The sequence below is a fragment of the Eschrichtius robustus genome, chromosome 17 (genome assembly GCF_028021215.1).
Source record: "Eschrichtius robustus isolate mEscRob2 chromosome 17, mEscRob2.pri, whole genome shotgun sequence".
NCBI lineage: Eukaryota > Metazoa > Chordata > Mammalia > Artiodactyla > Eschrichtiidae > Eschrichtius > Eschrichtius robustus.
The window spans coordinates 57,654,624-57,726,712 of NC_090840.1; the positions used below are offsets into that span (position 1 = coordinate 57,654,624).

The 72,089-nt window shown below is 34.6% G+C and overlaps 1 protein-coding gene across 3 annotated transcripts; it reads left to right on the forward strand.

Annotated features, from left to right (window-relative positions):
* The first annotated feature begins 5,283 nt into the window (after nt 1-5,283).
* Nucleotides 5,284-56,495, forward strand: EMC2 (ER membrane protein complex subunit 2). 3 transcript variants are annotated; one of them, XM_068525450.1, is made up of 13 exons: nt 5,327-5,364; nt 9,768-9,872; nt 15,392-15,505; nt 16,017-16,081; nt 18,090-18,175; nt 25,147-25,204; nt 34,718-34,803; nt 34,954-35,013; nt 40,396-40,477; nt 41,305-41,415; nt 43,439-43,543; nt 52,713-52,800; nt 56,324-56,495. In XM_068525450.1, exons 3-12 carry the CDS (start codon nt 15,394-15,396, stop codon nt 52,797-52,799), a joined length of 852 nt encoding a protein of 283 aa, XP_068381551.1. In that variant the 5' UTR covers nt 5,327-5,364; nt 9,768-9,872; nt 15,392-15,393; the 3' UTR covers nt 52,800; nt 56,324-56,495. The 3 variants fall into 3 exon arrangements, with proteins under 3 accessions (XP_068381550.1, XP_068381551.1, XP_068381552.1); XM_068525449.1 differs by lacking the exon at nt 9,768-9,872 and having other exon boundaries at nt 5,284-5,364; XM_068525451.1 differs by lacking the exons at nt 5,327-5,364; nt 9,768-9,872 and adding an exon at nt 7,337-7,440.
* Nucleotides 56,496-72,089: the final 15,594 nt, after the last annotated feature.

Sequence of the window (72,089 nt, forward strand, 5' to 3'; positions counted from 1 at the left end):
GGATATTTGAATTCACTATGATTAAGACAGAACAAAGCAGCCAGTAAATTCTAAATAAATGATTTGATGACTACATTGAATACTGCAAAAATCAATTAACATGGTATTATGCTTTGTCCTGTTAAATAATGTCCATTTTATAAAAGCCATAAGGCTTATTAAATTTAAGAAGTTGCTTTACTCTTTCATAATGTCTGAAGACATTAATTAAGTAAACCATGACCATAAAAAAGAAGCATTCTAAAGCGCTTTGTGGGCCAATATGGCTTGATAAATAATCAAAGCTTATCCCATCTCAAAGAAAATGTGGGATTATTCAAAGTTATTCATTTTTGACCCTAATTCATTCTGATGTATTGTTATTCTAACTATTCAAACATGATTTTGTAGGACAAAAAATGGAAATCATAAGATAGCTTCACATTTAAAAAAGCATATAATAGATCACATTCATGTGCCTTTTTCATTCTGCTGTTGAGATCATTAATGAAATAGTACTTCCCATGGCGTTGGACAGGGCATAATCTACTATTTGGCTGCTGGGATAGTTTCCTGATATTTGTCACCAATATTGGGCAGTTGTTCAATCAGATAAAGTGGATTAAATATTTTTAATGTGCACGAATGAAAACTCTTCTTTTTCAAAGGAATGAGAAGGTGAGAGGTAAAACTTTGTGAACATTTGTAAAGGTGGATTTACAGAAAGTATGCTTGATGTTTATGTTGCCAAGGTTATGGTTTTATCTATAGAAGGTATTTTTAAATTTACTTTATAATTACATTAAAAAATGTTAAAGAAGAATACAGAAGTTTTGCCACTGACATGCCAGTTTTTTCCTGAGTGTCTGAGGAAAGCAAATTTTACCGGACATCTGAAATGTTGTAAAATATGAACAGTCACTGTCCTCGCTTCAGAGAGTACTATTGTTGACAAACATTTTTCCTGTAAATATTTCATCTTTCACCTATGAACTAAACATCTCATCTCCACCCCATGAATTTCCCATCTTTTTTACCTACTAGTAGCAAGAACTTGAGCAAATAATTTCATTTCAGGGCCTCATATTAGGAAATGCATACAATGTTCATTAGTGTTTTTCAAAATATGGGTCATTACCCCATTTGTGGGTCACAACTAATATTTTTATAAAATAAAATGGAATTGACTCAATTTGAATACAAAATATAGAGAACAAGACACAGTAAAAGGCTTGTTTGCAAATTTTGTTTCAGTTTTAAATGTCTGTATGCACAGTGAGATATAAAGTGTATTCCTTAAAATAAGATGTAGGCAAAAACGTTTGACAAATACTGTTCTAAAGAATCATAAGTTCCTTCTAAGTCTAAAATGAAATTATTCTAGTTTCCAGCTCAAGAACTCTGATATTGACCTCTTTTAACCTTATGTCATATGGTTTATTGCCTGACAGACAACAATAGCCAGCTATTGAGTTGGCCAAAAAGTGCCTTCGGTTTTTTAAGTAAAAATAAAAAACACATTTTTCATTTTCACCAAGACTTTTTTTTTTTTTTAATAAATTTTATTTTTATTTATGTATTTATTTTTGGCTGTGTTGGGTCTTCGTTTCTGTGCGAGGGCTTTCTCTAGTTGCGGCGAGCGGGGGCCACTCTTCATCGCGGTGCGCGGGCCTTTCACTGCCGCGGCCTCTCTTGTTGCAGGGCACAGGCTCCAGACGCGCAGGCTCAGTAGTTGTGGCTCACGGGCCCAGTTGCTCCGCGACATGTGGGATCTTCCCAGACCAGGGCTCGAACCCGTGTCCCCTGCATTGGCAGGCAGACTCCCAACCACTGCGCCACCAGGGAAGCCCTTCACCAAGACTTTTATTGAACAAAGTATTCACCCTTTTGTTCCACTACCTTCTGCCATTTTCAGGCAACTTCATAATTTCATCTTCCCAATACTTTTTATCTTTTTGAACAAAGAACTGTTCCAGGTGCCTTTTATGGTCTTCCAGGGAATTGAAATTTTTTCCATTAAGAGAATTTTGTAAAGACCAAAATAAATGGAAATCTGAAGGTGCAATGTCTGGTGAATATGGCAGATGAATGAGAACTTCCCAGCCAAGCTAAGTTTTTGCCTGGTGATCAAAGAAACATGCAGTCTTGCGTTATCCTGATGGAAGGTTATGCATTTTCTGTTGACTAATTCCGAATGCTTTTTGTCTAGTGCTGATTTCAGTTGGTCTAACTGGGAGCAGTACTTTTTGGAATTAATCATTTGGTTTTCTGGAAGGAGCTCATAATAGAGGATTCCCTTCCAATCCCACCATATACACAACATCACCTTCATTGGATGAAGACCGGCCTTTGGTGTGGTTGGTGGTGGTTCATTTCACTTGCCTCACAATCTCTTCTGTTCCACGCTCTTGTACAGTATCCACTTTTCATTGCCTGTCACAATTTGTTTTAAAACGGAACGTTTTCATTACGTTTAAGTAGAGAATCACATGCGGAAATATGGTCAAGAAGCTTTTTTTCACTTAACTTAGGTGGAACCCAACCATCAAAGCGATGAACATAACCAGGTGGGTGCAAATGATTTTCAACGCTTGGTTTGGATATTTTGAGTATGTTGGCTATCTCCCCCGTGGTATAACACTGATTGTTCTCAATTAACGTCTCAATTTGATCACTATCAACTTCAACGGGTCTACTACCTGCCCGTGGAGCATCACCCAGTGAGAAATCTCCAGCACGAAACTTTGCAAACCACTTTTGACATGTTCAATCACTCACAGTACCTTCTCCGTACATTGCACAAATCTTTTTTTTGCGTTTCAGTTGCGTTTTTACCTTCTTGAAATAATATGCCGAAAATGTTGCTTTTTTCCTTCCATCTTCAATGTTAAAATGGCTACAAAAAAGTTCACCTATTTTGATGTCTTTTTTTAAATGCAAGCTGATGTGACAGCTGTCATGTGCAATCTAACAAAATTTTTTCAATGAAGTTAAAGACAACTAAGTGCTACTAGAGCCATCTTATGGAAAAAACCGAACGAACCTTTTGGCCAACCCAATATAAGGGCATTTAGTTAAAGTGAGTGAAAAATATTTACTCCCTCAATTAGTTGTACTCGTTATACCCATTGTAAGTCATTAAAAGACAACTTCTTGGGCTTTCACGCACTCTGGGTAAATGCCAGACCTAAGGCAGATAGGAGTTTGCCATGTTTGAGAAATAGAAATAGGTGAGAATGGTAGGTATCTAGTAAAAAGAGACAGAATGGTAGGAGATGAAGTAAATCATGGTAAAGTGTTTAGAGTATATTTTTACTGCCAGGGGAGCCATTTGAAAGCTGTAAGCAGAGGACTTCTGTGGCCTTTTTTTTTTAAGAACAGTAGGATCGCTGTATAGAAAAGATTTTTACACAGCAAGAATGAAACTAAGAAGGTTAAAAGACTATGACAGTCATTCAGGTGAGAGATGGTTGTGGCTTCTATTAACGTAGTAGCAGTGGAGATGAAAAAAAATAGATGGATTTGGGGAAAGTTTTGGAAGCATACAATACAGAATTTGCTAATAGACTGGATATAGGGGGCTTGGCAAAGAAGGGAATCAATGATACTTCCTAGAATTTTAGTTGCAACGGGGAAGAGCAAGTTGGGGGGCATGGTGATGGGGAAGAGCAAGTTGGGGGGCATGGTGGCAGGAATCCAGACTTCTGTTTGGGAGATGTTAACTTTGAGATACATTTTAGGCATCTAAATGAACACTTCAAGAAAGTAGAACTGGGTTTCAGGGGAGAAGTAAGGACTGCTGGATTTTATGCATTTGGGCATCATCAACATATAAACTATTTATAGCCACAGGATTGCTACTTCCATAAGCGTGTCATGCAGTGTCTCTTTTATTCTTGATAACAACTCAAGGGATATATTTTCTTTTTATATTGATATGATTAGCTTCTTTCTATATCTGATCAACTCCTATGCTCAGAGATACATAGGCTAACTGTCAAGCAGCTACTAAATGGTGGAGCCTGGATTCAGATCTGTCTGACAGAGTTCTTGTTTTTTCCATTACACCAGGTTGTTTTACTGAAGTATTAGAATATGTGAATTTCTGAGTGGAGGATTTTTAATTTTTTTGAATGAAGGTTTTTTTTTAAAAGGTCTGTCTAGTCTAGAGAGAATGAACTTCATTCAGAATCTAATCCAAGTTTATAAATTCAGTAGTCTTTTCTATCCTTATGCAACTTCCCTTGGGCAGGTGCCACTGATAGTTCCTTTTTTTTTTTCTTTTTAACTCTACTCCTTTGGCATGTGGGACATGACTCTCTGTTTTCCTTTTTTCTCATATGTTGATTTTCTCTTCTTCATTGACCCTTAACTATACGTGTTATGCAGGAATTTTTAGCCTTCTTTATTCACTTTATATATTCCCCCTTTACATTTTTATGTTCTCATTGCTTCAAATACTAAATATACCCTTATGACCCTCAAATTTTTTGCTTCCACTCCAGACATTTTTTCCCTAGCTCTATCCAACCAGGTCCAAAGGTTTCTGAAAGCAATTAGCCTGGAGTCTCCCCCGTGCGAATAAAGAGGAGCGAAGTGTACGGGCTATGATTAATTCATCTACTTATAATCATCTACATATCGGCTGCTTTTACGGAGTTTAAAAAATAGAGTGGCAAGCAGACAGTGATCCACGGGGAGCGTTAACTAAGGGTTTGGATTGGCACGAAGCCATTCATGTGAACATAAAGAAGTCCTCGGCCACAGGAACATAACTTGCAAAGCAGAATTCTGCTTAGTTCCTCAAAGAGATTTAACCAAAAATTTTTGAAGTGTATCAGTTCAGCCGAACATTAAAAAGGAAATCGAAGGCGAATCCCATCACGGAAGGAGGAAAGTTGGGGACAGATAACAGGTTCGCGCAGAACGTTGCATTGCAGCAGGTCATGAAGAGAACAAGGTACCGATTAGGGGGTGGGAAGAGAATGAATACACCTATGTAGAAAAAAGTGAAAAGCCGGGAGTGGCACACATTAAAGACCCAGAATTTGTTAAGAATCCACGGTAAAATAGACTTCTCACCCCAAACCGGCTCCAGCGGCTCCGGCTCCAGCGGCTCCGCCCCCGCGTCCTCACAGACCTTAAGCGCGGCGCACCGCCCAGCTCTTCCCGCCCCCTTTCCCGACTGCCCCTCGGCAGAGCCGCGTGCACGTGTGCGGCGGATCCCGCCCCCTCCGCGCTCTTGGCCAATGAGAAATGGTGTCGTAATTCGCCACCGCCTGGTCTCGGGTCGTGTGACCACGTCTCCCCGCCCTCTCGCCCGGTTGCCTCCAGGTTCTGAGAAGATGGCGAAGGTCTCAGAGCTTTACGATGTCACTTGGGAAGGTAACTGCTGCCGGGGCGGGCGCGGAAAGACCAAAAGCCGTGGGAAGCGGTTCGGGAGTACCTGCTGCCCTCGGAGAGCTGGGTTCTCCGGTCTCTCTGCGACATTGGACCGGCAGAGCTGAGGTGGTGGCTGAGGTGGCGGTTGAGGCTGACCCCTTCCTTGGCCCGGCCACCGACTGGGGTCTGCGGTGTTCCCCACCTCTTGCGCCAATAGGCTGACCGACCGTCCTACCTCCGCACCAGTCCAACGGCCCAGGGTAGCTTCCATTGTAAGGCGGCCGGGACCTGGGGCTAGGGTTGTCATACGTTTCCTGCGGCTGCTGGGCGGCGCGGAGGAGGCGGGATAGTTGCCTGCAGAAGCGTCTTTGCAGCCGAGAAATACACGGCCTCTACAGGCCTTTGAAGTGCTCTGTAAGGGTTACAGTTCTGTGTAGTAAAGGTGTGTGGAAAACCCGTGAACATATCTGATTCTTTTACATGCCAGTTTACATTTCATTCTCTCTTCAAAACTGGGTTTCTGATTTCTCCCCTTGTTAATTATTCCCTGTCCCACTCCCCCCTCAAAACACATTTACACACACAACTTCCTTCTTATTCCCTACCAGTAATTCCTTTTCTGAAGGGGAAGTACCTCTGGTTTAATCTGAGGTGCAGTTTGTCTTTAAATTTGGAAGCAGCCAAACTTTGGACGAATTCTGTAAGAGATTTTCCTTTCTTAAAAACTTTCGTGGGAGGCATGCATGCTTAAGAGAAGAGCCTTGAGTTTCTCTAAGGCATGAAATTTGTGTAATCGAAATTTATATTCCCAACATTTCACAGTAGACTTCAGTAGCTTATTTGTTCGGATATTTAAACAATGGCCTGATAACACGTGGACTGAAAATTATATTGATTGTTCAGTGGTGAGTAAATCTTTCCAGTATTACAAAGTTGAAAACAATAATGGGAAAAGGTAAACTTCTTTTATACTGGAAGTGAATTCAGTGATTTATTATTGTTTTTGTGGCTTCTAGCACACTGTGAACCGCAGTGTTTCTACCTGTACTGGGGAATCCATTATATTAAAAGTATTAAGTTCTTAGTGCTAGATCTTGGAGACAGCAAATTAAGTAACACAGTCCCTACCTTCAGGGAGTTCATAGTCAAATGGAGAAAGACAGACTTGTAAAACGGTTTTAAAAGGCTTGTGTCAGGGTATATTCCTTCAGTAGATACGTGGCTGTTATTTTTAATGCTTTTAAGAAATGTTTCAAATATTCCATGGTTTTTGGAAGGTGCTATTTGGAAGGTATGTTCAATATAAGTTTTTTAGATGATAGTGTTGTGTAGAATGGTAGGGAATGAGTAGGTGTGTAACTGCCAGCAGACAAGGTAATTTAAGTAACTTGGACCTTACCCTGTGGACATTCTAAAGATGAGTGACATAATTAGATTTAGATTAATCAATAATAACTATTTCACAAGATTGTTGAGGAACAAAAGGGAAAACATATGTTAAAGTGCTTTTAAGCTATTAAATACATATAAAAAGATGATCTGGCTCCTGCCTGTGTCTCCAGCTTTATCTTAAGCTACTCTTCCCCTTGCTCTATGAGCTGGCCATGCTGGCTTTTGTTGAATTCCCTAAATGTGCGATGCTCCTCTAGTCTTAAGACTGGATACAAGCTATTCCTTCTGATAGGAGTGTTCTTCCCTCCTGGTTCTACTCTTACACTCTGCTCTACCGACTATACTTTTATCATTTCTCGGAATTCCCCTCAAAGGCCACATACTTCAGAGAGCCTTCCTTGACCACCCTACCCCCGCCCATTCTCCGTCCCTCCACCAAAATTTAAAAGAAAAAAGACAACAAAAACAAGCAACAAAACTTACCCCTGGTCCTTTAACTATGCGTCCTCATATTATTGAAGTACTTACCCAATTGTGTTAAGTTTAAAAATTTTGTCTCTCCTAGAATGAAGAGGGACCAGGCCTATCTTGTTCTAGTGCATGACATATTGGAGGAACTCAGTAATCTGTTGACTAAATGAATTGTTAGTAGGATTAAAAAATTTAAAAATCCTCACAAAAAATCCTGTAAGTAATTTTCTTAATGTTGGAGTGATTTTTTTTAGTATCTTAGACTTAGGCAACTCACTTAGCAAATAGAATATAGTTTGCTCATTTTAATTAATGTAATTAATGAGTAGAATTAAAATTCTATTTTACGAGACTTTTAGGAAAAGAGTATTGTAGATTTTTCTTTCAGAGACTTTTGGTAACAAGAGGGTGATGGGAGGACCCTCGGGGTAGTTTTTTTGTTTAGATTTTTGTGGGGGCGGGAGTGTCAGTTGACCTGTGTCCTTTAAGAATTCCATTGAATAGCATCATGAATTAAAGTACTGGAAATGGTTAGTTCAAAGAGTAGTGTGATTCTTGTGATAGGAAAATTTATCACATATTTATAAAAGATGTATATACTAAGTTTAACACTCTCTTAGTCTCTATTGGGCTCTGTAAAAAAGTAGGTATATGGTTTATTTATCAGCCAGTTGAAAGTTATTGATGTTTATTATATAGAGGAGTTTGGAGGTGGGAAAGAGTTGAAGGAGGGTATAGTCAAGTTTGTTGAGAATAGGGTATTTGGGCAGAATATGGATAGGATGCCTCACACAGTGCCTGGCCTATAATAGGCATTAAATGAGTATTTGTTGAAAAAATATTTATTAAAAATGTTTGAGGGGATTTTAGTTGTATATGCTCACTGTCTCTACTTCTCTTTTTATTCAGTCCTTTAAACAACCACAATTTGGTTTCCATGCTCTATGAGTCCAGTAAGATTTCTAGGGAGATCTAATGCTGGATCTAATGTATCTGTTTTCTACATCTATACTACATTTGTCTTTGCAGGTCATTCCCTCTATGAAAAATTCTTTCGTTGGTTTCTTAATAGCATTAAGGCTCTCTTTTTACTTTTCAGAACTTTGCTGTGTTCTCTACATCCATTTGCTCCTTAATTTTTGATGTCCCCTGTGGTTCTTTCCTTAGCCCTCTTCTTAATCTGTTATTGGTGGTGATTAATCCTGAGTTCAACAGACTCCTAACTGATGCAGGCATAGGTGTTATGTGGTCTGTGACTTTCCTGAAATTATATGCAGAATTGAGTGTGTTTTTAAACATGTACATATTTCTGGGGGAAAGTTGGTTCAAAGGTCCCATCAGCTTTGAAGAGCTCTAAAAAGGTTGAATGTCTTCTGTGGGTAATCATCCACACCTAGCTTTAATTATTAGCCCATATGCTAAATGACATGTTAGTTAAACATATATTTGAGTACTTTGTGCCAGCCGCTGTTCCGGTTCTTGAGGATACAGTGCTGAAAAAGACAGGCAGGGTCCCAGGTCTCATGGCATGTACCCTGAGATTTCACTTCTGCACTAAAGGTTCATATTTATGGATATGTAAATATTTAGTGAAGGTCATTTTTGCAAGGTAAGAGCTGGAGAGGTAGGTTGGTGCCTTGAATACTAGCCTAAGGAGTTTGGACTTTATTTTGTAGATACTTGGGAGCCACTTTCCTATTTAAAAAAAAAAAAAAGAAAAAAAGATCAGTGACTCCTTTTGTTAAACTTAAAATTTTAAATGGACTTTTGATATAGGGCAGGGCTTTTTCTTTGATGGGGATCCCCTGATTGAAATTCCCTGTCATCTTTAATAAACCATTTTCAACTTTGCTTTCTGTAACATGGAACAAGAACATAAAGACCCTTGTATAGCAGCTTCAGTGCACAAGTCCTGTAGATTTTAATTATTTTCCTCTTATTTTTAATTGAGTCACCTTAATATAACAGCAGTTTTTGAAAGCTCTTTTACCTTTGTGGACTCTTTTTAAAGCATCCAGCTTTGTTTTATAGAAAAAGTCTATCTTTTGCACTCAAGTTTTCTTTGGCTTTTGTAATATTTAATTATAGTATATAATTACATTAAGTTTAACTGCCATGAACTGGTTTGCATGCAAGCACAACTGACTTTTTAAAATGTAACAAATAATGGAAACAATTAACCAAGAGCTAACTGATGAGGCCTGTTGGCCAAGGGCTTCTCAAATGCTAGGGGGGCATCATTAGTATTTTTTGCAGAAAGAAATTCTTTGAGTTGATTCTAACTGGAGGATAGTTAAGAGAGTTTTTAATGAACCTTATTAATGTCACCAATCATATTTTTTTCATTGAAGTATAGTTAATTTACAAACACCCCTCATATTTTAATTACTTGTTTACATTCTTTACACACACAAATCTTCTCAGTGCTTCCAATGACCAGCATAGTGGTGAGAGTCAAAAAATAGCTCTCAGTAAATTCTAATTAAAATTTTTGTAGCACTTTATATTTTATGAAGTGCTTTACATAAATTATCTGATATTAGGAGTTCTAAACTCAGATGCCAAGAAGATGAGGATAATGTGTGAAATTGCGTGAAAGATGATAGTGGTGCCTATGAAGAACTGGTGAGTGTATGCCTTATCTAAAGGTAAGCAGAATCAGATTAAAAACAGATTACCCCCCACCCCAACCCCCAGCATTGTACTGGCTAAGACAAATATTTGAGGGGTCTAGGTTTTGCTTTATGTAACGTTCATTGCAGATAGGCTTGTGATCTTCTATATTTTATAGCTGAGGTTAGAAATGTTACATAACACATCCAAGATCACTATGCTAAGTAGCAGCATTGGGATTTAAACCAGAGTCCTCTGACTGTAGATCCTATGTCTTTATGCCACTTAATGCTCTAATTCTGGAATTGGCATTATTTTCTGTAAAGGGCCAGGTAGTAAATATTTTCAGCTTTGTGTGACATATGGTCTATCTCAACTAGTCAGCTCTACCATTGTAGCACAGAAACAGTCAGACAGTACCGAAATGAATAAGGGCACCTGTGGGTTTTTTTTGTTTGTTGTGGGTTTTTTTTGGGGGGGGAGGGTGCCTGTGTGCTGATAAAACTTTATCTATAAAACAGGTGGCTGCAAAATTTGGCCCTGGGACTTTAGTTTATTGACCCCTGCTTTCAATCTCCTGCTTTAAATGAAATATGAAGAACAAAGCCAGAGATGGAAGGATTAGGAAAAGATAAATAGCATTTGGTTTTAGAGGATGTACTGTTGGCTTGCAGAGAAGTTTCAAAGCCTTTTGGTTCAGAAACAAAAGAGAATTAAAAGTGGGTATGAGAACAGGGAAGGAAACAGAGAGTAGAACATTAATAGCTTAAATTTTTTTGAGCACATTTTGTACCATACTCTGTTCTAAACACGTAAATTAACTCACAGTGCTTACCACAACAACTATATGATACAGGTATTATTATTTTTCATCTCCACTTTTTAGATGAGAACATTAAAGTGAAAAGTGTTAACTCTCCAATATCACACAGCTAGAAAGTGGCAGAACTGGCATTTGAACTCCAGCAGTTTGAGTTTTGCGTCTTCACTTTTAACCACTACACACTAGTGCCTTTAGATAGTAGAAGAGATAATCTGAAGAAAGAAGATAAAAATTTAAAGCTTATGGGAGTTTTGAAACACAAGAAAAACCTTTGGATAGTGAAAAGAGTTGTGAGGCAAAATTGAAGTGTATGTAACGCTTTAAATATATCTTTGAGGGAGTCATAACAGTGCATAGATAATACTTTTATACCTTGCTTTAAAAATATCTTGAAGTACATGTTATACTCAATTTGGTTTTCTTTTAAAATTTAGAGCTTGGGTAAATAGGGAAATATTTGTGTGAAAGGGCTCATTGTTTTTCCTAGTTAATCTTTAGAAAAAGTGCTTTTGTTACCAAGTCCAAGATCATTCTGCTCAACGCACAACAGGCTAATAAATTGAGAGATGAGTTGTTGGGGCAAGGAATAGTGACTTTATTCAGAAAGCCAGCCAACTGAGAAGATGGTGGACTAGTGTCCCAAAGAACCATCTTACCCCAGTTAGAATTCAGGCTTCTTTTATAACTAAAAGAGGGGAGGGGGTATGGTTGGTTGTTGCAAACTTCTTGGTGTCAGAATCCTTTGTTCTTGCATCTGTTCATGTAGGTCAGGTCATGATGTTCCTGAAAACCTCCAACAAGACAAACTTTATGCTCTGTTTGCAACTTTTTATCTCTATATAAGTGGAAAAGTGTTATACCTTTAAAGGTTGGAGTTTTGAGAACGGGCTGTCCTGTATATTTCAGGCCATTAGGCAACACTCTTAACTTGTAGCAAAAGCAATAGAATATAAAGGTTAAAGTAAAAGGAAAAGATCCGATATGGAATCAGATTTGTTCTTCCCATTATACTCTGCTCTCCTAATTTTCCCTCTTCTGATGAGTGATCCTTCAGGTTTTTTTTTTTTTTTAAGGGTCTCTGGGAGTAGTCTTTGACAGAGAAACATGTTCCTCACCCCTGCTTTGGGTTACATAAAGAATTAACCTGAGCTCCATTTTGCAATGGCCTGAAGGAACTGCTTTGCCTGCCTTCTCTCTCTCCCCCAATAGGTGGGTTGGGCACTTTCCCAGTCCCTTAGCACAGTGGTCCCCAACCTTTTTGGCACCAGGGACTGGTTTCATGGAAGAAAATTTTTCCACAGACTGGGGTGGGGGTGGATGGTTTGGGGATGATTCAAGCACATTACATTTGTTGTGCACTTTATTTCTATTGTTATTACATTGTAATATGTAGTGAAATAATTATAAAACTCATCGTAATGCTGACAGGAGGTGGAGCTCAGGCAGTAATGCGAACGATGGGGAGTGGCTGTAAATACAGATGAAGCTTTGTTTGCTTGCCCGCCGCTCAGCTCCGGCTATGCGGCCCGGTTCCTGACAGGCCATGGACCGCTATTGGTCCATGGCCTGGAGGTTGGAGACCCTTGCCTTACCAAATGAGATACTTTTATTCCTCTACCATGGTTTATGCTCTTTGTTGTAGAATTCATCTAACGAACTCCTTTTGATCCTTAGGGCTTAATTCACGTATCACAGATGTCTTCTTTAACCCTTTCTCCCTGCCAGGTGGAATTAATCTTTCCCTCACCTTGCTTTCTTAGTGCTCTGAACATAACCACTATCTTACCTTTTATCACATTATTTTGCTGTTGTTTACAGTTTTTCTGTTAACTTGTCAATTTCGTAGGCACACTGGATGATTCTTTTTCATTACGTTTCTAGCATGTTATAGAAAGTATGTATTAATATATTTTTGAATGACTAAATAGAAGTCATGGGGGACATGACAGTGGGTGAAAGGGGATGTTTTAAAAGTCAGAGATTTTCCAGTAATATACTTTGATTATGAATAAGTAGGAGGAGACTGATGGAAAATTGAGTACTGTTGGTAAATGAGAAATTTGACAAAAAAGGAGATGGGACCAGTTTTTGTCTTTTAGTCTCTAGTTTATGGGAAGGAATTCTACAGTTTCTTAAAAGGCATTCTAAAGCAAGTTAAGAAATAATCTAATAGATTAAAAGATAATTCTTAAATTCAAACAGCATATTTTATTAATTCACCTGGGCTAGCATTTCTTAATTTGGGTGTCAGGGTACAGGCAAGGCGTGTAGTTTTGTGGAACACATCTGTAAAACACTAAATAAATTTATATTTCTGAGACTCTTCTTCCTATTTTAAAATAGTCTGCCAGATTGACAGAGAATGTCAACTTCAGACAGTGTAACTATGGTATAGGGGATGTGGGTTGAATGAGTTCTGAGAACCCAAGTTGTGGACCTTGTGGATATATGTTATATGCATGTTATCTTGTGGATATATGTTATATTGTGATGTAATAAGGTATAATGTATATTTGGTCTTCATCCCCAGTTTCTGGCACAGAGCTCCTAAACCCTTGTAATTTCCTTAGTGATAGGGTTGATAGGAACATCTTCTGTTATAATATTAGGTCTTAGTCCTGGGTTCCACATACAACATCTTCTAAGATTTATAGTGATACATGTCTTTTTATATGCCACTGAATAACTGGTGGCTGGATAGCTTCAGGATGGGGGCTGGTTACTGGTAAGACCAAGACTTGAGTGAAGGGTTGGAACTTTCAACCCTACCCCTCAACCTGCTGGGAGGGGAGAGGATCTGGAGATTGACTTAATAACCAGTGTCTAAGGATCTAATCAATCATGCCTACAGACTGAAACCTTCATAAAAGCCCCTAAACTTCAGGGTTTGTAGAACTTCTAGGTTGGTGGATACATCAAGATACTGGGATGGTGACTTACTCAGAGAGGGTACTCCTATGTCCCTGAAAACCCCCTCCCACCCCCAACTCTTTGCTCTGTGTATCTCTTCCATTTGGTTGTTTCCTGAGTTGTATCCTTTATAAAAAACCAGTAATAGTAAGTGAAGCACTTTCCTGAGTTCTTTCAGCCACTCTAGCAAGTATCAAACTGGATGAGGGAGTTGTAGAAAAGAGCCCCTGATTTTGTAACGAGTTGCTCAGAAGTATGGGTATCCCTGACTTGTGTTGGTTTCTGAAGTAGGGGCAGTCTTGTGAGACTGAGCCCTTAACCTGTGGGGTATGAATAACCTACTTTTTTGTTTGCCTGCTCAATTCCTCTTCAACCTTTAAGATTCAGTTCAAGTTACTTCCTGTGCAGAGTGAGAGTCAAGGTGATTTCTAGGTTTCAGTAGGAGGAATTAACTATGTTAATTTGTAATGATTTTCTAAGACCGTTTTTGTAAATTCACTTAGGGTCTATTTTCATCTTATGATGATTTTTGTTTTCGTTTGTAGACTTCGAGCTGTAGGGACTCAGATAATGCATATAAAGGTAGTGAAAATCCCATATGCTTCTCTTAGATTTATTCTATAGAAGCATAGCATATTGTTTATTTAACTCATGTGTTCAACAACAACTTAATTCAGCTATTTAAATCTGTACAACATGTATGTCAATAGAAGGAAGACGGTAGTACTTCAGATGAATATGTAAGATTTTCAGTAGGTAAGAGTAAGAAAGCATGTATGTAATTGGTGAACTGGACAGTTAATTCTACCTTAGCCATATAAAAAAGGGATCTTTTTTTCTGGGTTAGGTATTCCCCCACCCCAGTTATTATTTCTGCTATTGTCAAAATGCTGTTCTTTGAAACTCCAGAGTTCCCTATTGTATTAATATGCCAAGTTGTTCTCTCAACTTTTGTTGTTTGCTAGTGCCTTTGACCTTATTTTACATTATTCATTTTTTTCTTTATATGTAATAAAAAGATTTCCTTTGTCCTAATTTTTTTTCCTGTTTATTTCCCTGTGTAATTGTGTATCTTTATATGTTATATGGACTGTTGTAGTAATGTTGTTATTAAGAGAGTTTTGTGGTGAATGTTTCTTCAGTGCTGATAGCCTAATATGATACCCTGATTATGAAAATTTTATATTCTTGAGTCAATGGGTAAACTTCAGGAGCACCTTGAATTTTTGATTTCAATGTATAATTTTATTTGTTTTTCTGAGAAGAGAATCCTTAGCTTTTACCAAATTCTGAACATTGTAACCTAAAAAAGCTATGATCCATAGTTGCTTAAAGGGATAGAGCATCTTTGTAGCAGACCCATGCCATACACTACTTTTAAAGATAGTTGTAATATCAGTTGTAATGCATTTTCAGTCTTCTAAAGCAGGGGTCCCCAACCCCCTGTCCTCGGCCTGTTAGGAACCAGGCCACACAGCAGGAGGTGAATGGTGGGTGAGTGAGCAAAGCTTCATCTGCTGCTCCCCGTCACTCACATTACCGCCTGAACCATTGCTCGCATTAGTGCCTGAAACATCCCCCTCCCCCGTCCGTGGAAAAGTTGTCTTCCACGAAACCGGTCCCTGATGCCAAAGAGGTTGGGGAGCCCTGTTCTAAAGGATCTGTTGCTCTTGCTAAATTGATTTTCTGCTTTATGAAATTTGAGATGCCATAGACTTTTAAATTAGTGTGAGTGTATTTTCTTAAAAAGTTGATTTCATCTTGTCAACTGTTTGACATTAATCAAATATATATATGTAATCGCAAGCATTTTTTTTTCAGAAATGCGAGATAAGATGAGAAAATGGAGAGAAGAAAACTCACGAAATAGTGAGCAAATTGTGGAAGTTGGAGAGGAATTAATTAATGAATATGCTTCTAAGCTTGGAGATGATAGTAAGTTTTTAAATTTATTGTGTTCATGCTCAGCACATGTTTCATTTACAGTTCTTAGTTTTTTAAAAAAAATATTATTATTATGTTTTTTCTGCTGTTCATATCAATCTCTCTATGATTTGTTACTTTTTAAAAAACTTCTTAGGAAGTCTTAATGACAACTTTGTTTTGAGAAGGACTTATAATTGTTGGTAGTAGTGAAGCTATCAAATAGGCATTTTTGTTTTAAAGCTCACAAGGCTGTAGTCCTGGTCAGGTCAAAATGTATTTCATAATGATCTTTTGAAACAGTAAAAGTATTAAATAATTAGAGATTTTTTTTACCTTATGTTAAAATATTTTGCTTTGCTGGAAACATAAGGATGCTTTCTTTCCTTAATTCTAGATGTAATACAATAAATCAATTTTCAGTTATGAGTAATGTTCTTTAAAATATCAGAAACAGGAAGAATTCATTATCTAATTTCTGTTGTGAGATTTTTATATTCAGTTTTTTCCTCTGTGTACCTAGTTTGGATCATATATGAACAGGTGATGATTGCAGCCCTCGACTATGGTCGGGATGACCTGTCATTGGTAGGTATTTAAACTTGTTATATTTTATTTTATATTTAATTTGCTTCATAAATTATGTGTAAGCAGTTAGTATATGGCTGTATTGAATGCTTTCTGTAGCTGGTTTTCAGTGCTACTCTTGAGTACGTGGGACTAACTAGGTACTTTGGGACACAGTATGTTTTTATATCTTTTTAACAATCCTGAGAAGTAGATGTTTAGTATCCCAGTTTTACTGAAGAGGTTAAATTAGTTGGTGAAGGTTATCCACTTAATAGGTGAATTATGCCATATTATAGAGTTAAAAATAAGCGTATAGTTTAAAACATTTATTTTTGGGGTTGTTAAATGACTTATGTAATATATGATGTTAAGTACTGTTTTACAATGCTTTAAATGTATATGTTAAATTAGTAGAAAATCTTAACATGTACAGAACATGACTTAAAATATTAATACTAGGTATTTAAGTGGGGCCTGACACAGTATGGAAGTAATTTTAAATTTTAATTTAATTTTAAAATAAAAGAATGATAGCTATATTTTTAAACACTCATGTGCTAGGTGCTATGCTAAATGCTTTACATCATGGTTTATTTAATCTTTATAATTATTTCTTAATTTGATTTGTGTTTGATACTATCACTATATTCATTATATAAATCAGGAAGCAGTGGTTTCTGTTCTTTTGTTCTGTAATCCTGAGCTTTTAAGTGCTCCTTCATGCTGCTTCCTCATTTAAGCCCAAAAGAAATACAAAAAAAACAGAAAGTAGAAATACCCGGAGAACATATGGATGTCTAATTAGCTTTGTCCTTTTCAAGGTAATTATGTTATGTTGACTATACACATAATTCCAGTGGAGCTACCAGTGATAAAAAATATTCCACGAAACCGTTGTATTACATTTAGAACCTATGAGACATAATCTTTTGAATACCAACAGAGGTGGCAGCTTATATCTTGAGGGAAATTTTGAAATTTTTTTTTTGTATAGCAAAATGCCATTTGGTAAAGTAGGAGATTAAGTGAATAGATAATAACTTCTTTTGTAACACAGTATTTTTTTTTTTAATGGTTCAGAAGTTCAGCACAGTTATCTTGATTGAACAAGTACTATGAGTTTTGCATGATGTCAGAGAAATAAATGAACATCATCTTCAGTTTTGACTAACTTGAATATTTTTCTTATTACAGAATTTATAGCTGCAGACTTTGAAGCTATATTTCCAGATCATATTAAAATTTATTTTATTATTGGTTAATAGTTTCTTCATTAGTTAAAGGCATTTTTAATCACTTATGCTTTGGGGCACTAGAGTGGACCGTTTTTATCATGCTTAATATTTCTAGCACTTCCAAGACTCTTATAATCCCTTATAGGTTGCTGAGAACATAGTAGGTGCTCAATAAATATTTGATTATTTGTGTAGTTGAGTTGATGGGTGAATTATGGATATCTGCCAAAAGGAGATTGGTACTCCATTGATATGGTGTCTGTATTTTATGACCCCAAATCAGGACACGTGTACTGACAAGGTGATTGATTAGAATATGACTTCAACAGGGCAAAATTAAACAAAGTGTTAACAGTATTTGCTAGGGACTTGAGGTTACTACCAAAAAACTTAATTTTTATCAAGACAATGCTTGTGCAATACTTAGGAAGAAAAGGCCAGGAAGCAGTTGTAGTTATTTAAGTGGTGCCTGACACATTATGGAAGCAGTTTTTAAGTGATATGGTAGTAGTATTCGAAGAGTTATTAGTGGACCTCATAATCTGCTCATTTTCTTAGTTAAGAGCTTGATCAGTTTCTGAGAACTGATTGTTGTCCTCACTGTAAGTTCAGAGTTCTTCTTTCACCCCATTATTCATTACTGATTAATTTCACTTACGTCATTAGATCTCAGTAATGAAATTATTTAAGAAGAAACATTGAAGACTATGTAAGCTGTTCCTTGTAACCCATTTAGTACATGTAGTGTAATTACTACTCTTCAAGTCTTTTTTACCAATATTTTTTTGTAGTTTTGTCTTCAAGAGTTGAGAAGACAGTTCCCTGGCAGTCACAGAGTCAAGCGACTAACTGGCATGAGATTTGAAGCCATGGAGAGGTAACTGAATCTTGTAAATAGTGTGATCCTGTTTTAAAATGGCAAACATGGGGTCTTACATTTAGGTCCTTCTATACCCATGGCAACATCATTAATTGTACAAGATCTTTTGCTACTGAGCTTTAGAATAGTGTCAGAGTGCTTCTCAGCCTAAATCCTGCCAAGTTACTCTCCTTAAATAGGATTTGACATAAGAGTGTAATCCATTTACCATCTTTGGCCTAGTGGAATTGGGATCATGCTTTGGAGTAAGAACAGGCTTCCTATCCTGTTTCTAAGGATTTATTAGCTATTGACCTGGCAAATTATTTAAGATTTTCAGCCTTACTCCTCTGTAAAACAAGAATATTACCAACTTGTCAGGGTTGTTTTGGGAATTAATAATGATGTATGTGTAGTGCCCTCTCAGGCACTCAAGGTATAGAAGCTATTATTATTTTTTTAATTGAGATATAATTGATATATAACATTGTATTAGTTTCAGGTGTATAACAATGATTTGTTAAATGTGTACATTGTGAAATGATTACCACAATAAGTTTAGTTAACATCCATCATCATAGTTATATATTTCTTATGATAAGAACGTTTAAGATTTACTCTGTTAGCAACTTTCAAATGTACAACACAGTATTGTTAACTATAGTAAACCATGCTGTATTATATCCCCAGGACTTAATTTATCTTATAACTGGATGTTTGTACCTTTTGACCACCTTCACCCACTTCTCCCACTCCCCATCCCCTCGTCTGGCAACCACTAATCTGTTCTTTGTGTCTGTGAGCTCAGGTTCTCTTTGATTCCACATGTAAGTGAGATCATACAGTATTTATCTTTCTTTGTCTGACTTATTACACTTAGCATAATGCCCTTAAGGTCCATCCAGGTTGTCATAAATGGCAGAATTTCTTTCCTCTTTTATGGGTCAGTAAAATTACATTGTATATATGGTTGACCCTTGAGTAACATGGGTTTGAATTGTGTGGGTCCACTTAGTACGTGGGTTTTTTTCAATAGTAAATACTACAGTGCTACACAGTCTGTAGTTGGTTGAATATGTGGATGTAGAACCTTGCATATGGAAGGGCCGATTTTAAGTTATATATGGATTTTCCTTTTTTTAATTTTAATTTTAATTTTTGGCTGTGCTGGGTCTTCGTCATGGCATGCAAGCTCTTCATTGTGGCACATGGGCTTCTCTAGTTGCAGCATGTGGGCTTCTTTAGTTGCAGCACGCAGGCTTCTCTAGTTGCGGTGCACGGGCTCAGTAGTTGTGGTGCGTGGGCTCTCTAGTTGTGGCATGCAGGCTCTAGAGCATGTGGGCTCTCTAGTTATGGCGTGCGGGCTCTAGAGCATGTGGGCTCAGTAGTTGCGGCGCATGGGCTTAGTTGCCCTGTAGCATGTGGGATCTTAGTTCCCCAGCTAGGAATTGAACCTGCGTCCCCTGCATTGGAAGGCGGATTCTTAACCACTGGACCACTAGGGAAGTCCCCTATGTATGGATTTTCCACTGTGCCATAGGTTTGGTGCTCCTGACCCCCACGTTGTTCAAGGGTCAACTGTACTTACACCAAACTGTTTTAGCCATTTATCTGTCGATGGACACTTAGGTTGTTTCTATGTCTTGGCTATTATAAATAATGCTGCAATGAACATGGGGGTTCAAATATCTTTTCCAGTTAGTGATTTTATTTCCTTTGGATAAATACCCAGAAGTAGAATTGACTAGATCAAATGGTAGTTCTGTGTTTAATTTTTTGAGGAACTTTTATACTGTTTTCCATAGTGACTGTGCCAATTTACATTCCCATCGACAGTGCACAAGGGTTCCCTTTTCTCCACATCCTTCCAACACTTCGTATGTTTCGTCTTTTTGATAATAGCCATTCTAATAATTATGAGGTGATACCACATTGTGGTTTTAATTTTCATTTCCCTGATGATTAGTGATGTTGAGCACCTTTTCATGGACTTGTTGGCTATTTGTGTGTCTTCTTTAGAAAAATATATATTCAGTTGCTCTGACCTTTTTTACTTGGATTGTTTGTTTTTTTGCTATTGAGTTATATAAGTTCTTATTATTATAATATTTTGGTTATTAGCCCCTTATCAGGTATGATTTGCAAATATTTTCTCTAATTCCATAAGTTGCCTTTCCATTCTATTGATGTTTTTCTTTGCTGTGCAGAAGCTTTTTAGTTTGATGTAGTCCCACTTGTTTATTTTTGCTTTGCTTGACTTTGCTTTTTGTGTTGAATCCAAAAAATCACCACCAAGATTGATGTCAAGGAGCTTACCACCTACGTTTTCTTCTAGGGGTTTTATGGTCTCAGGTCTTATGTTCAGGTCTTTAATCCATTTGAGTTGTTTTTCTGTATGGTGTAAAGATAGAGGTCCAGTTTCATTCAGGCTGTCTAGTTTTCCCAACACTGTTTATTGAAGAGACTGTTTCTCCCCCATGGTATATTCTTAGCTCCTTTGTCATAAATTAATTGGCCATATATGTGTGGGTTTATGTCTGGGCTCTCTGTTCTGTCCCATTGATCTATGTGTCTGTTTTTATGCCAGTACCATACTGTTTTGATTACTATAGATTTGTAATATAGTCTGAAATCAGGGCACCTGATCCCTCCAGCTTTGTTTTTCTTGCTCAAGGTTGCTTTGGCTACTCAAGATCTTCTGTGATTCCATACAGATTTTAGGATTATTCTATTTCTGTGGGAAATGGCATTGGAATTTTAAGAATTGCACTGAATCTGTAGATTGCTTTGGGTACTATGGACATTTGACCAGTCTTAATTTTTCCAGTCCTTGAGCATGAGATAATCATCTTATTTATTTGTGTCTTCAGTTTCTTTCATTAGTAACTTACAGTTTGTAGTATATAGGGCTTTCAGCTCTTTGATTAAATTTATTTCTAGGTATTTTATTCTTTTTGATACAGTTATAAATGGGATTGTTTTCTTAATTTCTCTTTCTGATAGATTCTTATTAGTGTATTGAAACACAACAGATTTTTGTATATTAATTTTGTATCTGCAACTTTACTGAATTTATTAGTTGTAACAGTTTTTGATGGAGTCGTTTGCACCAGTAAGCTGTGATTGTATTCACCTGTCTCTCAATTTTGGATGCAGTGGTTTGCCCTGTAACTTTAATTATCTGATGGATCTAAGAAGAGTTGTTGGGTCAGCTTTTTTTCTTGCGAGGATGGGAGTGATGACTTCCAAGGTCTTTATGTGCCAGACCAGGAACCAGAAATCTTGAGCATCTTTTCATGCAATAATTGGCTATTTATATATGTTCTTTGGAGAAATGTTTGTTCACACTGTCTGTTTTTAAATTGGGTTACTTTATTTACATCTTTTTATTATTTAGTTGTAAGAGTTCTTTATATATAGTGTAGATACAAGTTTTTTATCATATATATGATTTGCAAAAATTTTCTTACATTATGTGGGTTGTCTTTCACTTGCTTAATGGTGTCTTTGATTACAAAGGATTTTGATTTTTTTATGAAGTTCAGTTCATTTTTTCTTTTGTTGCTTGTCATTCTGGTGTTATTTCTAGAAAACATTGCCTAATTCAGGGTCACAAAGGTTACACCTCTTTTCTTCTAATAGTTTTATAGTTCCAGTTTTTGCATTTAGGTCGTTGACACTTTTTGAGTAAATATTTTTTATAGTATGAAGAAGGTGTCCAACTTTATTCTTTCTTTTGTGGATATCCTGTTGTTCCAGCACCATTTGTTGAAAAGACTGCTTTCCCCATTTAATTGTCTTGGGCAATTAAATCAGTTGAATGTAAATGCGATGTTTTATTTCTGGGCTTTCAGTTCTGTTCCATTGATATATATATGTTTATTATATACCACACTGTATCAATCCCAATATTGATATTGTAGCTTTGTAGTAAGTTCTAAAATTGGGAAGTGTGAGTCCTTCAACTTTGTTTTTTTTTTTTTTTTCAAGATTATTTTGTCTGAGTCTCTTAAATTTTTATATTCATTTTAGAGTCAGCTTGTTGTTTCTTACCTTTTTAACCTGGTGTTTTAGGTGAGACAGGGCTAACTTGTACCTCAATTGTAGTAGATTTTTCACATAGGATCTATTGATATAGTTTTTCTTAACCCTTTTATTTCTTGGCTTTTGGCTTATGTGTTTATGTATATGTATATTTTAATATCTTTGGATCTTCTCTGTTAGTTAGCAAAGGGCATGGATAAATAAAAATAAATAAAATAGTATTATTATAGGTTAGCAGAAAATAATTTTGAATCAGAGGACAGAATGGAAGAAATCTGCAAAGGATTGCTCCTGAATCAGTATTCCACTCTAATACCACTTTTTGTTTTACTTCAAGTAGTATGAGTTCCTAGCCCGTTCTTAAAATAAATGAATAGCAAAGCACATCCCAGAGTCCAAGATGAATGATTTTTCAAATTATCTTTTTAACACATTTTAATAGTTGTCATTCCTCTACCCTCTTTCCAGCCATACAAAAAATTGATATGGTAGCAATAATTTATTTTTAAGTATTAACTCAGGTTTCTAAGAAACCTAGTGAACTTTAATTTCTTTAAGCTTTTATTCTTTAACTGAAACTCATATTATCATTTTACCTAGTAAGGTTTTACTGTTTTTTTCTGAAAGAGTGGCTGTTATATGTTTTTGTTACATAGGACCTTTAACCATTGATTCTCATACATGATTGTGTGAATTAGAATTATCTGTGGCATTTAAAAAATACTACTGAGATCAGTCTGTTAGGGGTGTAATGCAGGAGAATAGACAGGTAGATTTGAGAACGTTGCTGACTAAAGGTAAATTTTTATGGACCTTCAATGTATTAGTCAGGACTCTCTAGAGAAACAGAACCAGTGGGATGTATGTATATTTATGTGTGTATATGTGTGTGTGTGTGTGTATATACATATACATATACATATATATATAAAATAGAGATTTATTATGAGGCAATTATGGAGGCTAAGAAGTCCCAGGATCTGCTCTCTGTGACCTGGAGACCCAGGAAAGCTGGTGCTGTAATTCAGTCTGAGACCAGGTCTGAAGGCCTGAGGACCAGGGGAGCCAATGGTGTAAATCTCAGTTTGAAGTCTGAAGGCAAGAGAAAGTGAGATGAGATGTCCCAGCCCCAGCAGTGTGAGGCAGTAAAAAGAGGTAAATTCTTCCTTCTGCCTTTGTTCTATTCAGGCCCTTGAGGGATTGGATGGTGTCCACCCATATTGGGGAAGGTAATCTGTTTTACTGAGTCCATGGATTCAAATGCTAATCTCACGTGAAACACCCTGAGACATACCCAGAAATAATATTTGATCTCGGCACCCTGTGGTTGACACATGAAATTAATCATCAGACCCAGTTTTTACATAAATTACTTTTTATTATAATATAACTTAAATATGTTCAAATATAAAACCAGTATTAGTGCCTTACATGTATATTTTCATATAACTGTGAAAACAATGTATGGTTTCTAATAAAATACCAAAAAAACTAGAAAGTACTAAAATTCAAATTATTATTCTATTAATGAAGTGAATGAATAGTTTCCTCTGTCATTTCCAATATATTTCCTAGAAGCTATATAATTCGGAAAAGATCCCCAAGCGATTCTCATGTACTATGTCTTGTGAGAACCCGTGCTCTATGGCATTAATTTTGCCCTTGTTTATATACTTTATTTTATAATTATTTAATGATATTATTTTCTCTTTCCCCATACAGTTGCAGGTTCTTATGAGGCTAGCACACCTACTATATAATCATGTATTTGATGTCCAAACTAATTTTCTTTTTTTGAGCTATTGCTAACTCTGATTAACTTAGTGTGCAGTGATGTTATTTGGCCTTTGCATGGTATGGACATACTTAGAAATTAAGTCTGCTTTTATTTTTCTCAGTAGTCTGCTACAGTAGTTAAATATTCTTACCTACTGGCATGACCACAACCACAGATACAGGCTTGGTCACTAAAATTGTGGGCCAGTGTTTGATTAAAAGATGTGTCACCATGATGATATAGAATATTCATGTGTTGAATAACATTAAGAGAAAAACTTAAAATTAAAAAATTATCATAGGTAACTTAAGAATAGATCACAAGAGTATATCTGCCGTCCCTAGTTTTATAAATACTGCTGTAAAAGTGTTTAAACATCGTTTTTTGCTTTCTCTAAAGATCTATATCCGGAAGTGGAGAAATTGATTGGAAGGGAGTTGGGGGTTGTGGATATGGTTAGGAGGGAATTTCAGAATCACTCAACTATTTCCTTGTATCCCAAATAAGATCACCATATATAGGAGTATATTGTTAGGTAAAGTTCTTTATGTGATTTCTGATGTATCCCTCCCTTTGATTCACTATCATATAATGTTAATTTTGGCTTCTTAGTTATATCCTGCCATATTTGATTATTTTTTCATTTGATAAACTTGTTAATTATTTCCCATATGAGACTGTAACCCAGCAAAGTGTATTATGTGTGCATACTTAATAGGTACTTAATGAATTGAACTTCACCAGCTCAACTAAGAAAAGCTGTCATAAATATTTATTAAAGGAGAATTAATACTTAGATCATTTCCTTGTGAATATATTTGTTAAAATTAAACTCTTTTTCATGGTTTATTAGCTGTAATTCTGTGTATAACTAGGACCACAAAGGTGTCTCTCTGAGCTGCTAGTTTTTACCTTTGTATTTAGGCCAAATTGAATCAGTATGTTTTTGAAGTAAGTTTTTCTATAAATACTTTATACATGTTTTTTTCTTTTTTTTGCTTGGAAAATGACATTGTAGCAAACTTGCCGTCATGTGAAGATCAGAAGAGGCTTAGTAGCAATTGTAAATGCATATAAAGTCCTGCCAGTTTAATCTTTTTCTGTATTTACTATTTGTCACTAAATTTTCAGGTAGTGATTCTTGATATTTGTTTTTCTTTTTAAATAGATATGATGATGCTATACAGCTATATGATCGAATTTTACAAGAAGATCCAACTAACACTGTAAGTTAGCTGGTTGTGCTGAAGATCAATTCGTTTTAAGAAATGAAATTAATTTATTTTGGAAATAATGGAAAAAAACACATGGAACCATATTCTATTTTGTTATTTTAAATATTTCGTGATGGGCCATTTAAAAAAAAATAGGTTTAAAACTCTTCAGTAAAATTTGACTTACAATATCTCTTGTTAGAAAGAAGCTAGTTGAAATTTAGAAAGAATGAATTTTATGCGCTTGCAAAAAAAAACACCTAGCAGAGCTTATTGTTTTTGTAACACTTTGAAGTTTATGGAATACTAACTTCTCTGGTTTGGGTAGTTATATTTTAGTTATCTTCATGAAAAATGAAAGACGTCACCTCAGTAATTAGTATATGGAATTGATTAATGAAGACTTTTTTTTTCAGTTTTGCTTTCTTCCTTATACCTGAATAGGGATATATATATGTATATGTTTTCCTTAAGATAACATCTTTAATTTATTCTGATTTTGAACAAATATTTATCTCAGTTTATTGGGCAGAAGATTTGTTTCAAATATACTTATGTAGTTTATCTGTTTTAAAAACACCCTCGTGAAAAAATTTTTTTTAATATTGAGAACATTTTAGTTTACTATATTGGCATAATGGCTTCCCTCTGACTTACCTTTTACTAAATGAAAAGTTAGAGACGTTAGATAACGTATCAGGCGTTTCAATGTTTCATATTATTCTATCCATGCACACATATGCCTGCTAAAGTAAAGTAAATATTTTTAGAGTTTTTAAATAATAATCAGTTTGAGTTTGTTTTTTCCTTTTATAGAAACAGAAATTGTTATCTTAACACATAATACAACTATGTGAAGGTTTTCTCTTATTTGGCAAGTAGTTTATTAAAAATATACATTTAAAAAAGTCATATAATATATGATTGTGGATTAAAAGATGCAGAAATACTGATTGAACATTGGTAACTTGATTCATTTTAAATTATTTATGCTAAGTTTGGAAATTAATATTGAAGTGTGCACTTTTTAGATAGCATTTATACCAGGCATTTATTGGTCATAAATCCCTGATCTCTCCTTGCCCCTTTTGTTACTCTATAGGAATACATATTTTTTTTGCTTAAATAATATTTTTTCCCAGCTTTATTGAGATATAATTAACATTGTGTAAGTTACACAACTTGGTGATTTGATATGTGTATATATATATTGTGAAATGGTTTAGATTATTGCTTTTAATACAGTCTCACCCCAGGGAAATTTTCTCTGGAAACTTTCTAGGTGTTTTGTTTTGTTTTGTAGATATTTGAATGGTAAGGATTCATCATTTTGTAAGGATTCTCAAAATACAGAAAGTTCAGGGAAAAGTTTTGACAGAGCTGCAAGCCTACCTGTTATTAAAAAAAAAACAGTTAATTTAGATATCCCAAATAAAAAGAGAGTTAAAATTGAGAAGTTCTGAATAATCTTTAAATCTTATTTATACTAATAGCTTGCCATCTGTCTTAATAAAACAATCCCTTATAAAAAGCCCCATTTTTCTTTTCCTGGAGATTTTCTCATGTACTTATTTCAGCTCTAAGACTTTACCACAGTTTCAGAGGTATTCATTTTTTACACAGTGATATTTCTGTGTAATATGAAATATGACATCAGATTTCTGAAAAAAGTTTGTTTCATGTAGTTTTCTCATACTAGTTTAAAAGATTAATAGTTTGTAATTTATTTTTTTGAATTAGGAGTCATATTTTACTTCTGTGTCAGTTTAAGTTGGGCATATTTTAAATAAATTATTTCACTACTTCAGGGCCTCAGGTAATATGTAACTAAATATTACTCTATCCTTGTAGTACTTTCCATGTTTTATGGTTTGGGTCCCCTCATAGACTATGTATGAGGGGGTAATAACGAAATCATTTAGTTGTTTAGGTAAACATTTTAGAACAAGGTGACTAAATTCAGCTTTGCTAGATGTATTATTCTTTCATCAAATATTATTTTTATCTAGTCTCCCCTCAGTCCCTTCTGTTCTTCTGTAAATGTTTATTGAGTACCTGTCAAGAGCCATGAAAATGTTGGTGTTACTAAGAATAAAGACACTATTTCTGTGACTGTATCCATAGAAAGCACTGTGGTAGACATTAAGGGAGAAAAACAAAGGCATATAAGACCTAGAACTAATAAAGTCTAGTAGGGGAAGACTTTTCTTATATTAAACAGTGAAGTTACTATGTAGAAGACACCGTAGTTATAATTGAAGTTTTTATATTGTAGAGCTTTGCGTTGTCTAAAACTGATCATGTGACTCTTTGATCTGCTTTTGTGTTCCTATATATCCAGTATAGAAATGAGGCTGTTGATTAAAGCTTTAAGGAGCTCTCTTTCCCTCTCACATGCATTCATTATTCTTTCAAAAAATGTTTGTTGAGTGCTTGCAACATGCTTGTTGTTGAGACTAGCAGGATGAATTAGACACCATCCTTGACTTTGTTTTTAGAGAGATAGCATGATATAATGAACACATTATGGACTTTGAAATAGACTTATTGAATCCTGACTCTTTGGTGATTTGCTGCATTACTTTTAAGCCTTGTAGGCCTTGAAGGATGAGTGAGTATGGCTTAAATGAGACAAAGATGGTAGGCTGGGGAAAGACATTGTATCCCATGAATGGCATGAGTAAGCCTTAGCATTATTAAAGTACAAGGCCTACCTAGGGAAAAAAGAATAAAGTGATTAAAATGGAAGTTTTCAAATTTTGGGAGGTTGCTAAAATGGGACATCTCATCTATTTTTGAAAAGCTGTAAAATATTCTTTTGAAAAAAGTAACATGTACCCATGTTAAAAAATTACAAACAGTACAGAGTGTATGTTGAAAAATAAGTCCTCCCACCCCTGATCTCAAGTCCTCCTTCACTTAGGCAAACGTTGTTAACAATTTCTTAAGAACTCTTCCAGAAATTTTTTCTCATGCACACACAAATAAGTGTGTGTGCATGTGTGTCCCTTTTGACAGGGAGAATGGTTGGAAATGCAAATGGTGGCATACTCTACCTAGCAGTATCTTTTAAAGTTCATGCGCTGTCAGCACATCCTTTACCTCATCCTTTAGGTAGCTGCATAGCATTGTAATGCATGGATGTATAATCCCTGTCTTGATGGAAAACTTTCTTTAATTAAGTCCCCTTGGTATGTGATATATTCCTCCCAGAAGCAGTGTTGCAGTACATGTCATTTGTAGGATAGATTCCTAGGAGTGACGTCTCTGAGTCAGGAGGTCCATGTATTTTAAAACTTGATAGTTGTTACCAAATTTCCCTCCACAGAAGCTTTTTAGCTGTCTATACTCATTAATTTGGTATATGAGAGTGCTTCTTGCCCTGTATCCTCCCATGTGGTATATTATCAGCTTTTTTTGTGTTTAATCTTTGCCAGTCTAATTAGTTAAAAATGTTACCTTGTTTTAATTTGCATTATGAGTGATGTTTAATATCTTCTAATATGCTTAAAGGGCCAGGTATATTTCTCTTTTTGAACTGCCTCCTTTAACACGACTTTCGCATGAAATTTCATTTCTATTCTTGTTGAAGAGAGGGCATGGCTCTGGTGCTCTGTGTAGTTTTAACCTCCCCCTTCTTCCCCACTGATTTACTGCTGAGGAAAACTAGGGCTCTAAGGAACAATATTTTATACCTTTTAGTTGGTTCGTTGTTCAGAGTGACTAGCGATACAACAAGAAGGTCTACATTTGTGAACAACCTGGTATGTTACACTTCAGAATTTTAATTTTTTTTCTGCATTATCAATACAGTTTTATTTCTTTTTTGTTTTCTTTTTAATTGAAGTATAGTTGATTTACAATATTCTGTTAGTTTCAGGTATACAGCATAGTGATTTGGGTCTTTTTGCGGATTAGATTCCATTATAGGTTATTACAAGATATTGGGTGTAACAGAATTTTAATTTGTATTCTTAGAAAATGGAGAATGAAGTCAAATTTTGATTAGTAAAATTCCACCAGATTTTTTTTTAGAGATAACTTTGTCAGTAGTACGGGAGATGGTTTGAAAGAGGTGAAAAGAGATGAAATAGTAATTTGGAGGCTCTTCTGTCTTAGGCTAGAGATTATGGGGATCTAAACCTAGGATAAGTAGAATTAAAGAGGATGGGGTTGGATGAAAGTATATTTTGCAATAAAAGTACACAAATGATGAAAACTTAGATATGAATGTTATTTTAGAAGGATAACTCTGAAGTATGAAAATCTTCGTCACCAGCTCATCAAAATCAAGTATTGAATTAGGCTCACTGTGAGCTTTTTATCCCTTAGGTTACCCCAACACTGGTCAGTTTTTTGTTTGCCTGCTTTTAAAGTAAAAGTAGGCTTTTCATCCTTTGAAAGCTCTTTGAGGGAAAAATTATGTCCATTGCATGCAACAATGCCTAGCATATATGCCTTCAGTAAATACTTGTTGAATGAATGAATGCCTTTCAGAAAGAAAGTACAATAATTCTTGTCTTTTTAGTTAAATTTCATATTTCAGAAAGATCAGATTTTGCCTCCAATTGTGAACTGCCTGTTATGATATATCAAATATTTGAAGTCTTATTTTGGAATTAGATGTAATTGCCTCGTGCCAAGAGTGAAGATGGTTTATTTTTATTTTTATTTTTTTTTAATAAATTTATTTTATTTATTTATTTTTGGCTGTGTTGGGTCTTCGTTGCTGTGCACGGGCTTTCTCCAGTTGCGGCAAGCGGGGGCCACTCTTTGTTGCGGTGCGCGGACCTCTCATTGCAGTGGCTTCTCGTTGTGTGCAGAGTACAAGCTTTAGGCGTGCAGGCTTCAGCAGCCGTGGCATGCGGGCTCAGTAGTTGTGCCCCGCGGGCTGCAGAGCACAGGGTCAGTAGCTGTGATGCGTGGGCCCAGTTGCTCTGCGGCACGTGGGATCTTCCCGTGCTCGAACCCGTGTCCCCTACATTGGCAGGCGGATTCCCAACCACTTCGCCACCAGGGAAGCCCCTGAAAATGCTTTTAGAATGCCATATTTCCCAGGGTCATGGCATAAGCCTCAGAGGCAGAAGAACCTGGAACTCTGCTTTCCCTTTGTTGGCCAGTGGTCTGTTTCTGTGTCCCAACATCTGGGGTAGGGGGTGCTCTAGGTTGTATTTTGCTGGTAGACCTTAATCCTTTAATCATTTTCCAGGTTCTCTCCCTACGTGGCCTCAGTTTTTTTTAAGATGTGATATGTCTTTCAGGAAAAATTGCTAGCTAGCTCCTTGTACATATACAGAGGCATGTACCAAATTTATGGTCATAAGAACGTTTTGAAGTTTCATATTTTATAATAGAAATTCTGACTCCATTATTAAAATCGCTTGTAAAATGTGGAACAGTTTTCATTTTTGACTTAAACTGACTTTTACAAAGGTTGATCTAAACAAGAAATTTAGAAAAATTCAGAACATTGGCATATTTTATAAGATAAAAAGTATAAGAAAGAAATATAAATGGAAATTGATAGTCAAGACTCTACTTAATGTCTAATTAGTGCTATTTTTAAAACTGTTTTGGCATATAATTGATGTAGAATAGACTGCACATATTTAAGGTGTATAATTTGATAAGTTTTGACATTTGTATACACTTGTGAAACCATCACCACACTCAAGATAATGAACAAAACCATCATGCTCTAAAGTTCTCTTTGCCCCTTTTGATTTTTGTATTCTTATATATATTCTTTGAGCTTTCTTGTGGGATATAATTAAGTTACTTGCAAACAGTTTCATCCTTTTGGGTCTTTGTTAGACAGGACCGGAACAGTGTTTATACTGGGACTAATTAATTCCCCATTATGTCCTTCTGGGTAGTCTGTCCACTGCCCCAGGAATCATGGCGTTTTCCAGTCTGGCTGGTAGGAAGGGACACTATTCCCAGCCCTGTGTGAGCTCTGGGCACATTTTCCCCTAAACGTTTCTGGTAGATCTTTCCTTGGCTGTGGTAGTTTCCACATACACATGCACTGATCAGTATGAACCTGAGTACTCGAGGGAAACCCTTGAGATTCAAGGGGAATCTCTTTAGAGTCTTTATTCTGTATTTTTCTCTCTTCTCCTGTACTCTGTCCCATGAACTGTAGCCTCTTTGATCTTCTTGGACTCTGAGCTCCTTATGAACTCACAGCTCAACCTGGTTTTCTTTTCTTGCACAGCACCCTTGAAACTCTCTCAAAGCAGTGAGTCAGGGCAATAAAAATAGGGCCCACCTCATTTGTTTCTGCCTGTCAGGGATCAACTCTCCTTTTTTGCTTGTCGTCCTGTGCCTTAAAAGTGGTCGTTTTGTATATATAGTACAGTTCTTTCGTGGTCTCAGGCAAGAGGGTAAAACCACTCCCTGTTACTACATCTTGGCCGGAAATGAAATCCCTGCTTAATGCTCATTTAAAATGATCATGGTTTTTGTGCCAGAATGTGGTAGTATTTTTCTGTAGAGGGCTGTTGTATGTGACTTAATGATACATTGTTGCCTGTATGATAGTGATTGCCATATAGGTTTTTCTTTAAGCTGTCATGTATAGTTTCATTAGGAAGACTGGCTTTGCATAGTTGAATAGTTACCTCTTAAAAGTGTGTTTTAAACCTTATAATATTAGGAGATAAGTTACTATTATCTTAGGTCTTACATGGTTAAGCAAAGTATTGCTTATTATAGTAGAGATTTTGGGGTATGTTTCACAAATTGATTAGTAAAACCTTATGTTTAAAATCTTTACTTATACTTCACTGAAGTGTTTGTTAGGTGGAAAACTCTTAGTTTTTAAAATAGGCTATTACAAAGTTAATACTGAATTTCTGTTTTACATTATTATAAAATTATGGCATTCCACCTACTACAAATATACATAATTCAAAATAATAGTAACAAATTAATTTGTAATATTTCAGTTTCAGGAACTCTTATCAATGAATCTAGAATGGGAATCAGAAATTTGAGATCCTGCTTCTCATCCTACCTCTTTTGATGCATTTAGGTTGTTTAAACCTCTGTTTTTCATTATTTACAAAAGGATTATTTTTTAAAAAGGCATTTTTAAAGATTAATTATCTTTGAAACACTAGCAGTGCTTTATAAACTGTATTCTGCAAAATGCTGCTGACCTAAAAATTTTGGTGTTTGCTCAACAGTAGAGACATGATTCTCTTGTCAAATCAATGAGAAAATGAGTTAATATTAGACAGGTGTTTTTTAAAAAACGAAACTCATTTTGTGAATAATGGTGTCCATTACAGTGTTCGTACCACATTCTTACTATGACTGTAGAGGTATTAGTTGCTATTCATGTTTGTACTTTGACTTTTTGTCTCTTATTTGTGGCATTTGAATGCAGTATTTTTAACAAGTTTCACTGCAATATCTCATTTCAGCTGATACAAATCCTGTAAGGATTGGGGCAATATATCAATATTAAACTAAGCAAGCCTGTGCCAGTTCTTTAAAGATCTCATAGGTAGAGCTTTTGGCAAGGTTTAACGTATATATATTAAGCATAGACCAAAGGTAAAAAAGAAGGAAGATAACATTTATTCAATACTGTTATATGCTATGTACTGTGTTAGATACTTCACTTTGCTACTTGGAGATTGGTGGTATTACTGAAGTTTGGGCAGGTCAGATGATTTGCTCTTGGTTAGAAAGCTCATAAGTGACAAGAGTTGGGATTCAGTTCCTTGTCTTTTTTTATTTCAAAACCTAGACTCTCCGCCCTAACATACTGCCTGTGGAAGAAGTAGTGTCATCAAAAATGAAATGAATAAACAAAAATGTTTCAAATTCTGTTGGACTGGTGAAATTAGATAATATATGCCCCAAAGAAATTAGTTACTTATGTTAATTTAATCCTCATCTATTTTCAGAAGGACTTGGAATAAGGCGTACATTTGAAGTCTAATATTCTTCCTAAAGGCTTTAGGATTGAGTTACTTTTAGAGCTTTACTTTTACTTTCCTTCTGAATTCTTGAGACTTAAACTTTACATTTATTTTGGCGCTTTCATTGTTGTGCATAGTGAAGTTATTCCAAAAATATTTGAGTTCCTGCTGTGTGGCAGGTGTTCTGGTAGGCATTCAGCATGAGCCATATAATCAGGGGTATACATTTTTAACAGATGTGTCATTCTTTCATTACCAAAATATTGTTATCACTATTTTTATAAATATTGCTTTTGGTCATATTTATTGGGAGTCTCTTGATACGCTCTGATTTTTTGACTTTCAGTTTTTCAGAGCAAAACCCACCTTTTCCACCCCAGGACAGATAGCTCCTTTGGTCTAAAGAGGCCCCATTCATTTTACAGTACTTCCCTTGTCTGTATCTTGTGGAGTGTGTTTTACTTAAAACAATGACAATCATGTTCATAATTAATAAGCCTAACCTAGCCCTGATTATAGTGTGTTTTATTGTTTAGTCTTCTGCATTTAATTAAACAGAGATGGAGGGGATGTAAATTTAATAATTCACACAGAGCCCTCCGGTCACTTCAGCCCCAAACATATAGTCTTGATTATACACAATGCTGCTGTCTCCTATGCCTTTGCTCCTTTGTTCTCCTACTGTGCAGTATCGTCCCTCCACACAGCTTTCTTTTCTGCTTTCTTAATGTCTACTTGCACGTTCTCTTTCAGCACAGGTATCACATCTGGGACGCTCTTTGCTTCCTGTCCTTCCACTTCCTCCCATCTGCCACAGCCTTGTTAGGATCACCTCCTTGTTGCCACAACATCTTAGCTATCTCTATTATTGTCTTTTTATTTGATGTCTCTTTCTCTTATCAGACTGAGCTCCTGCAAGGAATTATCTGTTCCTTTTTTTTATCCTTATATTTTCATTGTCCAGCACAGTACCTGGCAAACAACAGATGTTTGTTACATATTTGATGAATGTATAAATAAATGGCATTGATTTTTATATTTATATTTAAAAAGCTTTAAGTTGCAGGTTTTAAATGTTTTGTCTATTATAAAATATTTCTTTCAGGACCTATATTATTCTTTTGAAAGACTCTTAGGTAGATTTTTCTCTTGAAATTGTGAAAAAAGTTATTTGAAGCCATATTTGTATAATGACATTCAAGTGGCCACAGTAAGATTATTTTCTAATCTCCGCTATCCCTCTATCTCTTAAGATACAGATCTTATGAATGAGACAGAGTAAAGGACTTTAGGCTGGATAAAGATTAGGATTCCCTGCTGGCTTGTAATTATCAGAATCTGGATGGTTATTTATTTGAATGAAATGATGCATACATTGTGTACATCAAAAGTAAAGCACATGTGATTGTTAGAGGAATGTTTGAACTCCCCAGTGGGATGTCATGGGGTATGTTTATAAACTCCCACTAAGCAGTAGTTCTACAATGGAATTTCACTGGCATTGAGATAATAATTTGCACAGTCAAATTACCTCTTTACAAAAACCCAGGGAATCGTGAGGGTCTAATCCTTTATTAATGTCAACTCACAGGCTGCAAGAAAGCGTAAGATTGCCATTCGAAAAGCCCAGGGGAAAAATGTGGAGGCCATTCGGGAACTGAATGAGTATCTGGAACAGTGAGTGTCTTACAAGAGGATTGTGTTTTGTTATTCTGATAAATCTTTTTTAATTAAAATGGAATTTGCATTTGATTTTCCTTTTTGCCTCCATGCTGTTCATTTATAGAATATCTACACACTTACTTTTTTTCCCTTTCCTCTCACCAGATTTGTTGGAGACCAAGAAGCCTGGCATGAACTTGCAGAACTTTATATCAATGAACATGAGTAAGTCGTTAACACATAAAATTTCGTTAAGGAGTGCAATTTTCATCACTATATAAGTTCAGAAGGCATAGTAGTTTCTAAAGGGTTGGTGAGAGGTATGAATCACGTCATTTTAAATTAGCAAAATAAATAAATGAAGGAAAACAAATCAACAGTTTGTTGGTTATAATATGTGAATTGCTTTAAGTAGGTCATTTGTGTTTTGCTAAATTATTTTTGTTTGGGAAATGAGTTTTCTTTCAAATACAGATGGCATTCTTTGGAGTTAGAAAGGCATGTATGTGCTGAGCTAAGGTTATTTTTAGTGAATCAAAATTGTGAATTTTTAGAATTTAAATTGTTCTTACATACAAAGAGTATTATACTCCCTGCTGTTTAAAAATTCTGTCAATTGTATGCATTTATTAGCCTTAGTGCTAAGAGAATCAACTCTTCCAAAGTAGAAGCATTCTGTTGCCTGGGTGAAAAACCAAGAATAATCAAGAATGTTGAATGCTGTAGGAACTTGCTTATTGGATATTTAATGTTTTTGTTAGCTTTTTTTTTATTGCAGTGACAGGAGGAAATCCCAGTGTGAGAGGATTAGCCCAGTCTTAGTGCAAGTTTTCTAATATCACAGCATTAACGCTAACCTCTATCTAGAGGCAGGCTTCTTTTCCCCTTTTTTCTTAATGAGGAGTCTGAAGTATATCACATTGTTTCTTTCCTTCCTTTTGAGAGAACAGAATCAGATTCTCATGCACATATTCTTACTGTGCACGAATACTTAGAATACTTAACCTCATTCTCATAGGACAAATAGCTGACATAGGAAATAGTATCGAATGAAGATACTTGTCTCTTGCCTTTGCTCAGGGGTATATATGTATGTGAAATAGAGTTAATGTATTATCTGTGTAATTCTAATAAAAGTGGGGGTGAAAATAAAATGTCACTTAATGAATGTGTACTGTATTCTGGGAAGCATTTTTCATTTCTCTATTATATATGCTGACTATCAGGTTCTCTGTTTTTTGTTAGGAAGTTATTTCCTGAATCATGTTTGGATGCTTGTATGATCATATATGTAAATATACTTAGCTTTCTCTTATGTGTGTAAGAGTGGTAGTGTATTTGGTTAAATGGTAATGTTTCTATTTTTCATTGTTTTAAAGTCAACATAAAGTTTTTTAGATGTAAATTATTTGTATGCTGGAAACTATAAAATATTAATTAAAGAAATTAAAGAACACCTAAATAATATAGATTGGAGGCTCAGTATTGTTTTGTTTGTTTGTTTTTTGGGTTTTGTTTTTGTTTTTATTGAAGTATAGTTAATTTACAATGTTGTGTTAGTTTCAGGTATACAGCAAAGTGATTGTTACACATACATATAATGATTATCTTTATTTAAATTTTTCCTTGGGCTAAATTCTTAGAAATAGAATTACTTGATTAAATGATATGCACATTTTCAGTGGTTTTGATAAATCATTCCTAGATGTGCACTAGAAAGGTAGTGTCAATTTACTCTCACATCAGCAATTATTAGAATGTCCACTTAACACTGGGTGCTACTGTTCTTTCTAATCTTTGCAAATTGTGATAAGTGAAAATTGGTTACACTTTTTTTAAGAGCTCTTTATATAAATGATATGAGCCTTTGTCCTGTCTAGAATATATCCTTGTTTATTATGTCTTTTTAATATTGATTTTTTTAACTTATAGAAACTTTATATTTTCAGATGGTCAGTATATCAATTTATATTACTTTCAGGCTTTCTATCCTCTAAGAACTATATAAATATATCACCTCTGTGTTTTTCTTCTACTTCTTTATCAATTTTACTTTTTTGCATGTATTTGTAATATTTCTATATTTAGCTCTCCAATAGGTTATACTTTATTTTTAACCTATCATTAAATTTATTGTTATTTACCTCACCTTGTAATAGCCACATTCAGTTTTGCTTTGTTTTGGGTCTCTGAAGAGTTTATTGAGATAGAGTTGGATGTACATTTAAGAGAAATGAACTGAAGAATCCCAAGAAATCAAGAGATACAAAGACAGAAAAGCACCTGAAAAATAGTTTCTTTTCATGGGAAATGATACTTACATTCTGCCTACCCTTTTATCTTGTATTACAAAACTCTTTTTGCTCTCGAAGCTAGTTACTTACACAATGTCCGTTTATTTTTTCTAATTGAACACAGAAGGAATGTTCAGATTTACGGTGAATGGAAATAAATGTCTTCAGATTTTTTGAAACTGTGTGAAAATCAGAATGTTCACTTAATTCATTTAACTTGTTTGAGCAAGTCATTGTCTTCGGTAGGGTATTGTTGGTACAAGTAGTAAGTTACTGTGGAATGTCAGTTTACCACAGTTTTGTGGACCCAGTGGCAAAAATGTACCAATTTAGGAATTGCTTGATATATTTAATATTTTGACATTCTTTTCTTCATATTAATAGTTATAGTAAGTCACAGGCAGCATTGCTAATCTAGATGTAGACTTTTTTACTCCAAATAAATTTCCACAGTAGACTGTTCATATAAGCCTATTCAGTGATTTTATAGAGAGAAAAGGGGATATAGAATTCTGCCGCATACTTTTTTTATGTCTTTAAGTTATTTTTATTTAAATTTGCTTCTGATTTATAAATTCTAGATACAGTTATTCTAGTGGTATATGTCACACCAGTTGATCACATTGAGACACTTGCTCTAAGTATAAAAAATTAGTCATGATTTATACCTTAACCCCAACAGTACATATTATAAACAAAAATATGTATTTTAAACAAAGATACTGAATTTTTTACTTGATTTGTAGTTAAAACTAGATGTTATATCAGCAAGGAGCAGTTAGTAAAGATTGATTATGATTGTGATTATTGTAGGTACAGCCTTACTATATAAAATTCTATAACAAAGGGAATTATCAGAATCCTGTAAGGAAAAATCATAATGTAGATAAAGCAATCAAGGAACAAATACTGTAACCTATACATATGCTTTTGTGAGGAAGAGAAGAACTTCAAAAACTAGTTACTGACTCTAATGTAGTAATAATAGTGGTTATTCTATTTTAAATGGATTCCAATTATTTTTACTTCTCTAAATCTTAGTCTCATGAGTTGTATATAATGAATTAATTTCTTTATATATCTGCAGTGGTATTGGCTATGTACCATCTTGGGAGAACTGAGAAAATAATCATCACTCAAATCACTTTTGTATGGCTTAATACTCTTGTGTACCCTTGGCTGAGAAAAACTGGATTAGACCATTTCTCGCTCCTTCCAGCTCTAAGTTTATTTGATTCTATACTTTATCCACAAAATTAATTTGATTTTATATTTTGTAAAATTGGGGGAAGGTATCCCCTCCTTGTATGTGATACTCAATAATTTTTGAGAAAAATATCTTGGCATTCATTTTTCATTAGAAACTCCTCTCTGCCCATTTTATCTTACATTATGCTATATAAGAATCAGAGTCACTATTTTGCTCAACCCATTTAAATCTCTAAGAACATTTATTCTTAGCATTAATATGAATTTTTGGCGTTACCGTAAAGGAACACATTTAGAAGGGAACTATCTTTCTGATGAAGCTGGGTGTTTAAAGTATAGACGACTTCCCCTTCTACACAATGATGAATAAATATCAGATAGGTAGTCACAATACTTTTGTTCTAGACATTTATTCAGTCATTTGTTCAGTCATTCATTATATAGCTATCATATGTCAAGAACCAATACTAGGTTTTGGGCATAAATATGAAAAGGGCTAAATAGCAGCATGATCTCTGATGAGAATTATATGTAAGGTCCTTCATATATTTAAAATGCTGTGATTTTGGGCTAATCTGCAGGGTGTTTTTGGTTCCTCTGGCCCTTTGGGTTTGATTGCTGTACCTGTTTTTATGTTACCGTTGACATATTCATCACTACCATCACCACCTCCATTTTTCATCCTGATGTGTAGTGTATATAGGTAGTATGCATGGTGGTTAAGAGTGTAGGCTGTCTGCCTGCTTCCTAGGGTTTTGGTGGGATTAAATGAATTAATATTTGTAACACACCTAGAGAGGTGCATGATACATAATGAACACCTAATAAAAGTTACCTATTATTAGTCAGTATTTCACATGTTTGAAACTGCAATGTATATATTTTGAAAACTAAGTATGTCAGACATTAGTGTAAAATAGATACCTTTGTATATTGGTGACAAATGTCAAAAATAACTGTAGGTAGCCTTTTTCTGTTGTAATGTCATAACCTCCTCACTGGGACTAAATCTTAAAACACCTGTGTTCTTTACGATTTCCTGTAAATAGGAAGGATATTCACATGGCTTGAACATATAAAATACATCAAGGGGAATTATAGTCATGTGGTATAAAACTATTTTTCCAGAGCCCTTTGCAGCAGTTTTCTCCTTAGGTTTTCAGTAAAGATTTTGTTTCTCTACCACATGATTAAATAGTAGTAGAGTGCATATCAAAACCACTAACTTGATCTGTTTTTCATGGGTTTAGAAATTCGTAACTTCATCATAATTTTGTATTTGACAGTAACCTTAAATAATGAAAAGTCTTTGTAATAGAATATGTGGGATATGTCTGTAAAGGATTTTTAGTGAATAAAGAATATTTAATGTTTATTTCCTCATTACACTTTAGCTATTTGAATATTTTATTAAATGATCAGTGGACTTGCAGAACTTATTTTATATGTAACCTGATCCAAGATCTTGAAGCCTGTGTTGTTAATTATGTTTGGATGTCATCCTAATGACCCAGTTTTAAAAATTTAATATCTCGGGACTTCCCTGGTGGAACAGTGGTTAAGAATCCGCCTGCCAATGCAGGGGACACGGGTTTGAGCCCTGGACCGGGAAGATCCCACATGCTGTGGGGCAACTAAGCCTGTGCACCACAACTACTGAGGCCACGTGGCACAACTGCTGAAGCCTGCGCGCCTAGAGCCCATGCTCTGCAACAAGAGAAGCCACCGCAATGAGAAGCCCGCGCACCGCGTAACCCCTGCTTGGTGCAAATAGAGAAAGCCCGCGCACTGCAATGAAGACCCAGCGCAGCCATACATACATACATACATACATACATACATACATACATAAGAAAAAAAGAAAAATGTAATATATCTTGATAGTTCACAGGCTGCTTTAGGATTTAAGCTTCTGTTTATTCATTTCATTAAAGAATATGATATTCGTATTTATGAATTCAAGATAAGTACTTTATTAATAAAGGTATTTAAAGTATTTTGGGAATAAAATGTGTAATGTCACTAAAATTGTTTTAAAATTATTTTAAGGTGTAACTGACATAAAATTTATGACTTTTAAAATTAAATCCTTGATGTTTTTCAGCTATGCTAAAGCAGCCTTTTGTTTAGAGGAGCTTATGATGACTAATCCACACAACCACTTATACTGTCAGCAGTATGCTGAAGTAAGTGTTTTCAAAAACAACAATTGTATGTGATTTTATTTTTGTTGGTTTTGGGTATTATTATGGAACTAAGAATGTGTCCTTAATGTTAGGCAAGTATATAAATATGTAAGATGTGATGAAAATTGATTTGTGGGAATAAAATTTTAAAATTTTTAATACTATAATGGAAATACTGACTTTTCAATTAAATGCACTTATTTAAAATAGTGACGTTCTTTATATTTTTTTAATTGCGTACTGTATTCTTTCCTAATTATGAATTATGTCACAGTTATCACCATTTAATGGCCTTTAAGGCATTTACAGTGATTAAAATTTTTACATCCATATTCTAGGAAATTCATATTAAGGTCAGTATTTTGGAAAGTAGGAAGTTTTTTTCTTATTTGATTAACTGTTAAGAATAGCAATACAGTTGAATCCTATAAGGTTAAAAGGACTTCATTATTAAGGAATGTCAGTGCAACTAGGAAAGGACAATTCAGTATGAAGTCTAGATTTATAATGCTAGTAATAGAAAATAAAGTTGTGAAGCATTTGGAAGGCAGTTGAAATAGAAATTATACTGGCTTTCTTATATTGGCAGCATTTTTTTATTTTAAAAACTCAGTGATCTTAATGTTCATAGAATATAATGATTCTGGAGGGTATGTTATGCTTTAAAGTTTAGATTAGCTTTAACAACTTTAAGATGAATTCTTTTAACATCTTGCCTTTGTTTACAGAATATCTGTTTCAATTACTAATGCCTATGGTATGATGAAACATGCTATATTTCAAAGTAGTAAAATAAACAGGTTTCAGCACTCCATAATTTTTAACAGGTTAAATATACCCAAGGTGGACTTGAAAATCTTGAACTTTCAAGAAAGTATTTTGCGCAGGCATTGAAGCTGAACAACAGAAATATGAGAGCTTTGTTTGGACTTTACATGGTGAGTTGAGGTGCATGTTTAATGTTATTTTATGAAATGTCATTTAAAGTCCATTAACCGTCCCAGTTAATCACTTCCCTCTTTTTTTTTTTTTTTGTATTTCATTGATAAGCATATGATTTTTTTCCTCTAGTTAATTATGAGCAATAGGTTGTACGGTGGTTATATTTTTGAATGTTAATATATCCCAGCTATTTGACATTTCATTGTCAATTATCTTTTACTCTATCAGAATTTAAATCTGCCTTTATGAAATTAAATAGTAACAGATACAAAGCTATATTATGTATTTCTTAATTGTTTTGTTATTCTTGGGTTCATGCCCAACATTTTATTTCTTACCTTAAATTATAATTGTATGAGATATTTTTAAACGATGTTTATAAAAGACATATTAGAAATAAAATCTCTAATGCCAAATTAAAACTTTTTTATGGTATAGAAAAACAATTTGTGGTACGCATGTAATTAAATATTTCTTTTGTTTATGTATGCTAAATGATGAGCTTAGAAAAAGTCAGTTAACAAGAGCTATGGGAAATAGAGGAAGAATTTAATGAACTTCAAATTTATATAAAATGAGTTCCTTTCTACAGTCAGAATGACTAGAAAAATAAACTTCTTTAATATGCCAGTTCTTTGAAATTTTATTTTATCCTAGTCTTTTCATGGACTTTTGGATGACTATTTTGTTGGAGCTCAGTGAAAAGAATTGATTGCAGAAATGGAGGCAGGAAGAAACGTAAATGAAATAATTTTCAGCAAAGAAATGGCAAAATATAATTAGAAAACAGATTAAAGGGATTTCAAAAAATTTTTTCTGGATTCTACCAGTGCCAATTGTAGCAGCTTGTAGGTACAGTATGGTAGCAGTGTCTCTTTTACCAAATAAATACTATTTTAAAAAATAAATTATTAATAATAGTAAAAATACATAGCACTTTATGTGTCAGGTGTTGTTATGACCTCTCTTTTTTATTTTAAATCATTACATCTTTACATCAGCTATTTGAGAAGGTACTATTACTGCTACCATTTCACAGAAAATGAAACTAAGACACAGAGGGTTCTGATTAATTTGCCCAAGGATGGACACAGAGCTACTAAATGATTGAGCTGGGATTCCAGCTCAGGCAGTTGACTCGAGTCATTCTCTTAACTACTGCAATCAGATTTTGGCATATAAATTCCTTAGTGGCAGAGGAGGAGACAGAAGGAAAAAGCATATAACACAGGCTAGGCATAAAAGAAACCACATGGACAGAGATTCTTAAGAATAAGATATATTTAAGCATAAGATAAAATTTGTATCTTTCTCTCCTCAGAAATACATACAATTAAAAATAAGAATATGATTTTGAGGGTCTACAGATTCTTGCATGGATCCCAGTTTAACAATCCCTCATTTAAACACATCTTTAAAAAGGAGATGATGGCTCTAATTGGTTCTATGGAACATAGTTTGGAAACTCTCGGTGTAGTGAAAAGAGAAATAGGTTGGAAGTGATGATCTCTTTCTACTTCTAAGACTTGCGTTAACTTACTTTGGTTAAGTCAATTCACTCCTATTGGACTTAATTTTTTTTTCACCTGTTAATGTAGGAAGTTAGACTAAATTATTTTTGAGGTTCCTTATATTAATATTCAGTAATTCTATAATTCTGACATAGAAAAGTTGAAGTAATTCAGTAATAAGAAATAGCACCAGTAATATCCTACAGTATTTAAGTGATGATGGAATTTTACCTTCAAGGGCTGTGGTAGATAACTAATAAAATAATTTTAGATGTTATTTAAGATATCCTTTCTCTTCGTACTACCTTGGATTATTCTCCATTTTAAAATATATTTTCATTTGTAAACACTAATTTCATTCAGCTTTATTTTATTTTAAAAATTGTGTTGGTACAGTTTTTAAAAACTCTTTATTATCAGCCTGTTGCAATTATGACCCTTACATGTTTTTGATTGTCTTGGCTACATCAAAGAAGTATTGTTTTTGATGTTTCTTTTTTGTTCTTAGTCTGCAAGTCATATTGCTTCTAATCCAAAAGCAAGTGCAAAAACAAAAAAGGACAACATGAAGTATGCTAGTTGGGCAGCTAGTCAAATAAACAGAGCTTATCAGGTTAGTATTCATAATTTTATATTATGACATAGGTCAGTTAATGTATTTCTTAGTTGTTGTTTATGTTTCTACAAACTACAAAGCTAGGTGTCTATCATTGAACTTTTGTGCTTTTGGGTCTTTATCAAATGTTTTAACTGTGTAGAATTAACTTGTAGGATCCTTTTTTTTTTTCCTCAAAAGGAGTCTGTTACTATTATCCCATAATGAGCCTTATCATCTCAGTAGTTCTACATTTGGCAAATAAAAAAAAGTAATTATAAAAATCCAGAAAGGATAAATTTCATGATGCATTTCAGAGGCAGATTGGGTATGTGAGTGTATTATTAATCAGAGATATCTCAAATAATAAAAAAAAGAGGAAGAAAATCCTAAAAGTAAACTAACAAGACTATATAACAAAGTTTATGTACTCTGTTTACAGTCAGAGCTTATCTGAAACATCTCCCCTCATTTTTTAGTTTACTGAAGCTCATCCCTAGGAGATTCTTCAGAAAAGACTCATGGAGAAACTCATCTTCTTACATCTTTCGTGTTTGTAACCTATCCGTCTATAGTCTTTATATTTGAAGGACAATTTGACTTTTTATACATCCTTTGCTATTAAATACATTTACCTAAGTATTAAACATATTGTTCCTTTTTTTGTTTTTTTTCTTTTTTAGGATAAAATATTGCTGTCAACAAGTTTCATGCCATCCTGATTTTCTTTCTCTAATAAGTGACTTGCACTTTTTGTCTGGTTGCCCAAAGGAATTTTTTCTTGATCTTTAAAATCCAATAGTTTCACTATGATAATGTTTTGTTGATATTCTTGGGTCAGTCTTCCCAAATACACTGTAGACCTTTTTAATATTTGGATTCAGTCCTCTTTTAATTTGAGAAAAGTTGCTTTTAGAATTATGATTTTGAATTTTTTTTGCTTGATTCCTTAAGTTTTCTTTTTCAGGTCTCCAACTATAAGTTTATTGGCTCTCCTTTCGCACTTTTATCATTCATTCATTTTTTCAAATCCTTCTGTCATTTTCTGTATTTTATTCTCTTCTTTTTTTTCTGGTAATAATTTTTTTATGGAGTTAATTCTTTTTTTTCTGTTCTCTGCATTTAAATAAGATAGTTTTTCTGGGCTGTTAGGAGGTGGTTTTTACCATCTTAGGGGAGTCAGAGATCGAACAGCATAACTTTCCCAGCTTGACCTTTATATGTTTCCTCTTCTTTGTTACAGAGAACTCAAATATGACCTCTCTATATATCCAGTCTTTCTTAGAACTAGGTCAGGTTCAGAATGATTTTTCTGGCTGCAGGCCTCTCTGTGTTCTACCCCTATGGGTCTACAGATCTTGAATTTTGAGGTGGTGTTCTTAGTTTTAAATGTTACATTTTGTTGTTGTTGTTTTTTCTTCTGGGATTTTCTGCCTCTGGGCATCACTACCTCCCACTCTCCCCTTCTTCCCTTATCTGAACCATCTCTCCCTCTTAACCCCAGTGTTTCTGCCCTGTTAAATTTGGTTTCAGTTTCTGTAGTTTTCTTTCAGTGTGAGGTTTTTTTCCTTTTGGAAGAGGGTGTTTGCTGGATAATTCAGAGATTTTGAGGTCTTAGACTATTAGATTTGTTTAATGTCACGTTTGCATACAGTTTTTTATACTTTGATTTGGAGCCTATGAGACTGTCCTAGTTTTGCAAGCCATTTGCAGATGCATCAGTTCATACTTTTTTTTACTTTTGTGGCCTATAGAGTAGTAGGTTGCCCTCTTTTACATCCTGTAGTGCCTACCACATAGCTGTTGAGCTTTTGTAGGTCCTGCTACTGCTGGTGGTATAACAACCTTCTAGGATTTTGAAGGATTGCCTGCAATATAGTTTTTTTTGAAAGATGTCTTTGTTGGGTTTGTTTCCTCTTATTTTGGTCTTGGTTTTGGTGCTATTTGTTTCTTTGTTTTTGTACTCCTGGTTGGGGAGATTAAAACAATTCAGTGCCCTGTGATCACACCATTTAGTCACTTTTGTGTAGTTTTATTATATATAATAGAGAATGTTCTGTTGGCATATTGCAAGTCAGAATATTTATAAATATTAGCTAGGCTGTGCTTCTTCAAATGGAGTTTGAGATGGCTCGAGGGGTTCCACACAGGGTAGGCTTGGGAGTTGGGGGTTGCGAGGGAGGGAGGGGTAGTTTGTGATTTAAAAATAAGACTTGGATAATATGAAAATAATAGTATGCAAACTACATCATTGTTTTTAAGATATTTTTGAGAAACAACTAGCTGCTCAGAGAGTGCTTTTTTTGACATGGCATGACAATATTTCGAAAATCAATTTTTATTAAATTATACATAGAAAAATGAACCCAAGTCACAAAGATACATTCCAATGAATTATACAAGTAAATGTAACCAGGTCAATAAATAGAAACATTATAGCACCCCAAAACCTTCCTGGTACCTTCTTTCAAATTCTACTCCTTGTATTCCCCTCAAAAGTACAAATTTATAATCCCATAGTTTTGGCTTTTTTTTTTGAACTTTATAGAATCATACAGTATGTATTTATTTTTGTCTGGCCTGTTTCATGATTTATGAGTTTTATCTTTGTTTGAGTCTGTAGTTCATTCATTTTCATTGTACTGTAGTCTATTATATGAACATACTATAATTTATTCAGTTTTTTTTTTTAATTTATTTTATTTATTATATTTGGCTGTGTTGCGTCTTCATCACTGCTCATGGGCTTTCTCTAATTGTGGCGAGCGGGGGCTACTCTTCTTTGCAGTGCGTGGGCTTCTCATTGTGGTGGCTTTTCTTGTTGCGGAGCATGGACTCCAGGCACACGGGCTTCAGTAGTTGCAGCACGCAGGCTCAGTAGTTGTGGCTCGTGGCCTCTAGAGCACAGGCTCAGTAATTGTGGCGCATGGGCTTAGTTGCTCCGCGGCATGTGGGATCTTCCCGGACCAGGGCTCGAACCCGTGTCCCCTGCATTGACAGGCGGATTCTCAACCACTGTGCCACCAGGGAAACCCCTTTTTCAGTTGTTGATAGACGTTGGATTATTTCCTGTTTGGGGCTATTATGAATAATACTACACTGATATTGCTGTACAAGTCTCTTGGTGTATATGTACATGTACTTCTTAGGGGTGTATACCTTTGAGTGGAAATACTGGGTCATAGGATGTACATATATCTAACTGAAGTAGATAAAGCTGGTTTTCCAGATTACTTGTTTATAGTCCCACCAGCAGTGTTTGAGAGTTCTCATAGTTCCACATTTTCACCAACACGTCCTTCTGTCAGTTTTTGTTATTATAGTCATTCTGGGTATGTGTAGTGGTATCTTCATGGTTTTATTTTGTATCTCCCTGATGACCAGTGAGGTTGAACACTTTTTCATATGTTTATTGGCTGTTCGGATATCTTCTTTCATGAAGTCTATGTTTTTCATTGGTTTATGACTTTTTATTTTGTTTTTTAGTTTTTTGATTATGGGCCCTTTGTTCATTATATGTGTAGCAGATCTTTTTAACTCCTTAGTTGCAATCACTCTCAAATGATTTCGGTGAAGAAAGTTTTGAAGATTATCTTCACCCTAATTGTTCATTTCCTTTATGGTTTGTGCTTTGATGTTCTGTTTAAGAAATCATTTGCTGCTGATGGTCATAAAGATAGTCTTGTGTGTCTTTGGAGTTTTTTTTCTTCTACTTTTCACATTTAGATCCACAATCCATTTGGAACTGATTTTTATGTATGATGTGAAAATAGAGGTCTGTTTCCCCCCTACGTAGCTTTCCAGTGTTTCTATCTCTGTATTCTGTCATGAGTCCCATTCTATGGAAGCTGCTACCTTATAATAGTTGAGAGAGAACACAGATGCTCGAGCTGTATTGTCTGGCTTCCAAGTTTGGCTCTGACATGTGGCCATGGACAAATTACATACCATCTCTGGGCCTAGCTTTCACTTGCAAGATGGACGTAATAAAAGTTTTCTGAGTATTAAAGGAGTTGATACATACTTTTTACCATATCACAGTAATACACCATTATATTGTGTTTACTAATTGCATGCTGTAAGTTCACTTTATTATGTCTATTTTTATTGCAATTACAATAACAGTAACAACAATAACAGTTATAATAGCAAACAGAAAATTTTTTATAAGGTAGGTACTTTTCCTGTTTACAAATGAGGAAATTAAGGCATGAAAGATTAAATAACTTTCTCCAAGGTGATATAACTGGTTAATGACAGAGCGGTTTTCAAACCTAGGCAGCCTGACTCCAAGTTTGATGCTCTTTTTTTTTTTTTAAAGTATTTGTTTATTTATTTATTTATGGCTGTGCTGGGTCTTCGTTTCTGTGCGAGGGCTTTCTCCAGTTGCGGCAAGCGGGGACCACTCTTCATCGCTGTGCGCGGGCCTCTCACTATCGCGGCCTCTCCCGTTGCGGAGCACAGGCTCCAGACGCGCAGGCTCAGTAATTGTGGCTCACGGGCCCAGCCGCTCCGCGGCACGCGGGATCTTCCCAGACCAGGGCTCGAACCCGCGTCCCCTGCATTGGCAGGCAGACCCCCAACCACTGCACCACCAGGGAAGCCCCAAGTTTGATGCTCTTAATGGCCACAATATACTGCCTTTATAAAGAGATGTCAGGTATAAATGTTTCTAAAACTGTAATTACAGTTTCCAACTCCCTTCTTAGTTATTTTCTCATGTGAACAAGTGATATCCTACCCTCACTTGTTTCCCTTTTCATTTCAGACCCAAAGCTCTCCATAGTAACTAAATTTAGAGTTTCATTTTGTTTGTTTGTTTGTTTGTTTTTCCTCTTTTTCACTGTCTCTTCAGTAATGCAAGACCAGGCAAGCATGCCCTTCCCTGCCATATGAGATGCACTTTACCATTAGACATGAATCCATCATTTCGATATTTTAAGCCATTGTTCATATATCCAAACCCTATTCGTTAGTAATATTTTCCCCCCCTGCCATTCTCTTTAAACAAATTTTTAAAAATTGTCTTATTAGATCCATTCTCTTTTCATAGACTTATTTTGTAAAGTCTCAGTGTTTTTTGGAAAGAGCTCTGAGAATATCATCTGTGCTCTTCAGTCTTTGACTTTGGCACCATAAACTCCATAGTACCCAGTGATGTTTTACACATCTTTCCTGAAGGTATGATTTGCCTTTTCTTGACTCTAAGGGAAAGGATAGTATAAGGAATTTTTGTAAGTTTCTGTCATCTTGGATACCACTCCAAAAAGATAACATCTCTCAGTTGATAATGTCAGGTTTCTGTATAGCAGCCTAAAATACCTCTCAATTAGGAATCACCCATCATGCAAAATTTATTTTTGCCTCTAGACACTAGTAACACTTTTTTTGTTTGTTTTTGTTTTTGTTTGGCTGTGCTGCACGGCATGCAGGATCTTAGTTTCCTAACCAGGATCAAACCCATGCCGCCTGCAATAGAAGCACAGAGTCTTAACCACTGGACCACCAGGGAAGTCCCAGTGACGGGTTTTAAATAAAATCTTTTGGTGCTTTTGAAATTTTCATCTCTATGCTTTTTCTACAGAAGTTGGTGGTTTTCTTCATATGAATCAGATTTCATAAATATTTGTATCTATTGCCTTTTGCTAACATAGTGGTTTAAAATAACGACTTATTTGCTTATGAATCTGTAGGTATCATGTAGGCTTGCACTCAGTTGAGTAATTCTACAGGTCTATAGTGGACTTATTTTTTTTCTGCTCTATGCTAGTGGTTGATGGCCTCACTTAAATGTCTGATGGTTGGCTCTCTGTCAGCTGGGGGTGCTGGGCCTTGTATTTCTCATTTGGCAAGCTAACTTGGACTTATTCACATGATGGTTTCAGGGTTCCAGGAGCAGCAAACAGGCAAACTCCAGTGCCCAAGGGTGTTCTGAGCCTCTGGTTGTGTCACATATTGCTAATGTTCCATTGAGCAAAACAAGTCGCATGGTGAACCCAGATACAGGGGATAAAATATTTCACCTCTCAATCGGAAGGGAAATATGTGGTCATTTGGCAATTTATTACACTTTTGTATAACTCCATAGTTCCATCCTTCTGTTTTTGTTTATTTTGCCTTTTTCTTTTTATCTACTTTATTGAGGTATAGTTTACATACAATAACATGCACACATTTTAAGTGTACAGTTGAGTTTTGACAAATGTATACTCCTCTCTCACCACTACCCCATTCAAGACATACAGTTTCCATCACCCCAGAAAGTTCCCCTCTGCCACTTAGTAGTCAGCCCCATTCCACACTGCAGACTAGCACTGATTTGATTTTCATCACTATAAATTAGTTTTGCCTGTACTAGAACCTTATATATAAATGAGATCGTAGATGATGTACTCTTTTCTGCATTGCTTCTTTCACTCAGCATGTTTCTGAGATTCATCCATCCACTTCTCCATTTTATTTATCTTATTACTTTGTCCACCCATATTATTTTCCACAAACTGTGTAAATTTGTGAATTTTAGCCCAGCTTACTCCAGTTATCACAATGGGTAAATCATTGACCTTTGAATTTGATAAGCATTTTTTTATTATTTGAGTGGTTTTCTCGTTAGTTTTCTTTAAGATCCATCAGGAAATTATGAAAAAAGTTTACTTAAGCAAAATCTATATGAAAAATAAAAATGCAGAATTTGTGATTAATGTGGAAAAGTATAATTTTCAGAGATTGACATTTTAGTAATAAATCTCTGGGATCTAATTGAGAACTTTATGATATGTCTAGGCATATAAACAAGTATAAAGTGTATAATAAGTATTCCTTATTGTAATGTTTTTCTAGGCATTTAAAAATTAGAGAAAATGAGATTTTAAGAACTGCTTTCTGTCTTTGTTTCTACTTAATAATGAAACAAAATATGGCTACTACTTGCTCTTCAATTAGGTAATTGGTTTAGCATGTTCAGTAGAGGCAGGCAAGTTTGATTAATGCTCATGAAAAACTTTAATGTGAACCTACTCGCAGTAATTTTCCAGATAAATGCTTCTTTGGTACTCTGTTAAATTCGTCTGTGCTAGTGATCCATATGTTATTTGTGATTGCAGAGGTGATTTTGTTACTATCCTTTTGGGAAATAGAAAATTAAATCATGATTTGAGGGAAAAATAGGATTCCGGCTTAATCAGTTAAATTGCCATATAATTCTAGAATAGACAAAATAATTGCATGTCAGATAAAATTTGAAGTGATAGATTTATATTTCCAACTTTCTTTTTATTTGTTCTGACACAAGTTAGTTTGGTTTATTCTAAATTGCACTGGTTGTCAGTAGTGTTGACACACAATCTTAGGTGGTTTTCTAAAATTAGCTAATTTTGAAAATCACAAATTTGTATTTCTTATTATTTCTATTACATTTAAACACAAATCAAGAAAAATGCTATATTTTAAAATACTATGACTTCAGCGCTACACAAATTTTTCATTTTTATTTTCCATTTAAAAAATTAGGTGTCCTATTTTGTACCCCTTCCCCCAACCCATCAAAAGCTTTTTCTTAGAATTAGACCTTTAAGTATCTGATTAGGACTATTCCTGTTTACTTTGGGTAGGCAGTGGTAAAAGAAAAGGCTTTCTGTTCTTGGTAAGTCCTTGTGAAAGTGACTCTATCAACTGGGTAATAGGAGTAATAAGCACACTCCACATCCTTTACTCACCAAGGGAAATTATGAAAGGGCAGAGTTTTAAATGTGGTGTTGCTATTGCCATATTTTTAAATTATGGCCTGTATATTCAGCATTTGAATTCCTTAAATTAATGATGTCTTATGAAAGGCAAAGTGATCTTGATTCTTACAAGAAGCTTTTCTCTTTCCCTGGCATTTCCTCTAGAAATCCCCTTTAGTTACTCTATTAAATCAGGATTCAACCACAGAAGCTAATGGTTTAGGAAATAGGAGAATCGTAATGTTAAGCTGCAGCCAGAGGGGTCAGAGGCAGGTTACCAATTCCTGAAGCCTATTGCTTCTACGATGTTACCTGTGCTTGATCACTTAATCTTTCTCAACAGGTCACAAGAAGTTTGCCAAATTAAGTTAATTACAAAAGAGAAGGAACACATCATAAATCAAGTACTAAGTCCCTAAGACAGCATTGGTATTTGAAGGAAAGATCAGTCACTTGAAAGTATACTGAGTGCTTAGATGTTAACTTGAAAATACTGTATGTTGCTAATAGAAAATGTTAATACTTTAACCAGGGGAAAAACAGGTAATATAGTTATAATAAACCTTCCCCTGCCTTTACAAGGAACACATACTTATCTAGTAAATCTGTAGTGTTAAGTCAAACTGATAAATGATGGGAATTGTCAGTCTAGTTAGAAAACTCATTTTGAAATCAGCATGGGGTATTCAACAGTGTTTTCCCCACTTATCATGCACTATATTGAATTTAATACACATGAATTTGCTTTTAAATGTACAAAGATAGTATTTAATGCACTATGTTTTGTTTTTATTGTAAAATCCAATCCCAATTTGGTATTATAAAATAGATTATGACTTAATAAACTAGAAATGCATGTTTTAAAATGTTTACTTTAATATGTAGCATAGAGTTTTATTTGATAGGCTTTTGCTGCAGAAACATGATATTATCTAGTCAACTAATAAATCTGGGAAATTTTTAAAAATTACAGGCCACTATAAGTAGTTTTAGAGAAATCTTGCAACTCTAAAATGTTTGATAAAACTTCTTTACATTTGTATTTTACCTTTGTTTGAAATTGTAAAAAGTTGATTAGAGGCCACACAAGTAGTCCACATTCCTACATAAATATAAGCTAAATTTCATTTCTAAATTATGCTTTTTATTTCATAAAGCTTTTCTGGTCTGAAGAGGGAGTACAGTTTGAAAATCATATTAATGTTTTTATAGGTTATCATACTACTTAAACATTTAAACTGGCCAATTTCACACGGAAATTTTTATATACGTCTGTTGAAGATGAAACCTTAATGAAAATGTCCTTAAAACCCAAATTTTGTTTTTTATTGAAGAAAAAGAACATATCTGATTTCATGCTAGTGATAAAATAGATAATGTTAACTCTCTAACAATTTGAAAGTAAGACTGTGATTTTGAACCTGCCACTGAAATTGAGCCTAATTGCATTTTCTAAAAATTAGTTTGCAGGTCGAAGTAAGAAGGAAACCAAATACTCTCTCAAGGCAGTTGAAGACATGCTGGAAGCACTGCAGATCACCCAGTCTTAAGGTTTCAAAAACTCTTTCACATTACATTTCACAACTGTAAAATTGAGCTCACTGGTTTGTGACTTATTTACTAGATGCCCAGTGCTATTTATATACTGATTTTCTGCTAAGAAGGCAGTTGTAAAGAATGTGTTTATATAAACCTAAAAATGCCATTTACTGCTAAGCAGGAAGATGGGGAAAACCCATGGAAGAGAGATTTGACAAGATTCTTACTGATTGTACATCATTCTTTCCATATCATACATATATAACTGCTTTTAAACCACAATCTGATATAGAAATAACCTTGTTAAATAAACTGATGATTTATTAAACTTGCATATGAAAATTCTAGATTCTTTTTGTTATACTCAAATAGTGAGTGACTATATTGTTTTAGAACTCAATTTCTAGTTAACTCCTTTTTATTTGTGATAGGAAATACATAGCATATATAGATGACAGAAGCAAAATGCTGGCAAATTATTTTCATTCTTTTTATAGCGTCAGGTTGGGTTTCGCTCTGTATTCCAGTGGGCTATTATTTTATATGCTGTAATGTTATTCTGATAAATCGTGATTAAAACACATCATTCTCCAAAGTTCAGCACTATCTTTTTTATAAAATTTTGTTTTGCTATGGGACATAACTGAGATTTTTTTTACCTATAAAATGGTTTAAGGTTCACGTATGTTATGATATTCAAATTTAACCCTTATGAAAGTTATATTTATCCAACTTTCAACTCTATGTAAGAGGCATAATTTTTAGAGAGCATAGATAATAGGGATGAAAGGGGTTTCAGTGGCTTAGTTATTTTTACTTTAAGGAAAAATAAGAAAATCTGAACTATCTTTGGAAGCAAAATTTTTAAAATTCTCATATCTCATTACTCCTCAGTAATAATAATTAGAATTTCTTCTTCCTTTTTTTCTCTTTTCATAGTGAACGACCATTACACTACCTTTAGCAGTATTTTGCATGCTTCACAATAGAATAGAAAGAACTTTGAGAGTTAACCACTTTATTCAGACACAAATCAGTTTTTAAAATAGGCAGTTGTTCATTCAGGGCAAATATTGTTAGTATTAGTCTGTAATTTATATACATAACTTATATATTACATATAGAAATACATATATAAATTTTAATTAATTAATTACCAACATAATAGACTCCGACATGCTTGTTACTGCTTTTATTTGCGCAAATTGGAGATCATGGAAGAATTGACAACCTGGAAGTCTTAAGGAAGAAAACTATTGTCAGTATCAGCTTTTTAACCTTTTGAGTTATTCTGTTAGTAAATTATTCTCCACATCTAGTCTAATTCTTCCATTTTACAGTTTTTTTCATTTTATTTTGCCCTGAGTGATGGGCAGATGTGAAATAACTCTTCCCATATGAAGATAATTCTTATAAATTAATAATTGTTATCACAAGATACACTGTTTTTGCCCATGAATTTAGTAACCATTTTCAACATAATCAGACATTTCAGATTTGTTTGTTATAAAGAAAATAGTGCCCACATATTATTCCACTACCTTTCTTCCCTTTAATCTCCTCCCATGAGTCACTAGAGTAGTGTTTACTTTAGCAATATTTGTGTAATAAGTAATTTAGTGTCCCTTATAACTGTCAGCCTTTAGTTTCACTTTATTTTTTCTAATTTTAATACCTCCTTGCCAGGAATTTTTTATTTATTAAGTACATTGTTAACGTGTAATAATTTATAAACTTCAGTTATATATAGTGATAATCTCATTGTGGCAGACAATTGCCCACCCAACTGCTTTTACCTCCTTCTTCCTTGTTAACAGTATCCTATATTGTTCAGGTAGGAGCACAGATCCCTGTTATTCCAGGAGGTTTGGACCTTACCCTCAGCCCCAAGGGAAGTATCATGATTGATCTAAAACAGAAGTGGTTTCATTCCATATGGTCCGTGATATGCCAAGGCAGAACTTTTTGCATTGAAGGAAATATTCCATATTTGTGCTACCTAATGTGGTAGCCACTAGCTGTATGTGGGTATTAAACACTTGAAATGTAGCCAGGACAACCGAGAAATTGAATTTTTTATTTAATTTTAATTTTAATAGCTGCATGTGACTCATGGCCACCATATTTGAAAGTGCAAATATCCAAAATCTGGGCATGTGGCCTAATTAGGGCTAATGAAATGAACAGAAGCTGTGGGGAAGGGCCTGTCTTTCAAATTAAAAAGTCAAAGTTTTGTGAGCTGAGGCTTTTTGCCTCTTCTGGCCCTGAAGCCAACAACAAGCCTGGAGGTATAATAGCCATCTTACAAGCATGAAATAGCAAATATGAGAATTAAAGCTGCATTTCAGAGATGGTTCTGTAGAAAGATTACTGGGAGCCTGGGTCCCTGATTTGTTGAACACCTGAACCAACAAGAGCAATTGCCAGCTTCTGCACTAACTGCATGAGAAAAATAAACTCTTGATTGTTAAGCCATTGTTATTTTTTGTTACTTTAGCCATATATGTTTCTGACTAATATATCCATCATTCAACTTTTTTTTTTAAGATGCAAAACTCTTATTTTAGACATGCTAGGCATGCTATTTTAGAATGTAATGATTTAAAATTAAGTAGATAATTACATGTAACAAAAGAAGTAATATCTTGTTCCAACTCAGCACCTAGTATTTAAGCCAGCAGAGGTGAGAAAAAGGCATATTTAGAATGTCTTTAATCATGAGGATAATATTGACTTGGGAATAGAGGAGGATGTAGAAAAAATTGAAATGGAAAATTAATGTTTCAATATGCTGGAAGCATACAATTTTTATTATCAAATATTTAGAAGAATTTTTTTGTTTAATGCTATAATCCCTTTATTCTCAAAGTAACTTATTTAAATTCAAAGAACTATAGTAGGAGTGTAGGAGGGACTTTAGAGAGATTTAGTTGTTCTCCCTTTTAGGATGAGGAAGTGAGGTTCTGAGAAATTAAGCTCTTCTGTGACAGAGCAGGTAATTGGACCAGGATGTCAGGCGTTCCAAAGTCAGTGCTCCTTCTAGCATATTCCAAGGCATATGTCTAGTCTCTGGTAGGTTGTTCCTTGACAAAAATGAGAGCCAGATATACCTAAGGGACATTGCTTGTTAGCAGAGCAAGGACTAGAGTTCAGATTTTCTGGCTTGTAAAAGAATTTTTTAATGGAATAATGAAGTCAGAATTTCATTTTTAATTAAATTGAATTTAAACAAAATTACCCATTAAAGATGTTACTTCATTTATAGTTAATGTGAGAAGTATTTCAAACTATTTAGAACTATTTCAAACCTCTTTCACTTGGAACCTCTAATTTATCCTATCTCTCTTCTCATTCTTGGCAAGTAACCTCTTTTATAGGCTGAATTGTGTCTTGCCCAAAATTTCATATTTGAAGTTCTAACCCCTGGTGCCTTTGAATGTGACTTTATTTGGAGATTGAGTCTTTAAAGTGGTCATTAAGTAAAATTAGGTCATATTGGTGAGCCCTAATCCAATATGATTGATATCTTTATAAGGAGAGATTAGGACACAGACATACAGCGGAAGGACCATGAGAAGACGAAGAGAAGATGTCCATCTACAAGACAAGGAGCGTTTCCTCAGAAGAAACCAACCCTGCTGACACATTGATCTTGGACTTCTGGCCTTTAGAACTGTGATGAAATAAATTTCTGTTGTTTTAAGACACCCAGTCCTCTGTGTACTTTATTAAGGCAGCCCTAGTTAACTAACATAGCTCTCTTACTATTTCACAGAGAAAAAGAGAAGTCATGAGATAAAACCATACCGAGTATGACATTCTTGTGCCCAAATTCACCTCTTTTCCTCTTAGAGTGAAAGAAATTGGCCCTACCCTTTTCTGAGCTATTTCCCACCACTGTCTTTCTCATTTTTTATGCTTTAGCCATACTTTAGCTTAATGAATTTGCCACACTCCCTTCCTGACTTCCCAAAACTTCGTCTTTTCTTCACATTTGTCCTTAAACTATTTTTTTCGTCATTATCTCTTCTCTTTTTTATTTCAACTAGATTCTTCCTATTAACACTAAAATATGCTCAGTTTACTACCACTTTTTAAAACATTTTCCTTCATTTCCACAGTCCCACTCCAGCCACTACCCATTTTTCTCTTTTTTTACAGCCAAATTTCCTCATTTGTCTAAACTCATGTCTGTTTTCCCATTCTTTAAATTGCTCCAGTCTGGCATTCCCTTCACCCCCTGCATTGTTCCTTTGAAATAGTTTAGTTCAATGTCACCAATCTAATGGACATGTTCAGTCTTTTAAGTCATGACCATGTTCCATCTATTTTATGCTCTATGATACACCTCAAATCTATCCACTCTTCTCCATTTCTATTGCCACCACCACCCTAGACCAAGCTACCATTACATGACTCCTGGACTACAACAGTGGCTAGAGAGCATCTTCACTTCCCCTACTCCATTCTTTGCTACACTTAGAATGTGACAAAACATCACTAATAATGCCTTTTTACCCTCCCCCCTATTTAAAACTATTCAGTTGTTTCCCATTTGTTGCCTTAAACATGACCTTTGAGGTTCTGTATGGTGTCAGAACCAGGAAGGAAGATTCAGATTTTCTTAATTGTAAACTGTCATCCTCTACTCTTCCCCTTTGTTTCTGAATTTAGCTACACTTAAATTCAATGGCCTTGTTATGCTTCCTTCTACAAACTTGGTACTTGTTGTTCCCTCTCTGTAAAACAAAGCCTTCCTTGACTCATCTTTCAGAGGTCACACCCCTCTTTTTTTTTTTCCTACTGTATTTTAAAAACAATGTCTTATTTTAAAATACTTTAAGACTCACAAGAAGTTGCAAAAGCAATGCAGAGAACTCCCATGTACTGGTAAGCTTCTCCCTATTATCTTATGTAACCTTAGTACATTGTTAAACCAGGAAATTGACATTGCAGCAGTACTATTAACTCAGGTACAGGCTGTATTCAGATTTCACAATTTTTACATGCCTTTTTTTTTTTCCTTTTCTGTTTATGAAGTGTTACATATGTAGATTCATTTTACCATCACCACAATCAGGATATAGAATGTATATCACAAAGGAACTTCTTGCTGCTTCTTAATAGGGTACATGTTACATCCTCATCTAACTCTAATGCCTGCTGTCCACTGATCTGTTTCTCTATTGCTATAATTTTCTCACTGTAAAAATGTTATATCAGTGGAGTCATACAATTTGTAACCTTTTGAGACTGACTTCTTTAACTCAACATGTTTCCCTTTAGCTCTATTAGTGTTGTTGTATGTGTCAATAATTTGTTCCTTTGTATTGCTAAATAATATTCCATTGTATAGAGGTATCACAGTCTGGTGATGCATTCACCGTGGAAAGACATTTGAGTTGTTTACACAACGAAGTGGGCTTTATTCCAGATATGCAAGACTCTTGCTTTAATATTTGAAAATTGGTCAATGTAATTCATCATATTAAGAAGAAAATAAGAAAAAGCACATGATCATATCAACTGATATGAAAAAAGCATTTGACAGAATTCAATACCCATTTATGATGAAAAAAACAACTCAGCAATAGAAGGAAACTACCTCAATTTGATAAAAAGCATCTACAAAACTTGCACCTAGCATGGTACTCAATGAAAGACTAAATACATTAAGATTGGGAAGAAGACAAGGATATGCAATTACCACATCTGTTTGTTATAGTACTTGATGACTTAGCTGGTGCAGTAAGATAAAGGAATAAAAAGCATACAGATTGGAAAGGAAGAAGTAAAACTGTCTCTGTTTACAGATAACCTGATGGTCAACATGTAAAATCCCAGGAAATCTCCAAGAACATCTTGGAACTAATAAGTGAGTTTAGCAAGATCACAGAATAATACAAGGTCAACAAAAATTTTATATGGTAGCAATGAAGACATTTTCATTTACAGTTGCTAAAAAATACAATATTAAGTATAAGAAAATCTGTGGGATAAGTTTGCTGAAAACTACAAATGCTAATGAAAGAAGAGTTAAATGGAGACACATAACATATTCGTGGATTGGGAGGCAACATAGTAAAGATGTCAGTTGACCCCAAATGATCTGTGGGTTTAATACGATTTCTATCCTGAAGGATTCTTTGTAGATAGACAGACTTTCTAAAATTTATATGAAAAGATAGAGGAGCAAGAATAGCATACACAATTTGAAAATGAAGATAAAGTTGAAGGAATTAGACTGCAAGATACCAAGACTTACTATGTAGCTACTACAGCAGTCAGGAAATTATGGTATTGTTACTGATTGTGTGGTTTTGCCAGAGTGATAGACACATGGAGCATGGAACAGAAGAGTCCAGAATAGACTCACACCAGTATGGCAAACATTTATTCAGTGGAGGAATTGTGCTGGGACGATTGAATATTCAACAAATGGTGTTGGAACAGTTGGGAATTTATAGCAAAAAAACCCCTAAACCTAGACCTCACACCTTAAAAAAATGTTCAGAATGGGTCATGGATCTTAATGCATTGTGTAAAACTAAAATTTTTAGGAAAAAAACATGAAGAAACCCCTTTGACCTAGGGTTAGGCCAAAATTCTTCGGGTGACAACAAGATGTAATCCTTATTTAAAAATATGAATAAATTGAACTCTAAAAAATAAAAATTTTTTGTTCTGAGAAAGACCCTGTTAAAGAAGTGGAAAGACAAGCCATGGACAGAAAATACTTGCAAACATATTCAATAAAGGACTTGTGTCCAGAATATATAAAGAACTTTCAAAATTTAATAGAAAGAAAACAATCCAGTTAGAAAATAGGCAGAAGACTTGAGCAGACATTTCAACAAAGAGGCTGTAGTGGTGGCACATGAAAAGATGTTCAACGTAATTAGCTATTAGGGAAGTGCAAATTACAGCTATAATGAGATACCACTGAAAACCTATTAGAATGGCTAAAATAAAACAACTCTGTGCTGATGATTATGCAAAACAACTTGGAAATGTCAAATGTTTAGCTTCTCTGGAAAATGGTTTTTCATGTACTTTTATATTATCACATAACTTTCATTTGAAGCACTTATCACTTTAATCATTTTCAAGTGATTCCCTCCCCCCCCCACACACACACACCCCCCCCCGCCAACCCCCTGCCATAGATTCTTTAATTACATGAGGTGAGAGACCATAACTGTTTTTGCCCACTATTGTCATTCCACTTTTTAGCATGGAAGCTACACACACACACACACATGTTCATATACTCATCTCTCTCCATTTATATATTTGTATTTTTGCACCCAATTGTAATAATCATAATGAGGTGTAGAAGGTATGAACTTTGCATTACTGTAGACATAGTAGAAAGCAATAATAAATCAAGTCTTCTATATTTGTTTCTTAGCATAAAAATATAATTAATAATTAGAAAGATCTTGATGCCCAAAGTTAAATTAGAAACATTGCAACAGACCATTTAATCCACAAATGACTGAATTCCAGTAAGGTCAATTGCATCTCTACTATTTAATATAAAAACACAAACATAAGAATGCACAACTCATTTTCAAGTCTAAGTCCTGGAAAAATTCCTCTATCTCAACAAACTGCTGCCACCAAAACAAAGTTAGAGACATTAATTTGGCAAATAAGTCACTAATAAGGAAATATGTACTTGCAGATGTCCAAGTAATCATGAACATTTCCAAACTGAATGGACAGTAACTTCGAGGAAATCTGAGTTTATGCCTGACAAACTTGAGAGATACACTACGAAAGAATCCCTAAGTGCAAATTCAGTTCCTTTTTAGGCAACTTAAATATTACATGAAAGCATGGATACGAATTATGTGAAAATGTGATTGTATCAGATGAATGACCCAAAAAGTTGAAGTTTATCAAAAAGCATGTTCTTTAAAAACTCTAGGTAACAATGTGTACCAAAATATCACATCAATTTAAAATCAATTTGAAGCTCTCCAGAGTGGTAACTGTAGAGTGGTTTCAAGAGTTGGCCTCAAATGACAGCTGATTTTGGATCCAGTTTCACTATACTGGTCTACGTGTCATACTCAGTATGACAGAGAGAACTGGAGACAACACAGCTCTGCTGGTTGATAATTCCCCAATGTCCCCCCTAGTCTGATTTTAAAAAATACGGGAATAAATATGACTACAGTTCTTGTGAGGGGAATCAAAGTTGTGTGGTTCCAGATAAAAACAATTGAAGAAAATTGTCTTGCTAAAAAGAGCTTCAAGTAACATAATATATATGCTGATTTTTAAAAATTAATGGCTTTTGGGAAATAGACATGGTGCAAATGTTTGCATCACAAATTGTTGCATCACAAATGGCACCCAAGAGTCAGAACTCTGATGCTTGCACAAATGCAATCTTAATGAATATTAGAATGAGAGGGAGTTTTAAAAAACAAGTTTTAAAGTTGTAAAAATAGTTAAATACAATATTTTTTTTCCATGGGGTGGGGGTTACTGCTAAATACTTCATTTTTCTGCATGTGATTTCTCTAAAGTTTTTCCCACAAGATAATATTTACTAGTCTAAAGAGAATCATAATACAGTATTTTCTGTTAGTTATATCCCAATTTAGCTTAGCAACTTTAAACTTAATTTTCTATTAACAAATCTCACATATCATTAGACTAGTTTTTGAATTAACAGTCATTGATTAGAAATAACAAAAAATGATTTTTAACTGTATTCTTTTCCTTCTACAAGCTTATAGAAGTACGCCACCTAGAGTAAATTTTATAATTTTTAAAGTGTAAAAACTGCTGGGCTGGTTTTATTATTCTAAACTATAAAAAGTAGGCACATTTTAATCAAAATCAAGCTAAATATTATAATTGTGGAATTTTTCATATATTTTCTGTTTTGATGTGACTTTCTTAATATTACTGTATATAAAATAGACTGGTTTTCAATAGTTCCAGATTAAGCAATTTACACAATGTGCCCTCTTGAGATGGTTAACAAATCAAGTTCAGGAGTTATAATTTTTGAAACCTGATTCAATGACATTAGGTAATCTTAACATGCTATTACCAACTAAAATAACTATGGAAATATTTGAGAGATAATATAAATAATGAGTTTTGGATATATACATAAGTACACACACAGTATACTAGGCAATGTTAAAAATCATTGACTTTTTTTCTTTTTTTCCCCCAACTTTATTGAAATATAACTGACATACAACATTGTGTAAGTTTAAGATATACAAAGTAATGATCAGATACACGTATATATTGCAAATTATTTACCACAATAAGGTTAAGTAACACATCCTTAACCTCATATAATTACTCTTGTTGTTACAGTGAGAACACTTTAAAATTTACTCTCACAGCAACTTTCAAGTATGCAATACGGTATTGTTAACTATAATTCATACTATACATTAGATCCCCAGAAATTATTCATTTTAGAATTAAAAGTTTGTGCCCTTTGTCCAGCATCTCACCGTTTCTTCTGATCTCCAGCCTCTGGTAACCATTAATCTATTCTCTGTTTCTATGAGTTTGACGTTTTTAGATTCCACATATAAGTGAGATCTTATGGTATTTGTCTTTCTCTGACTTATTTCACTTAGCTTAATGCCCTCAAAAGCCATCCATCTTGTCACAAAAGGCAAGATTTCCTTCTTTTTTATGGCTGAATTATATTCCATTGCATATATATATATATATATATATATATCACATTTTCTTTATCTCTTCATCCATTGATGGACACTTGGATTGTTTCCATGTCCTGGCTATTATGAATAATGCTGCACTGAACATGGGAGTGCAGATATCTTTTCAAGATAGTAATTTCATTTCCTTTAGATATATATTCAGAAGTGGGATAGCTGGGTCATATGGTAGTTCTGTTTTTAATATTTTAAAGGAATCTCCACACTGTTTTCCATTGACTGTTTCAATTTACATTTCCCACCAACAGTGTACCAGGGTTCCTATTTCTCCACATCCTCTCCAGCATGTGTTATCTCTGGTCTTTTTAATGATAGCCATTCTAACAGGTGTGAGGTGGTATCTTATTGTAGTTTTGATTTGCATTTCCCTGTTGGCTACTGATATTGAGCATTCTTATACTTGGTGGCCACTGTATGTATGTCTTCTTTGGAAAAAGAGTTTTTGCCCATTTTTAACTTGGATTTTCTTTCTTTCTTTCTTTCTTTTTTTGCTATTGAGGTGTGTGAGTTCCTTATATTTCTTAGGTTGCCTTTTCATTTTGTTGATTGTTTCTTTTGCTGTGCAGAAGTTTTTTAGTTTGATATAGTCTTACTTGTTGATTTTTGCTTTAGTTGCTTGTGTTTTTGGTGTCGTATCCAAAAAATTATCGCCAAGACTGATGCCAAGGAGCTTTTTCACTGTTTTCTTCTAGGTATTTTCTATGTTTAAGGCCTTAATCCATTTCAAGGTAATTTTTGTGAGAAGTGTAAGATAGGGGTCCAATTTCATTCTTTGCATGTGGATATCCAGTTTCCCCAGCATCATTTATTGAAGAAACTATTCTTTCCCCATTGAGTATTCTTGGTTCCTTGTCAAATATTTGTTGAGCTTTTGTGCGTGGATTTATTTCTGAGAGCTCTCTATTCTGATTTATTGGTCTATGTGTCTGTTTTTATGCCAGTGCCATACTGTTTTCATTACTACAGCTTTGTGATATAGTTTGGAATCAGGACGTGTTATGCTTCCAGCTTTGTTCTTTCTCAAGATTGATTTGATTAATCAGGGTCTTTTGTGGTTCGATAGGAATTTTAGGATTGTTTTTTGTTTCTGTAAAAACTTTCATTGGAATTTTCATAGGGATTACACTGAATCTATAGATGGCTTTGGGTAGTATAGACATTTTAACAATATTAACTCTTCTGATCCATAAACATGGAATATCTCCCATTTATTTGTATCCTTAATTTTTTTCATCAATGTCTTATAATTTTCAGTGTACAGATCTTTCACTTTCTTGGTTAAATTTATTCCTAAGTATTTTATTGTTTTTGATACCATTGTAAATGGGATTGTTATTTTTATTTCTTATTAAGATAGTTCATTGTTAGTGTATAGAAACATAACTGATTTGTATATGCAGATTTTACTGAATTTATTTCTTCTTATCTGACTTGGTATCAAGATAATGCTGGCCTTCTAAAATAAGTTTGGGAGTGTTTTCTCCTCTTCCTTTTTTGGGAAGAGTTTGAGAAAAGTTGGCATTAATTATTCTTTAAATGTTTATTAGAATTCACCAGTAAAGCCATTAGTTCCTGGGCTTTTCTTTGTTAGGAGATTTTTGATTACTGATTTAATCTCCTGACTAGTATTTGGTCTGTTCAGATTTTCTGTTTCTTCCCAATTTAGTTTTGGTAGGTTGTATGTTTCTAGGAATTTGTCCATTTCTTTTAAGTTGTCCAATTGTTGGTGTAAGATTGTTCATAGTAGTTTCTTAGGACCCTTTGTATTTCTTTGGTATCAGTAGTAATGTCTCCTCTTTCATTTATAATTTTCTTTATTTAGGTCCACTCTTCTTTTTTCTTGGAAAATCTAGCTAAAAGTTTGTGAATTTTACCTTTTTACAAAGCCAACTCTTAGTTTCACTGATTTTTTTTTCTATTGTTTCCCTATTCTCTATTTCATTGTTTTCTGCACAGATCTTTATTATCTGCTTACTTCTGCTAACTTTGGGCTTAATTATTTTTCTTTTTCTAGTTCCCTGAGGTGTAAAGTTAGGATATTTATTTAAAATCTTTCTTTTTGTAATGTAAGCATTTATTGCTATGAAGTTTTCTTTTGCATAGCTTTTACTGCATCCCATACATTTTGGCATGTGGTGTTTCCAATATCATATGTTTTGATACATTTTCTAATTTATCTTTGATTTCATCTTTGACTCATTAGTTTTTCAGGAGTGTATTGTTTAATTTCCATGTGTTTGTAAATTTTCCAGCTTTCCTCATGTTATTGATTTTTAGTTTCATATCATTGTGATCAAAAAAGGTACTTAGTGTGGTTTCAGTGTTTTAAATTTGCTGAAACTTTTGTGACCTAACATATGATCTATTCTGGAAAATGTTCCACATGCAGTTGAGAATGTATATTTTGCTGCTGTTGAATGGAATGTTCCATATATGTTTTTAGGTCCTTTTGGTTTAGAGTACAGTTTAAGTTCCACATTTCCTTATAGATATTCTGTCTCCATGATATATCCATTGCTGAAAGTGAGGTATTGAAGTCTCCTCCTATTATTGTATTGCTGGCTATTATTTCTTTCACATATGTTAGCATTTGCTTAATATATTTAGGTACTCTGTGTTGGGTTCATATATATTTATAATTGTTATAGCCTCTTGATGAATTGACCCCTTTATCATTATATGATGACCTTAGTTTCCTGTTACAGTTTTTGACTTAAAGTCTATTTTGTCTGATATAAATATAGCTACCCTGCTCTCTCTTGGGTTTCATGTACATGATATATATTTTTTCATTCCTTCTCTTTGAGACTGTGTGTGTCCTTGAAGTTGAAATGTGTCTCCTTTAGGTATCATATAGTTGGGTCTGCGTTTTTAAAAATTCATTTAGTCACTCTATGCCCCTTGATTGGAGATTTAATCCATTTACATTTGAAGAAATTATTGATAGTAGGGACTTACTATTGTCATCTTTTTAATTGTTTTCTGGATCCTTTGTAGTTTTTTTGTTCGTTTCTTCCTTTCTATCTGTCTTCCTTTGTAAATTGATTATTTTCCATAGTGGTATACTTTGATTCCTTTCTTTTTATGTTGTGTGTATCTAGTATAGTTTTTTGTTTTGCATTTATCCTGAGGCTTACATAGAGTATCTTAATGGATATAGCAGTCTATTTTAAGCTGATAACAACTTAACTTTGACTGTATACAAAACTCTACCCTTTTTCTCCTCTCCCCACATGTTATGTTTTTGATGTCACAATTTATATCTTTTTATATTGTGTATCTATTAACAAATTATAGTAACTATAGCTATATTTACTACTTTTTCCTTTAACCTTTATTGTAGAGTTAAGTGGTTAGCACACAACCATATCATAGTATTAGAGTATTTTGAATCTGACTATATACTAAATGTCACCAGTATGTTGTATATTTTCATATGTTTTCATGTTACTAATTAGCATCCTTTCATTTCAGGTTGAAGAACTCCTTTCAGCATTTCTTATAAGGCAAGTCCAGTGGTGATCAACTCCCTCAGCTGTTGTTTGTTAGGAAAGTGTTTATCTCACCTTCATTTCTGATGGACAGCTTTGCCAGGTAGAGTATTTGTGGTTGGCAGTTTTTTTCTTTCAGCACTTTGAATGTATCATCTCCCTCTCTCCCACCCTGCAAGGTTTGAGAAGTCCACTGATAACCTTATGGGGGTTCCCTTTTATGAGAGAAAAATATTTTTTTCTTCTGGCTGCTTTTAAAATTCCCTCTTTGATTTTAGACAGTTTTATTATAGTGTGTTTTGGAGAAGGTTGTTTTGGATTGAAATTTTGGGGTGACCTGTTAACTTAGTGAATTTGGATGTCCAAATCTGTCCCCAGGTTTAGGAAATTCTCAGACATTATTTCTTTAAATAAGCTTTCTACCCCTTTCTCCCTCTTTTCTCCCTCTGGGACTTCAATTATGCCTAGGTTGTTTCTCTTAATCTTTTACCATTAGTCCTGTAGGTTTTCTTCATTCCTTTTCATTCTTCTTTTTTTTTTTTTTTTTTTTTTTGCTTCTCATTGGATAATTTCAAATGATCTGTGTTTGGACTCACTATTTCTTTCTTCTGCTTTGTTTGTGCCATCTGCTCTTAAAGCTCTTATTGACTTTTTCAGTGAAGTCATTGTGTTCTCCAGTTCCAAAATTTTTCTTTGGCTCTTTTTCATGTTTTCTGTTTGTTGAACTTCTTATTTTGTTCTTATATTATTTTCCTGACTTCAATAATTGTTTATCTGTGTTCTCTTACAACTCTCTGAGAATCTTTATAACAATTATTTTGAATTATTTATTGGGCAATTCCTGGATCTCCATTTCTTTGGCATCATTTACTGAAAATTTACTGTGTTCCTTTGGTGGTATCATATTTACCTGATTCTTTATGATGCCAGTAGTCTTGCATAGGTGTCTGCACTTCTGAAGAAGCAGTCACCTCTGCCAGACTTTATGGACTGACTTCAGTAAGAAAAGACCTTCACTTGTGTGGTGGGGCATGCTGGCGCATGATGTGACCCTGGGTCTAGTGGTTCAGGGCACCAAGTGTGCGTGCATGTGGTGGCTCTGGGTCCTGTGGAGGGGCGTACCGTCTCAATGGCTTGGCCAACTGGAGTACATAATATCAGAAATTATGTGGTCCTTGGTGAGCACTGTGGGGGATCTTCAGTGGCTGCGAGGGTTATTGGTTCTTCAGCTGTGTTTCCAGGTCCAGTGGCTAGGGATCAAGCCAGTGGTGGTGGCTGGAGTCAGGGGTATGTGGATCTGGGGGCCAGCTGCAGGTTCCTGTGTAATGATAGGGGCTGGTTGCAGGTACACACATAGTGGTAGGGGCCAGGGCAAGCAGCACGTGCCAAGGTCAACTGGGCATACTGGCAGTTGTGGGGCCCTGGCTGTCAGCATACACTCTTGTGACTGCAGGGTCTTGCCATGGGTGCATTCAATGCAGCGAAGGTTGGTGACAGGAATCAAACTGGAGTTGTACAAGTGCACAGCTGGAGGAGCTAGCCCCAAGCATGCACATGGCATTGGGGGTCAGCCATGGGGGTCTAAGGCTGTGTTTTGCACTCATGCAGCCACAGAGCCGGGATGCCAGTGCAGATCCCAGGCTCTGATAGGGAGGGAAGCGGGGAGTGAGGAGAGATACTCAGGCATTTGGCATCTGTAAACATGAAAACCTGTGGGGCACAAAGCAGATAAATCTGTAAGGGTTCTGTTGTGGTTGTACTGGTTTCTTCAGTAGCAAAATCTGCTCGGGTCTTCTGTAGAGGAGTTTGCTGGGAATCACGGTCACTTCCACTGTGTGGCTGATACTGGTAGCCCTTGCCCTTCTTCCTTATTCCTAGCTGTATCTATATGTCTCAGCTTTGCCAGTCTCTTGGTGGGCTGAAACTGAAGTGGATTCTTCTTATAGTGAACTGAAAGGCTGGGGAAGCTGATGGCTCACCCTGCTTTCTCTTTCCTAGTGAGGGGAACTCTTTCTAGCTGGGGAGTTCCTTCCTGGCCTAGGGAGATGAGGGAGGCAAAATGGAGCTGTTCTTCCTATCCTTTTTGTGTGTTTATTCTCACGGTTTTTGTTCCTCTGTGTTGCTAAAGTATCTTAAGTGGACTCCTGAGTTCTCCCAGAGCTGGCTTTGTTCATGGATAGCGGTTTAATTGTTGATCCTTGCGGGGAGATGGAGCCTGAGGTCTCCTACTTTGCCATCTTGGTGATGTCACTCCTCAGAATTGACATTTCATAGTGAATGTGATGGGGGAAGATTTCATGAAATTGAGTACAAAATATTTCGGATTTGAAACCAAAGCTATTTGGAGAGGTCTATCTTATCTCTGAGACTTTATCTTATCTCTGCTTTAAAAGATCATTTTCTCTTCTAGTTTTTGTGTCTGTTGATAGGTAATGCTTGGAATTTTTGCTTTGGGAGTTCAGAATTTGAAACAGTTGTGGGCAAATGATGTTTCTTGTAACATCCCACAAGGGATCAGATTTTCTAATGAAATATCGCTTTGATTTATTTGTGTCCTTGTATAGGTGATTTCTACACTTATCCAGAGGAAAAATTCCTGCAGAGTAGAGGTCTTGTCTTCAGTTTCATTTCCTTACATTATCTAACACATACTTTTGCTACAGGGAATGCTTATAAATATTTGTTGATATAATATTTTGTCTCCAACCTAACTGAAGTCAGTGAGAGTCATTCAGTTGCTAAACTTTAACAGTCAAATTAGGTTATCAGACTAGGAATTTAATTAGCAAAGTTTGAAAACTCTTCATGGTTTTTTTTTTTTTTTTTTAATTTAGTATGGCAAATTTTATTTAAGGCATAGCAAAGCCTCCTTGATAGCAGTTCAGAATGAAAGATTTATAAAATTTCTCAACCCACTAAAAATATAAACCAGACAGAAAAATTACCCATTGAGTAATAGTAAATGTCAGTGTTTAAAAAAAAAACTAACTTATTTTTTAGTTACAAGGGACACATGCATTTTATTTATAATATAGCTTCAAGACTTTAAATATGCTGCCCAGAATATCTTCCAGTTGCTATGGGGAGTTCTGTTATTCGTCAATGTAGGGTTTCCTACTTGGCAGCATTATGTATTTATGATGGCATCTGTGTTTGCTGGTTGTTGCATTTGCAGTGGAACTTGTATTTCAGCCAGTTGAAGAGGGAGGGAAAAAGAAAGTAAATTAAACCTGACTTCTTGGCAATGAAGTAGTAGCTTCTTGTTACTTGGACCCATATATTCCAAGAACACCAAACCTAACTGCAGTTGTGTGCCATAGTTACTCTACCTATAACTGACTATATTTGCATTGTAATAAACTTGTATAATAATATTAAAACCAAAAAGTTAAAAACTAAAATATTATGTCTTGTCAGTTGACATGCACTTTTCAAGCAGAATTTTAATATGGGAAATTAGCTATTAGAATGATGCTTATTTTTTCCTGATCAAAGAAAAATTGTCACTATCATCAATATCATTTTGTAAGCTTTCATTTACTTAAAATAAGTGAAAATCTAAATGAACTAATTAAAAGACATTTTTCCTCAACTGAGAGAAACAGAACAGAAAATAAAAGTAAACTTATTAATATCTAGGATTTCTTTTTAAAAACAACTAGTATATTTTAGAGTCAGTGTACATTTATCTCAAGCCAATATTCCAAACCCATATACATCTACCACATTAACCTGTAATATTTGGTGTTCATAAAGGTTATCTTCAGATATCCCAAGAAGTACCTTTTTAGTATTAAGAACCTAGAAACACCTTCTTAACATTGATTCTTAATATACACAACCGAAAATTAACTCCTTAATGTTGACGTATGAAATTATATTCATTATAATTTCTAGATTTGTGGATTGTGTTCATTTTAATTTATGTAATTCATTTTATTTTTTGAACACTGGCAGTCTCTGAGGCATAGTTTAGTTAAATATCTACTAAGTTAACTTTTAACTTTGTGTTTACCCCAACTATGTCACACAATTATATTCCCTGTTCTCTGGAAGCTTATGAAATGGATACACTGGTGGTACCAGTATGCATAAAACAGAAGTGAATATGGCGACAGAAATCTAATATTTAGATCTTGCCCTCAAAATGCTTATAATTTAGTTTGAAGGACAGTGAATAAGAATGAAAATTCTATTAGTGTACACAGGAAATAACTGTCCAGTAGAATAATATGCGAGTAATTCTTATTGCCTAGTGACTTAATATGTTAGTGCCATACAGCTTCAGATGAAGATGTCACTGCAGTTCAGAAGGTTCTGTAAAAACTTGAGGGAAGGGGAGAGACTTGGCCTTGATACTGAAAGATGGATAGTTTTAGATCGAGTGTTGGCATTCTAGGTTGGGGTAACAATTTATGCATCAATATTAGAGAGGAGAAAAACCACCTTCTAGAGGCACAGTGGCTAGGCCTTTTTTGCTAGGATGAGAGTTTAGAGAAGTAAGTATAGAGAAAGAATGGGGGGAAGTATTAATTATTAGAACAAATATTTCTCTAGCACTTTACAATTTATAAGGGATTTCTATGTAAGTCTCATTTAATCTTAAATACCTGTGATGCAGTATCTTTATTACTTCTATTTTAAAAATAAATCTAGAACTAAGGCAACTGGGAATTATTGTTACAAAATAAAAATGAACAAAATATAAATGTAAGCTTTGATAAAGAGAAAATATAACAAAAATTAGGTTGGAGTGGAAAAATTTGATAATCTGTTTAATCTTTCATTGTAAGGAGACAGTTTAAAGGTAAAACATATAGTTTCAAAAGTGACATCAAAGATTTTTATAATTTTTTTTCTTACCTTTAGAGAGATCTTTTACTTAGTAACAATATCTTCTGTGAAGATTATATTTTTATGAATTTCAGTATTGCCTTCCATTTATTTAAAAAATTTTTAAATTTAAAAATAATCATGATTCCACCATCTTTTCCTGAAATTATTTATATTTGCCTTTCTGAAGTACTCCTTTGCAAGCTGTACATATTCGTAAGAATGTTCAATAAAAGTTGGCAATGATTATTTTGGGGTGATGGAATATTAGTAGATTTTTTAGTTTCTTCCTGGCACTTTTCAGTGTACTTTCTGAACCAAATGTGCATCATTTTTTTTTCTAAAACATTAAAGGCATTATTCTTAAAATTTAAAAATTCCATGCAAGTGCTGTTCTGAGGAATATACTTTGGGAATCACTGTTGTAGATAATTATTTCCTAACCTTTTTGGACGAATGATCTCTTTCACAATAATATATGATTTTGCCAACTCAGGAATTTAAAAAATTATTTTCTGATTTTCCTATGGCACATAACAAAGTAATTTAGCAAAAAGTTTTCATAATTGTTTTATTTTATTTTATTCTCATGATTACATAAGAGAAAATGTTGCTACCTATTAGTATGTCCTCACAAATATAACATTGATGATAGTGGTTTTTATTACCAGCTAAAATAAAGCCAAATTGGATATAGTCATCACAGTCATTTATTTTATTAGCAGTGCTTTTTGAGGTACAAGAAATACTGGTGCACTTTTAAAGAATTTTGATCAGACAGATTGAACTAATGGGTCTGAGGATCATTTTGAGGCAAATTTGCACATTTATCATGTTTGTACTCATTAATGTGTATTTTATTATTTTCTTGTGTTATCTTTCTTCAACCAGTGACTGATTATGGATATAAACTAGGTAATAAGGGACCAAAAATAGATGATTTAAAACTAAGCAATGATTAATACCTTCATGATGACTGGTAATGCTTTGCTGAGTTATAAACTGACACTGTCTATGTATGGAGGCCCTTCCTCTGATTTCCAATAATCACTGTACATTCTCACAGCACTTGCACTCCTAGGCTCTCCAGATTTCATTTTAGATGGATATTTTTAAAAAGTTATTCACAAATTAAGAAGTAGATACTGAAACAGATAACATTGTTAATTTAACATCATGATTCCTTATAAGACCTTTGTGAACCCATGATGATTACTATTTGGGAAATAGCCATACAGAAACTGATATA

Excerpts from the sequence above, each read along its gene's own strand:
- EMC2 (XM_068525449.1), top strand. The coding sequence starts at position 5,325 with ATGGCGAAGGTCTCAGAGCTTTACGATGTCACTTGGGAAG. Across the intron at positions 16,082-18,089 it reads GTCGGGATGACCTGTCATTG|TTTTGTCTTCAAGAGTTGAG; the intron begins GTAGGTATTTAA and ends ATTTTTTTGTAG. Across the intron at positions 25,205-34,717 it reads AAGAAGATCCAACTAACACT|GCTGCAAGAAAGCGTAAGAT; the intron begins GTAAGTTAGCTG and ends GTCAACTCACAG.